We start from the raw sequence: 72,089 nt of genomic DNA, 5'->3' as shown, positions 1-72,089 counted from the left end.
TACTACTCTACCATTAGGGCCAAACTGTTGTGTTCCATTACAGGCCCACTGGAGAATTCTCTAGTATTGATGGGTCAGTTTGACTCTCACCATTTTCTCCACTTTTCAAGCTGTTCACTTACTAACAATCTTCAATGTTTTTAGATTCTGTCTCACGCCACCCTAGACTATATTGTACAAGATTTGTATCACTCAATAATTAGTCACCAAAATACAGTTTGTCTAATTAATTTGTACAAACCATGGCTTGGCTATCTTGGTTGTGAGTCATATAGTGGACTATAGGATAGCAATTGACATTACTGGTCTATGACTGATATCAATGTGGCTTGTACAAGGGGTTTTTATTAGAGAAAACCTGGGTGCCACAGTTTCTCTACTAACTTACGGATTAATTCTTACCACTGTGCACACCACTTTTAAAACACCACGAGTCTGCAGACCAGAACTTTTCCTGCATACACAAATTTTGCCTAAGGCCTGTCCCACACGTCCAGATAATTCCGGTACTGGAAAACTCGGTACCGGAATTATCCGTGTCCGTGCGCTTACGTAGCACAACAGTGTGGCACACGTGCGGTAGCCGTGTGCCGCCCGTGTGCCGCCCGTGTGCCGACTGAGGACTACACGGACCGTGCAGGAGACAGCGCTACAGTTAAGCGCTGTCCCCTGCGTGCGGTGCTGAAGCCAGTATTCATCCCTTCTTCCCAGCAGCGTTCGCTGGAGAGAAGGAATGAATAATCTTTTTTTTTTCTTTCCCCTTAAAAATAAAGTTTGTGCGTCCCCTCCCGCCTCCCATCCCCTGTGTGCCCCCCCCCCCGCTTGCCAGGAAATACTCACCGACACCCAGCTCCAGCGATGTCTCCTCTCAGCGCCGGCAGCAGGCCCTGTGTGAGCGGTCACTTGGTCCCGCTCATTACAGTGAGGAATATGCGCATATTCCTCACTGTCATGAGTGGGATCACGTGACTGCTCACACAGCACAGGTGAGATTGTTCTAATTTACATACCAATCACGGTTACTGCAATTCATCCAATTATGGATACCTGTGACATGGGATACGCGACTTGTGATTGGTTTTGTTACAGGATATGCGACTTGTGATTGGTTTTGTTACATGATTCTCATGTGGTGAGAATTTTTTCCCTAGAGACAGGCACATGATTTGGGTTCCCTAAGTCTCCGGGATTTTGTGGTCTAACATTCCTATGAATGTGAATTTTTGTGAGTCCTTTTCTTGTTTTCAATATTTACACTATTTTAAGTAATACATATTAAAAGTTATTTTTTAATGTAATAATCACACCCTGCTTAGTTATATCTTTTGTTGATTAGTGGTCATTGTGTTTTTCCTAACACCCAGAAATTGGCATAAACTGAAGCTGGAATCTACCTCAGCTCATAACTCCCAAAAGTTCTATTGTGTGGTACATACACAGCCCACAATTGAGCCAAGTTTACTAAGCGCATATGCATAAATTTAATGCCCTTAACTCCAATAAGCATTTGGTTTAAAAACAACTTTACTTTTTGTTCGAGAGTGATACTTTTGAATATGGCTGTTCTTGTTTTTAGATAGAAAACAACTAGATGTGAGATAAAACATTGCATGATCTCGGTAATTTTCATGACTCTGCTAAACTGTATATTTTACTGACACATAATTGGAGTGCAGGTGTATATGTAAATGATATATGCTCATGTCGACTAGATTGAATTTGATGGACTACTGAAGCAATTATATAATCTTTAAGGGGACCAATCAACTGCCCATAAATGCCATTTGTCAGGGCAAACAAGAATCAGGCATGCTGGATTTAAACATGCCCTATAATATTCTCTGACAGCAGATACACTGTTGTAAGAGAGTTTGGAAGCAAATTATCTCTTGTCCACTGCCCAAATCTGATTGTGGGTAGGTGTGAATTAATCAACTATTCTTCAAACATCAACAATATATGTAAGGTCTCCCATTTGCCAATTGCTATGTGCAATAGATGATAAAAACACAAAACTTTGAGGAAAAATTATTTTTACAGTGCTTGATGGCAGTATGTAGATATTTCCCGACAGAAGAACGAGATATACAAACATAACAGAACCAGCAGCAGAAAAGAAGAGACACAGAGGATAAAGTGATCCACTGATAGCATTCTCTGTTTATGGACAAGCATGGACATTTTCCTCTGGCATCAAACAATAAAATTGTTTGCATAGCTTTCAAGTAGCCTTGGAGTGAAGAAAGAGTGCAGGACACTACTTAATATATTGTAAAATCATAGAATGTTAGCGTTGGAAGGGACCTCAAGGGTCATCGTGTCCAACCCCCTGCTCAATGAAGGATTCACTAAACAATCTCAGGCAGATGTCTGTCTAGCCTCTGTTTAAAAACTTCCATTGAAGAAAATCTCATCATCTCTCATGGCAGCCTATTTCACTCATTATTCACCTTCACTGTCAAAAAGTTTTTTCTAATATCTAATCTGTAATTTCTCCCTTTTAGTTTTATTTCAATTGCTTCTTATGTTTCCATGTGCAAATGAGAATAAGGATGATCCCTCTATACAGTGACATCCATTCAGATCTTTGTAGACAGCTATTATTCTCCTCTTAGCCTTCTTTTTTGCAACTAAACATTCCCAGATCCTTTAATCGTTCCTCGTCAGACATACTTTGCAGTCCGTTCACTATCCTGGTAGCTCTTCTCTGAACTTGCTCCTTTTTTTCAATGCTTTTTTTAAAATGTGGTGCCCAGAACTGGACACAGTGTTCCAGATGAGGCCTGACCAAGGAGGAGTAGAGGGGAATAATTACTTCATGTGCTTTAGTTTCTATGCTTCTCTTAATACTTCATAGAACTGTGTTTGCCTTTTTTGCTGCTGCATTGCGCTGTTGACTCATTTGCAGCCTGTGATCTATTAGCATACCCAAGTCTTTTTCACACATGCTGTTGCTTAGTTCCTTTCCTCGTTTTTCTTGTCCAGATGTAGAATCTTGCATTTCTACCTGTTAAATACCATTCTATTATTTGCTACTGTCAGGAACACCGCACTGCACTTGCTATCTGAGCTAGTGCGCGTGTTCTGAGTAAACAAACTGTGCCCAAATATACCTGTGGAGCAGGGCAGCAGCGATGAAGATTCATGCTTCAGACAAACAGGACCTGAAGCATGTGACTTCTGGGGGTGTGGCCTAACTCCGGAGAGCTAGGAGGTGAAGGAAAACTCCTAGAAGGATAACTGCGGGACAAAGTTACCAAGGGGCATAGACAGAATGGATAGTCAGCCAACGTAGCCAAGGGATCACACACATGGAGGGCAGTGTAGTACAAGAGAAGCAGGCAGAGGGTAGTCAAGATGTAGCCAAGAGGTCATACAGAGAGAGGGCAGTGCAGTACAAAGGGGCAGGCAAAACTTGTAACAAGGACACAGCCAAATCAGAACCAGACAGACAAAACGTAGCACAGGCACAAAGCACTGGCACAGGCGCAACAGGGTCAGACACACTCAGCCAAGGGTCAGAGTATAAGTGACAAGGAACGGACCCACAATGAGGCTATAAGAAGCCTCCCAGAATACCAGAGTGATGCCATCCACTGACACCTTGATGAGCAAACATGACTAGGGGCATTACATCTTGCTGACTGGGCACTGGGTGACTCTGATGGCTGTGGGGGAAGGTGGGCAAGGGGCTGCTCCACAAGTTTTGGAATCCCCAAGGATTGCAGGATAAGCTCTGTATCTAACACTTCCTCCACTGTCTCTGCATCCTCCACCTCCTCTAGGGCCTCCACTTGCACCCTCAACCTCTCCCTTAATGAGATATGCATTCCGACAGTGCAGAGAGAATCCCCCTCACCTGCATGCTATGCAGCAAGGGCTCACAGCAATCTGGTAGTATTTATATTAATATGCCTCGGTGATTGCAGTTACACAGCTCAAGAGTTGTGGACAGATATCCAGGCCAAGTTACAACAATAGCTGTCTCCACTGAACCTGGAGCAAGGGAAGGCTGTGTGCAATAATGGTCCAAACCTGGTGGATGCCCTACACTGGAGCAACCTCACACATGTGCCTTACATGGCTCACATCCTCATCCTGGTGGTACAGCAATGACTTCCTCATTCTCCCAACCTGGATGCGCTGCTGCAGAAAGCACGCTCACTGTTTTCTCACTTCTGCCTCAGGTCATCGACTTCGCCAACATGATGGAATTTCACTCTGCACATCTTGCAGCAACTGTGGCAGCAACAACGAGCCACTGTGCAGTATGTCCTTTTGCATAATTGGGCCATCTCAGTATGGATGTGGTGCAAATCACGCTCTGTCGTTTCAAAGGTGGGTGCCATGGGAGGGTGGATTACAGTGATCAACTGGGGGCTTATGGAACTAGGAGCTGAGGAAGAAATGGAGGAGGATGAGGAGGAAGAGATGATGGGCGTGCAACAGTTAAAAGACGAAGATTAGAATGGTCCTTCTCTGTTGCCCGTGGTTCGCGGGAGGGGACGGAGGAAGCAAGCTTGAGTGTTACCTTACCAACAACACAACATGGACTTGGACCTCATGGAATCGCCTGATGCCCATATTCTTAGAGTTAGAAATAATGTTGACTACTGGGTTGCCACTCTGTTAGATCCACGGTACAAGTGTAAATTTTGCAAGATGCTTACCCCCTGGAAAGAGACACGTGCATGCTGAAATATTGAAACACGCTTGCAGGCAATCTTAAGAATGGTTTCCCCCAAGACAGCAGTGAAGCACACAATGTGCATCACAGTTAGAGACTTCCAACCCTGGAAACATTGACTTATCAGCACAAAAACATTGCCAACAGCATGTACGTAGCATAAGCAATTTCTGTGAGTTGTTTCACACATTGTTTAGAATAGCCCGTGTACCAGCAGAACAGAGTACAAGTCTGACATGTTGTGAACTGCTGCAGAGGATGGTGCAGGAGTATCTCGAGCTCAATATCAATGCCATCGGGGGGGTTGGACTCTTTTGCATTTTGGTCTTCAAAAATGGAAGAGTGGCCTGAAGTCACCTGTCATGTCTTGGAGGTTTTGTCATGCCCAGCAGCCATTGTTCTCTCAGAAAGTGTCTTCAGCGCTGCTGGTAGTGCCATGATGATAAGCATACCTAGCTGTCCCCGGAAAGTGTAGACCACCTAACTTTCATCAAGATGAACAAGTCTTGAACCTGCGATGACTTTTGCACCCCAGTCCCACACTGGGCAAACAAGGTGATGGAGTAGTTTTTCATGTTCTGCATTGATCTCACGTTATTGCAGTCTGTGACACCTTTGTTGTTACTTCTGTGTCTGCTGTTGCTGCTGCTGCTTATGTTACAAACAATCTTTGAAATGCTGAGACTCCAAGTTGGGTCTCCATCTGGTGATTTTCCTGTATTTGAATTGGTGTCAGATCCTCATTACACTACTTCTTCTATGGGGAAATTGATGTCACTTTAGTGGTGTGTCGCAATAATTTTTTTAAATGTTTGGACTCCAAGTTTGGTCTCTTTCATGTGTGTTGCTTGTAACAGTAGGACCCCCAGACCAGCCAGCAGACCTGAACTTACTTTCAGTCAACAATCTGTGTTACTATCTTTAAGTGTTTTTAACAATAGTAGTCTATGAAACTGATATTTGTGCCATTTGAGTGTGGCTGAGCAGAAAAGCAGTTTCAGCTGTTGCATGAGGTAGCAGGGCTCCATGCACAGCAGGCCCACCTCGTCTTAATTTAAACTTAAATTCAAAGCCGTAAATGCTGGGCCAGACCTTGATACCTCATGCATGGTCCATGGCTTGACATTATCAAATTTCTGTTATGCGTCAATTGATCAGTAAACTATCTGTGTTACTATGCTTATATTTTTTAGCATTAGTGCTCTACCAAGCTGATATTTGTGCCACCTGAGTGTGGCTGAGCAAAAAAGCAGTTTGAGCTGTTTCATGAGGTATCAGGGCTCCCAGCACAGCAGGTTTATATTGATCCATCACCCACTTCATTTTAATTTAAACTTAAATTCAAAGCCATAAATGGTGGCTCAGACCCTTATACCTCATGCATGGCCGATGGCTAACTGCTGCTGCTGTGACATTATCAAATTCCTACTATGGTTGAAATGATCAGTCAACTACCTGTGTTACTAGCCTACCAATAAAAGTGAATGAAACTGATTTTTGTGGTACCTTAGTGTGGTGGAGCAGAAATACAGCTTATGCTGTTGCATGAGGTATCAGAGCTCCCAGCACAGCACGCCTACACTGGTCCCTCACCCAACTCATCTTAATATAAACTTAAATTCAAAGCTGTAAATGATGTCCCAGATTCTAATACCTCATGCGTGGCCTATGGCTGACTGCTGCTGTGCCATTATCAAATTTCTTCTGTGAGTCAATTGATGCCACTTTTCCTGGTGTCTGCTACTAATTTTTGGAAATCTTTGGACTTCTAGTTTGGTCTCCTTCATGTGTGTTGCCTGAATTTGGCAGGGCTTTCAGACCACCAGGGCTACACCTGTCACTCATCAACCTATTACTAATGAATGTTTAAGCTAGAAATGCTGGTCCAAACCCTGTCTCAGGCTGCCTTGTAGCATGCATCCATGCTGTGCAATTATACTATTTGTACTCTGGGTAAATTGATATCTGAAAGGTTCACTCATCTCTATTCTTCAGCTGGCGCCTTTGCTATAAAAAAATTAAAAAAATGATGTGAGGTCTGTTCTATTTTTTGATAGCCAGCATGGCAAAGCTGTCAGCTTTATCATGGCTGGTTATAAAGAATGGAAAGGTCCCCATGCCATTTTTTAAAATTATTTAAATAAATAATTTACAAAAACAGCATGGCCCCCCTTCATTTTTGACAACCAGCCATACTAAAATAGACAGCTGGTGGCTGGTATTTTTGGGCTTGTAAGGGACCATGGATATTGCCCCCCAGCCTGAAAATGGCATCTTGCAGCCATCGCAGAAAATGTGCATCAATTAGATGTGTAATTTCTGGCTATTTGCCCTGCTTATCCCACTTGCCCCTCTTGCAGTGGCAAGTGGAGTAATATTTGTGGGTTTAATGTCACAACATGTTCTGTAAAACATGTTGGCGGCAGTGTGATGTTGTGAAATGGCAAAAAGTCATAGTCATTACTTAGCTGCTGTCCAGTTATGCTCTGGCACTTTACAGGAAAACAGTGTCCCAGTTTCAGTATTTTATCAGGTGTGTAGTACATTACACCCACTGGTAGGCTGCCGGCCTTTGTTGTCTCCAAGCCTCCATCTTCAGGAGCCACTTCACACAAGTCAGGGATGCAAATGTTTACTTTTCAGTTCAAGTTCATCAATGTGGAACAAGTGGGATATGGCACTGCACTTATGGTTTTTTACTTCCTTAGTACAGCATATCTTCAGCTCTATCATTTGTTCTTCCTGGACTGACTCTGTCAGCCTCAGGAATTTACTGTCCACTTCAGCAGTGCAACTGGAATAAGCCACCTGCCCTTCACATGATTCCATTTTCACTGACCTCAAGATGTCAGTAGACCATGCCCTCTCACAAGTTCCTGGCTTGAGCAAATAGGCTACAGATGTTGCAAGAATGTCCACAAAGGATATCAGTACCGCCTCCAACTGTGTCAAATGATTGTCCTATGCTGGCCCTAGCAGCTCACTCTACCTGAACTTTAACTTGTTACATTACTTCCCTATCTGAGTCACTTCCAGGAAGTGCCCATTCTTCACTAACAATTAGTGATGAGCGAGGCACTAAAATGCTTGGGTGCTCGTTGCTCGGGTCAAGCAAATTGGTATACTCGGGTAAGTCTATGGGAGACCCGAGTATTTTTACTGCGATCCCCCCGGGGGTCATTTTAGGGTCTAATAACATCTGAAAATGATGGAAACACTGCTCAAATGACACAGGGACATCATGGGGATTGCCCCTGGAAGCATTCCTGACTCCTAGTTCACAGCAGCAAACATTTTTTTCCGAGATTCATGCCATTTTTCCCGGTGCAACAAAAAACACTAAAATGAAACCAAAATGGATTTTGCTGGGTAATATGTTAAGGTACATCCTTTGCAGGTTAATGACTTGTCTGTAAGGCCAAATAATTAACCCCAGACAGAAAATTTCCTAGCCCACTTAGGCTTAGTTCAGACGCAATGTTTTTGAAGCGTTTTTTAACTTTAACATTGCTTTCAACCACTACAAATGCATTCACTGGGAAATGACATTGTAACATTTAACAACCCTATCTGGCTATGTGGTGTGTGACACATAAGCAGACCGATCTTGCTTCATTTATGAAGGAGGGACTCTTATAGTCGCAGACTCTATTTTTACTGGTGCATCAGGCGCCATTAATCTTCTTAAAAGGCCATTATTAAACAGTGAGTCTCCTAAACTGTTGTAGCCTATGCTGTGAGTGGATGGGCTGCCAAGAATTTTGACGCACCACAATATCCCTTTCATAAGATGTCTAGGGGGGACTCCTGAAAAAATGTTGCATTGAATGCAAAGCCTGCCCTGCTACCAATTCATATGCACACCAATAAGCCTTTGAACCCACATACTGGATGGGTCTATGCAAATCCACCTAAAAATATGCATTTTGAACTCCCGTACTCCTTTGTTTTACACATTGGCAGCAAGGCCAGCCCTGCTGCATAGTCATATGCACCCCATTACTCCTTGGAACGCACATACTAAATGGGCCCATGAAAATCCACTTGTATTTTTTAATGATATGATGGTTCCCTCTTTGCAAAATTATTTACAGGAGATTTTGGCAATTTTATTTGCCATATTTTTAACACTAAGGTTCAGATACGGCTTTAAATAAGGCTAATACTTGCAATACAACACAATTTTATTGCAAACTACAAAATTCAAGGAATAGTATGATTGAATAGTGTGAGTGCATACACTTTTGTATATGTTAACATACAAAGGTTAATAAGTACATATAAGGATTGAATACATATAGTGATTACATATATATAAAGATTAACTACATTCAGTGTACTTACATCATCCACAAGAGACTTTTAAACATCATCCATCTGGAATATCAGAGAAGCAACACCAAGACAGAGAACCCCTGGGAGATTACCTACAATGCATGGTGAATGAAACTGAGATATCATGGAGTCATCAGACGAGGGGCCATAAACCTCTAGAAAATAAAAGCCACAAGGATTTAGATCAAACCACCACAGGCAGAGTTTCAGTAGACCTTAATGTTTTACAATGACAAACAGCAAACATATAGAGGCTTAGAACTGTTTGTGAAGGGTATAAACAAACATTTCTAAAGTTTGTGTCACTATTAGCATTGTCTGTCACATCTGTAAATTTTTTACAAGAAATGTAGCAATTTGATTGTCTGAATGCATTCGGTATACAGTTTTTTAATCTGGATTCCAAATCACCATTTGTATATTCGCCATTTGTACATTTGAGGCAGCCAAAGTTATGGCTCTCAAGGAGAGAAACTAATATAGTCGACAAAGAAATATTTGTAATGAACTACTGAGCCAAACTAACAGCATTGCTTTATCAAATTTATATGAAGTGTATTGTGTCCAATGTGAGCAACCAGGCAATGCAAAAAGGAGCTTTTCAAGTGAGCTCTTTAAAGTACACAAATGTTATGAAGTCTTTGCCAACAAGGATGTAGTTTCACCAATAGGGGGTACCTTTTTTAAAACAAAATACTATTGCCATCACAGCCCCTTGCTCAAAATTTTGTGGCCTATAAAAGTACAGAACACATTCACCCAGGTCATGTTAAGAAGAGTTAAGAAGTAGGCCCAATGTAGGCGTGTGGGTCTCTGAGACTTGTATTGGAGGTCATGAGCTGACAACCAATTCCCCAATGTGGGGTCCCTTTTTACTAAATAGTGACTTTTTAAAAACATTTTTGGAGGATTTTTTAAGTCCCCTTTTTGTGTCGGTGAGCTTAAAATAAAATAGTGCCATCACAGCCCCCTTGCCCACATTCACCCTGGTCATCTAGTGGCAGTTAAAGGACACATTGCAGGAGACAGATTTAAGAAGTAGGCCCAATGTAATGTAATGCCCAATTCCCCAATGTGGGGTCCTTTTTTAAAATAAATAATATAGTGCCATTACAGCCCTCTTGCCCAAAATTCACTGGCCTATAACAGTACAGAGCACATTCACCTTGGTCATCTAGTGGTTCTGGATGATGAGGATGAGGATAAGGAGGAGGATAAGAACAAACAGACCAAATCTGGAAGCGTATAACCATGTGTGGTTCTGAAGAGGTGCATGAGAATGCACCTCTCCAAAACAGAGAATGCATTTGAGGCTATGTTTCCCTCTTTTTATTTGGTGGTGTACAGAAGTCTTTCCCAATCCAGCCCTTGTTCATTTTTATAAGAGTCAGCGTGTCAGCATTTTCAGTTAACAGGCGGATGCGCTTATTGTTATAATTCCACCAGTGGCACAAAAACCCCTCTCTGACAGAATGCTAGCAGCAGGGTAGGCCAGGATCTCCAAGGCATAGAGTGACAGTTCATGCCACGTGTCCGGCTTGGATACCCAATAATTAAAAGGCACAGAGGAATCACGGAAGACGTTTGTACGATCTGCAAGGTACTCCCTCACCATCTTCCCAAACATTGCACTTCTTGTGACAGCACCCCTTGCCTCTGTGCCGTCATGATGGGAAGGTCTGAGAAAACTGTCCCAGAACTTTGCCATTGTTCCCCTGCCTGACCTGGATTGTACTTCTGTCTCTCTCGCTTGGACTCCTAGGTTGTATAACAAACTCTGACGTCTGCTGCCATCATTCTCACATGGAAATTTTCTAAGTAACTCTGCTACAAGGGCCCTCTGGTACTGCAACATTTTAGTACACCTCTATGCCTCTGACAGAAGAGATTGAAAGTTCTCCTTGTAGCATGGGTCTAGAAGTGTCATCAACCAATAAAATTTTTATAATGCGAGGGTCAAGTGAAACGCAGCGCAACATAAAGTCAGCCATGCGTGCCAGACTACTAACAAGAAAGACTTCCGTGTCCTCACCAACATGACGGCTGACCATGCTGTCCTCCTCATCCTCATCCTCCTCCTCCTCCCTATCCTCAGGCCATCCACACTGAACAGACGGTATGGCAGCTGTGCTTGTAGTACCATCTATAATGTATAAAAGTAAATTCTGTTCTTCCTCCCCCTCCTCATTGCCTACCAATCCACGTTGAGAAGACATGAGGCTGGGCTGAATGTAATCCCTCTATATGGTTCCTTGCTCCATGTCCTCGTGCTCCGCCTGCAATGCATCATCTTTAATTGTGAGCAGAGAATTTCAGAATGCTGAGAAGCGGGATGGTGATGCTAATTATGGCGTCATTGCCGCTCACCATCTTGGTGCAGTCCTCAAAGTTTTGGAGGGCGGTCCATATGTCTGACATTCATGTCCACTCCTGAGGTCTTATGTATGGAGTCTGAACTGAATATCGACGGCCTTGTTGATGTTGGTAGTCAACAACTGCCCTTTTCTGCTCACAAATCGTTTCCAACACATGCAGTGTAGAGTTCCAGCAAAATAGTGCTGTATATAAGTAGAGTAACAGACAGCAAAAACAGTGGCAAAATGGCCTACAATGCCCAAACTTTGAGCACGCACATATATGAGGCCTGTCACGGAAATACCACACTGCCAAATATGTGGCCTGGTTTTATTTAAATTCAAAATAGTGCTGTATATAATTAGAGTAACAGACAGGAAGAAAAGTGGAAAACCTGCCTACAATGCCCAAACTTGGTGCATGCAGATATATGAGGCCTGTCACGGAAATATCACACTGCTAAATATGTGGCCTGTATTTTCCGAATGCAAAATAGTGCTGCATATAACTAGAGTAACAGACAGGAAAAAAAGTGGTAAACGGGCCTACAGTGCCCAAACATGGAGCACGCAGATATATGAGGCCTGTCACGGAAATACCACACTGCCAAATACGTGGCCTGCTTTTTTTTTAATGCAAAATAGTGCTGTATATAAGTAGAGTAACAGACAGCAAAAACAGTGGCAAAATGGCCTACAATGCCCAAACTTTGAGCACGCACATTTTTGAGGCCTGTCACGGAAATACCACACTGCCAAATATGTGGCCTGTTTTTTTTTAAATCCAAAATAGTGCTGTATATAATTAGAGTATAGACAGGAAAAAAAGTGGAAAACCTGCCTACAATGCCCAAACTTGATGCACGCAGGTATATGAGGCCTGTCTCAGAAATATCACACTGCCTAAAATGCCCGAAATTGGAGCATGCAGATATATGAGGCCTTTTTTGGTGAATTTAAAACACACAAAAAAAACCATTGGCACAGGGCTAGCACACACAACTATGCTATGTATGCCTGACAAACTATGATTTTTAAACAGGCCTCAGTCTGACATAACACACTGTATATTTCTGTTTTGGGGGGTGAATTTTTGGGAACAAAAATGCAACTAGTTATATAGTAAAGAAGCTGCAGCAGCAGCAGACAGTTATGTAGCTTTGGGAAGGATGCAGTGGGAGCAATGTATGCACATACAGTGCCGGCAGGCCTTGCACTGATGTAGATATGCTGTGCCCTGCCTACCTAGCGCTGCAATATCGGGACCCACGAATTATCCCTAAAAAGGACTGTTGGTTTCTCAGGAATTGTGGATTTAACAGTTGCAGACCTACACTAACTATAAAAACCACGATTCTGACCCTATCTCGGCAGCAGCTCTCCCTACTGTCGCTGAATCCGGAGCTGAATGCGGCGAGCAGGACGGCGTCAACTCTTTTATTCTCGGGATGATGCTGTGCAGCCAAGCCTATCACTGCACGACCACAACAAAGATGGCTGCGGTGTTTCATGGCCTGGCAGACAATCCCTGCAGCATGATTGGGTCTCTAAAGTTCACTAAAAATGCTGGGTGGAGATACCAGTTACCGTCGAATAATCCCGGAAATGCTTGGTGCTCGGCGAGTACACCGAGTACACTGATACTCAGGCGAGTAATGAGCAGTGGCGAGCACGTTCGTTCATCACTACTAACAATACTCCCCACCCACTGGGATAGTTCTATCCATTAACTACAATGAAGAGCAAGTAGGTAACTTCATACAGTCAAGTACAATGGGTATAAAAAGGACAACAAAGTGTTCCAACAACACAAAGCGTATGTCGAGATTGGCAAAGAAATTGTTCAATGACAATAAAATAGAGGTGGTGGAATGCCCCCCACAGTCCCCAGACCTCAACCCAATCAAACACTTTTGAGTAGAATTGAATAAAAGGCTGAATACATACCCAAGTGAGATGTCCAGTATGCACCAACTTTGGGAACATGTAGAAGAGACCTCAGATAAAATTTTGGTCGACACATGTTTGAATCTGACCAAGAGCATTCCCAGAGGGATTCAAACAGTGTTGAAAGCCAACGGTAGATTTGCAACATACTAACAAAATAACTCAAATTCAAATTTAGCTCTATAGAAGCAAAACTGTAACAGTACAGTGACATGACATGAATCTGTATAACTAATCATATGCTAAATAGTTGTAAGTCAAATTTAAGTATGAGATATCCAAGATGATTGTCTATAAAATGATGGTAGTCTCATGATCAATGCAGTAGTGGATGGTGAGTTATGGAGCCTGAAACTCAAAAGTTCAAAACATTGTTACCCTTTTGCTCTTCAATGTGTAGCTTATCTGTATCCTATTCTATCCCTATGTCCTATGACTTTGTTAAGCCACTTATCTATTTGAACAGTATTTATACTGTCTCAGGTCTAACCCTGTTCGTACCCTGTACTATGCACTACTTACATTATACATTAACACTTTACATTCTTTTACACTGTACATTACTATCATACAATATGAAAGACACACATCACTATTCACAATACATAGGGAAACCGCATAACACTGTACACATTATACGATTGTTGTCTTCAGGGGTAGAAACGCAGCAGAACAATCCATCATTATTATAACAGCATGGGCCATTGTAAATGCTACTGTAGATGCCGATAGATGCTAATAAGCAGGCGCCATTCTGAGAAAGAATGACTTTTACGCTTTATCACTTAATAAAAATAATTAAATGGATATTATGTGATCATGCTATAGCGCAGGAGCTGCTGCCGTGCCTGATTGCTGAATGTGATTTTATTTTTTTCAAAACATACTATATCAAGTATGTAAAATAGGAGCTGGTCACTGAACGATCAGTGACAAGTCATAAGCCTTACAGATGAATATATAAGCAGAGCACCACATAAAGCCCCGTCCACAGGCCGCACCAGAGCATAAGAATCTCATTAACTGCAAAGTACAAGTAAAGATGAAACAACAACCACAAGACAGATTTCATCAACCAAGGTATTATGTTAATCAGTATAATGGCACCAACCTGACACTGTCTGTAGGTTACTCAGCGCAAGCATACTGATAGGTTTCCTTTAAGACAAAACTTAAGTCAGAAAGATCCACAAAAAAGCAACAACCAAAGTCAGCTGCATTAAAGGAGTGGCAAAGCATCACAAAGGAGGAAAGCCTTCTTGGTGATGTCCATGGATTCCAGACTTTAGGCTATCATTGAATGCAAAATGATTCTCTATAAAGTATTAAGAATTAACATTTTTTATGATATAGTTAATTTGCCCAATTACTTTAGAGCCCCTGAAATGAGGAGGTTTGCACTTCAATTGAATTTCAGCTGTTTCATTTTAAACCTAAAATAATGGCATGCAGAGCCCAAATCACAGAGATTCGGCCACTGTCCAAATATTTCAGGATCTAACTGTAAGCTAATGGATATATATAGGTGTGTGTGTGTATATATATATATATATATATATATATATATATATATATATATATATATATACACAATACAGACCAAAAGTTTGGACACACCTTTTCATTTAAAGATTTTTCTGTATTGTCATGACTATAAAAATTGTAAATTCACACTGAAGGCATCAAAACTATGAATTAACACATGTGGAATTATATACTTGACAAAAAAGTGTGAAACAACTGAAATTATGTCTTATATTCTAGGTTCTTCAAAGTAGTCACCTTTTGCTTTGATGACTGCTTTGCACACTTCAAGAGGAAGTCACGGGAATGGTCTTCCAACAATCTTGAAGGAGTTCCCAGAGATACTTAGCACTTGTTGGCCCTTTTGGTTTAAGTCTGCGGTCCAGCTCACCCCTATCCATCTCGATTGGGTTCAGGACTGGTGACTGCGGAGGCCAGGTCATCTGGCGTAGCACCCCATCACTCTCCTTCTTGGTCAAATAGCCCTTACACAGCCTGGAGGTGTTTTGGGGGTCATTGTCCTGTTGAAAAATAAATGATGGTCCAGCTAAATGCCAACCGGATAGAATATCATGCCGCTGCAAGATGCTGTGGTAGCCATGCTGGTTCAGTATGCCTTCAATTTTGAATAAATCCCCAACAGTGACACCAGCAAAGCACCCCCACACCATCACACCTCCTCCCCCATGCTTCACAGTGGGAATCAGGCATGTAGAGTTCATCCGTTCACCTTTTCTGCATCACACAAAGACACGGTGGTTGGAACCAAAAATCTCAAATTTGGACTCATCAGTAGGGTTGAGCGAAACGGATCAGTCATTTTCATAAATCGGCGACTTTCAGGCAAAGTCAGGTTTCATGAAACCCGAACCGATCCTACAGTGGGATCGGCCATGCATTACACGATCAGAGCGCCAAAGTCGCGTTTCATATGACGCTGTCACCGCCGTTTTTCATCCAATGAAGGAGGACGCAGAGTGTGGGCAGCGTGATGACATAGGTCTCGGTCCCCACCATCTTTGGAAGGGCATGGCAGTGATTGGCTTGCTGTCTGTGGCATCACAGGGGTATAAAGGGGCGTGCACGCCGACCGCCATCTTACTTCTGCCGATCTGAGCATAGGGAGAGGTGTTGCTGCAGTTAGTCAGAAGCAGGGACAGAGTTAGGGAGGAAATATAAACCCCCAAACCGCTTGTGCTGGAGCGATTTTCACTGTCCCACACCACCTTTTTGTGCAGGGACAGTGGAGGTCGTATTTTCGTGCAGCAGCTGCATAGCTGTGTGCACGGTGCTGTGCAAACCAACTGCTTATTTTAAAGCAAAATTCCTGTTGCTTCTTTCTGCACAGTTACCTATCTTGTTTATTTGTCCACATTTTTGTGTTAAGCAGTCATTTTTATTGCTGCCATACTTGACCTGAGCTCTTGTAGGGAGCTTGTTATTTTTTTTTTTTTTTTTAAATAATAATTCCAGCCACTTTCTGGCACATTCATAGTGTTGTGTTATACCACTGGGCCAGAGTTGTGCTTCTGTGTCTCCCCCCCCAAAAAAAAAGGGAGATTAAAATTCGCACACAGTGTATATTCTGCTGTACTGCTGGTGTGTCGTATATATCAGGCAGCCACTTTCTGCCACGTTCATAGTTTACTGTTATACCACTGGGCCAGAGTTGTGGTTCTGTGTCTCCCCCCCCAAAAAAAGGGAGATTAAAATTTGCACACAGTGTATTTTCTGCTGTACTGCTAGTGTGTCGTATATATCAGGCAGCCACTTTCTGCCACGTTCATAGTTTACTGTTATACCACTGGGCCAGAGTTGTGCTTCTGTGTCTCCCCCCCAAAAAAAAAAGGGAGATTAAAATTCGCACACAGTGTATATTCTGCTGTACTGCTAGTGTGTCGTATATATCAGGCAGCCACTTTCTGCCACGTTCATAGTTTACTGTTATACCACTGGGCCAGAGTTGTGCTTCTGTGTCTCCCCCCCCAAAAAAAAAAGGGAGATTAAAATTCGCACACAGTGTATATTCTGCTGTACTGCTAGTGTGTCATATATATCAGGCAGCCACTTTCTGGCACGTTCATAGTTTACTGTTATACCACTGGGCCAGAGTTGTGCTTCTGTGTCTCCCCCCAAAAAAAGGGAGATTAAAATTCGCACACAGTGTATATTCTGCTGTACTGCTAGTGTGTCATATATATCAGGCAGACACTTTCTGCCATGTTCATAGTTTACTGTTATACCACTGGGCCAAAGTTGTGGTTCTGTGTCTCCCCCCCAAAAAAAGGGAGATTAAAATTCGCACACAGTGTATATTCTGCTGTGCTGCTAGTGTGTCGTATATATCAGGCAGCCACTTTCTGGCACGTTCATAGTTTACTGTTATACCACTGGGCCAGAGTTGTGCTTCTGTGTCTCCCCCCCAAAAAAAGGGAGATTAAAATTCTCACACAGTGTATATTCAGCTGTACTGCTAGTGTGTCATATATCAGGCAGACACTTTCTTCCACGTTCATAGTGTTGTGTTATCCCACAGTGCCAGAGTTAGGGTTCAGTGTCTCCCCCCAAAAGTGAGATAGTAATTCTCACACAGTTTATATTCTGCTGTACTGCTAGTGTGTCGTATATCAGGCAGCCACTTTCTGCCACGTTCATAGTGTTGTGTTATCCCACAGGGCCAGAGTTAGGGTTCAGTGTCTCCCCCCCAAAAATGGAGATTCAAATTCGCACACAGTGTATATTCAGCTGTACTGCTAGTGTGTCGTATATCAGGCAGACACTTTGTTCCACGTTCATAGTGTTGTGTTATCCCACAGGGCCAGAGTTAGGGTTCAGTGTCTCCCCCCAAAAAATGGAGATTCAAATTCTCACACAGTGTATATTCAGCTGTACTGCTAGTGCGTCATATATCAGGCAGACACTTTCTTCCACGTTCATAGTGTTGTGTTATCCCACAGGGCCAGAGTTAGGGTTCTGTGTCTCCCCCCCCAAAAAAAATGGAGATTCAAATTCTCACACAGTGTATATTCAGCTGTACTGCTAGTGCGTCGTATATCAGGCAGACACTTTCTTCCACTTTCATAGTGTTGTGTTATACCACAGGGCCAGATTTGGGGTTCTGTGTCTCCCCCCAAAAGCAAGTCATCTTTCAGGCAAGCTACGTGTCAGCAGGGGAAGGTGGGGCAAAAGAATGTGAAATCCATGATTGGTTAATTTAAATGAAGGTTAGATCATCAACATTTTTGGTAGCAAGACGTGTCCTTTTTTCGGTCAGTATTGAATCAGCAGCACTGAACACTCTTTCTAAAAGCACAAAGCAGGGCAATCGAGGTTCTGTAATCCAAATTCTGGCAATTCAGGCCAGGTGTCTAGTTTAGATGCCCAGTAATCAAAGGGGAATGACCGGAGAGGGAGAACATCGATAAGGGCGGAAAAGTAGTTTGTAACCATACTGGACAAATGCTGTCTCCTGTCACTTTGAATCGATGCAGCTGTCCCTGTTGTGTCAGCGGTCATTGCGAAATCATTCCACAACCTTGTCGTAAAACCCCTCTGTCCAACGCCACTTCGGATTTCTGCACCTCTAGCACCTCTGCCATGTTGCCCCCTGCAGCTCGTGTGAGAACCATCACCGGCGCTGTGTGCTGGGAATGCCTGAACCAAACAGTCTACAAGAGTTGCTTGTTTGGTAGCCAATATTTGACCTAGGTTCTCATGTGGCATGATATTTTGCAGTTTTCCTTTATATCTTGTATCCAGGAGGCAGGCCAACCGGTTGTCGTCATCGGTCATCTTTTTAAAAATGCGGGGGTCCCTTTTTAGGATACGCAAGGCATACTCAGCCATGTGGGCCAATGTTCCAGGTGTGAATTAACTGTTTCTGCTGGGTTGAGGCCCACTTTCTTGCAAATCAACATCACAAGTGTCCCGCAATATACCTGTACCAGAACTTGCAATGCCACCAGTTTCTATTGCCACCTTAGAATCATCCTCCTCCCATACATATTCATCCCCATCATCCTCCTCCTCATCCTCTTCGTCCGCCAATTCGTCCTGTACAGTTCCCTGAGCAGACAATGGCTGACTGTCATCAAGGCTTTTCTCCTCCTTGGCTGCAGATGCCTGCTCCTTAATGTGCATCAAACTTTGCATCAGCAGACACATAAGTGGGATGTTAATGCTTATGATGGCGTCGACCACTGCACACCAGACAACTCCATGTCTGCCATCCAAGTGCCTGCCCGTGTATCCTCCCACAAATTTATAACAGCACGCCTCTGTTCGCACAGCCTCTGAATCATGTGCAGTGTGGAGTTCCACCTTGTTGTAACGTCGATTATTAGGCGGTGCTGGGGAAGATTCAGCGATCGCTGATGGTTCAGCATACGGCTGGAGTGTATGGGCACCCGGCGGATGTGCGAGCAAAGTCTTCGCACCTTCAGGAGCAGGGCTGGTAACTTTGGATAATTTTTGAGGAAGCCCTGCACCACCAGGTTAAAGGTGTGAGCCAGGCAAGGTATGTGTTTCAGTTCTGAAAGGGCTATGGCAGCCATAAAATTCCTTCCGTTATCACTGAATACCTTGCCTGCCTCAAGATGTACACTGCCCAACCATGACTGAGTTTGTTGCTGCAAGTACTCCACCAGTACTTCCGCGGTGTGTCTGTTGTCGCCCAAACACTTCATTTGCAACACAGCCTGCTGACGCTTACCACTAGCTGTTCGATAATGGGACACCCCGTGTGCAACACTGGCAGCTGCGGATGGAGTGGTAGGGCGATTGCGCTCTGTGCACGAGCTTTCGCTTCTGGAGGAGGAGGAGTTGCGAACGCCATATGCCAACTTTTTCCTGAGACTGTGGGATAGGCTGAACTGTCGCACTATGGCTGCCCCCTGTGGACCCTGCATCCTACACATTAACCCAGTGCGCCGTGATGAACACGTAACGTCCCCGGCCTACTGGTCCATGCATCTGTTGTGAGGTGCACCTTTCCACTGACTGATTGCCTCAAGGCATGGACAATGCGGTCTTTGACATGCTGGTGGAGGGCTGGGATGGCTTTTCTCGCAAAGAAATGTCGACTGGGTAGATCATAGCGTGGTACTGCATGAGCCATCAGGTCTTTGAAAGCTTTGCTTTCAACCAAACGGTAGGGCATCATCTGTAATGAGATTAGTATAGCAATGTGGGCATTCAAATCCTGTGTACGCGGATGAGAGGATGACTACTTTCTTTTCCTAACGAGAGTCTCTTGTAGGGTGAGCTGGACTGGAGAGCTGCATATGGCGGAACTAGCGGTGGTGGTGGTGGTGGACATGGTGGATTGAGAGAGAGTTTGTTATGGTATTCTTGTTGTTGCCCAACATAGAGTCTTTCCTACCAATAACCTTGTGATCCCCTGACTGCTTTGGCCTTACGACGATACCTCCACATTTGCTGCTGGTGGTGTCCTAACCGGTGGGCTTACAGTGAGGAAAGCAATGTAGCATTGCTGACTACCTTCACTCCGAGCAGGTGAACCAACGGTACGGGACGTTTCGTAGTTAGTCCAGGCTTGCAAGTGCATGGTGGTTAAATGTCTAAGCATGCACGTTGTATTTAAATTTTGAAGATTCTTCTCTCTGCTAAAGGTCTTGGAGCATTTCTTACAGATAACTTTTGACTGATCATTCTGATCTTGGTGAAAAAATTGCTATGCTACACTCTTCCTACTATCGAAAACCTTTTCAGGCATTGTGCGCTGTGCTACTTTCACCGAATGACCACGCTCTCCTAACACTGTTTTTGTTTTTGGCAAACATTTTTGGCCTGATACGGGCCTGCCAGATGACAGCTGTTGCAATGTAGATGGCTGATGCGGATCATCCTCCTCCACTTCTGAGCTAGTGGCAGCGACACCCTCTTCCCCCAATGGCTGCCAATCTGGGTCAACAACTGGGTCTTCTATCACCTCCTCCTCAATGTCATGTGCACCTTCCTCAGTGTCACCATGTAAGGTGCTATAGCGTTCGGGACAGGGCACCATAGTCTCATCAGGGTCACATTCTGGCTCAGTAAACTGCGAGGGCAATGTAGTGATCACAGTCAATGGAACAGCATCACAATCTAGCTGTGGCTGTGCATCAGTGCACTCCATGTCCTATTCTTCTTGTAATTGGCAGTATACAATTTCCCTTTTGAACCCAGGCACGGTATGTGTAAAGAGCTTCATGGAGTAACCTGTAGTGTCGCCTGCTGCATCCTTCACTTTTGGTTTGGGAGAAGGACACAAGGAAACGTCTTTTTCCTGACCGGGAGCATCCACTGACGACTGGCTGCTCTTACATTTAGAACTTTGTGAAGAGGAGGCGAAAGAGCTAGAGGGTGAGTCAGCAAGGAAAGACAACACTTTTTCCTGCTTCTCTGGCTTTAAAAGCTGTTTTCCCACTCCCAGGTAAGGGAGCCTTTGAGGCCTTGTGTAGCCAGACGATGACGCAGGCTGAACACCTCCAGCCTTAGGTGCTACTGTGCTTTTGCCACTACCATGAGATGCAACACCACCAGCACCATCAGTACCAGCTGGCAACCCCCGCCCACGGCCTCTTCCACCAGACTTCCTCATTTTTTGGGGGGAGACACTGAACCACAACTCATATTACACCGACGTAATATGAGGGGCCCTGTGCCAGTACCGCCGCCCATGAGAGAGTGTCCCCCCCCAGATTGAACTGTGCTCTACCACTTGCAATACTACCTCTCCTAGCTCCACCACTGTGTAGTCTGTGCGGGTAAAACCTGAAATGGCACTGCCAATATGAATTATTTGAAATGATAGATGATAGTTAAAATATACAGGGGCCCTGGACTCCATTTAATACTTTGCGCCTACTACCACTGTCTTTATTATTTGGGCGTAATAACGGTGTCTGCCGCTGCATCTTTTTTTTCCTTCACTGAACAAAGCTGAACTTCAACTGTTGTCCCGTTTCAAATATTAAACTGCATTTGTCCTACTTGTTGGGTTGGGGCCTACTAACGGTGTCTGCCGCTCCTTGGTGTTCTCCTGGTTTATTTTTCTTGCGCTTCAATCCTCAGGCTTTAGTTTAAATATTTTTTATATTAAACTGCATTTGGCCTACTTGTTGGGTTGGGCCTAGAAACATTGTCTGCTGCCACCTCTTGTTTTCCTCTACTACACAAAGCTGAGCTTCAATCTTCAGGCTTTCGGCCTATATTTAGAATATGAAACTGCATTTGGCCTACTTGCTTGGTGTGGCCTACTAACGGTGTCTGCCGCTGATTGTTGTTCTCCTCCACTGAACAAACCAATGCCGCCTGTTTACTCCTGTTACCAATTTTTAACAGCTTTTAGCCTACTTTTTTTTTATTTTGGGCTTATATCTGTGTTTCCTCCTCATTCCTGCCCATTGCCCAGCCACTGCTAGATGAGTCTGCTGGTACATTGACACAGACCACTACATTCCCCTTGCACTCTAGACAGCCTGAATCTGACCCTGCTGAAACTCAGGTTCCCCTTCCCGCATACTATACCACCTTACATGGGGACAAAGGGGAAGGTGCAGATGAAAGAGCAGGTTCCTTCAACAGGTGGGGGGGGCATACTCATTGGCGACGTCACTGGCACAGGGCCCCTCATAGTACGCAAAAGTGTCTCTGCCGGTGGGAGGTGCCCCCGCCGTCAATCACAACGCCGTACTTTGAGGGGCCCTGTGCCAGTAGCAATGCGAACGAGTTGGGGTGATGTGGTGATCACTGGCTCTCTCCTGCACCCCTTTACAGCCACTCCTGGTGACCGCTCTTTGGTCCAATTTAGGTATGCGTTATTAGGCTATTACTACTCTGCCTGCACCTTTATTTTAGGTATTGTTTGTGGCTGTTATCTATCTATTTTTTCATCATACCATTTGTCGGGGTAATTGAGATAATGTCAATATTGGATTACGTGTATAGAGCATGACTGCTATGTAAAATATATATCATCATTTCAGTTAATATATGTCATGTTCTATATAAATAATATGCATGATCCCTAGTCGCTGATCACTCATTCCATTCATTTTTGTTTACATGCACTTTGGTCTCATCTACCATTCTACTCTGGTTTTTAATGTATTCCAATAAAGTTATATTTTTTATCTAATTGCTGGCCCTTTGATCATCCTTTGTTCTTTTGGGTTTTTGTTTGATAATTGATGATTGGCCATCTACTCGTCCCATTGGTAGTGACAATATGACATATTATTACCTTCTTACTTTCTGATTTACATTATGTCACTCAGATTTTTGTTGGTTATTGCTTACAGCCTGAATCTGACCCTGCTGAAACTCAGGTTCCCCTTCCCGCATACTATACCACCTTACATGGGGACAAAGGGGAAGGTGCAGATGAAAGAGCAGGTTCCTTCAACAGGTGGGGGGGGCATACTCATTGGCGACGTCACTGGCACAGGGCCCCTCATAGTACGCAAAAGTGTCTCTGCCGGTGGGAGGTACCCCCGCCGTCAATCACAACGCCGTACTTTGAGGGGCCCTGTGCCAGTGGCAATGCGAACGAGTGTGCCCCCCTGCTTGCTCAGGATCACAGCACTTGCAAAGTTGAAATACTTACCTCTCCCTGCTCCACCACCGTGACGTATTCCACATTTCCTGGGCCCAAGAAAAAATTGAGCCAGCCCTCCCCCCCCCCCCACAACTTTAAGCAAATGACCCCCAATTTTCAATACCTAACTATTATTATAAGGTTAATTAAGATTGACAAGCTTAAGTAACAAGAATTGATGTTTTTGACATTAAAATGGGCTCTGTAGGTGTTTTTCTGTCCTCCACTCACTGCCGACTTTTATTCCCCATTGACTTGCATTGGGTTTCGTGTTTCAGTCGGCCCCCCGACTTTTCACAATGATCGGCCGCTTTCACCCGACCCGACTTTTGACAAAGTCGGGTTTCGCGAAACCCGACTCGATCCTGAAAAAGTAAAAGTCGCTCAACCCTACTCATCAGACTAAAGGACAGATTTCCACTGGTCTAATGTCCATTCCTTGTGTTCTTTAGCCCAAACAAGTCTCTTCTGCTTGTTGCCTATCCTTAGCAGTGGTTTCCTAGCAGCTATTTTACCATGAAGGCCTGCTGCACAAAGTCTCCTCTTAACAGTTGTTGTAGAGATGTGTCTGCTGCAAAAATTTAAGCAGTACTTCTTTGTTTGATGGCCTGTGACTATCCATGATCCTCTTGATTGCTGAAGAGCCCAGCGTTGCCTGGGCATAGTAAATATCTGAAATATCTGTGGTTAGTTATAGCACCGCACTTCTCTTATTTTCCCATCACCCCTCTCATTTGGTACCCCACTTCTCTCATATTCCCCCTCACACCTCTCATTTTCCCCCTCACTCCTCTCTCCTCTTATTTTCCTCCTCACTCCTCTCATTCCACCCTCATTCCTCTTATTCCCCCCTAACACTTGTCATTTCGACCTCACATCTGTCATTTTCTGATCACTCCACTATTTTCCCTCACTCCTCTCATTTTGCACTCACACCTTTTCATTTTCACCTCACACCTCTCATATTCACATCACACCTCTCATTTTCCCCTCAGTATATACAGTGGGGCAAAAAAGTATTTAGTCAGTCAGCAATAGTGCAAGTTCCACCACTTAAAAAGATGAGAGGCGTCTGTAATTTACATCATAGGTAGACCTCAACTATGGGAGACAAACTGAGAAAAAAAATCCAGAAAATCACATTGTCTGTTTTTTTTATCATTTTATTTGCATATTATGGTGGAAAATAAGTATTTGGTCAGAAACAAAATTTCATCTCAATACTTTGTAATATATCCTTTGTTGGCAATGACAGAGGTCAAACGTTTTCTGTAAGTCTTCACAAGGTTGCCACACACTGTTGTTGGTATGTTGGCCCATTCCTCCATGCAGATCTCCTCTAGAGCAGTGATGTTTTTGGCTTTTCGCTTGGCAACACGGACTTTCAACTCCCTCCAAAGGTTTTCTATAGGGTTGAGATCTGGAGACTGGCTAGGCCACTCCAGGACCTTGAAATGCTTCTTACGAAGCCACTCCTTCGTTGCCCTGGCGGTGTGCTTTGGATCATTGTCATGTTGGAAGACCCAGCCACGTCTCATCTTCAATGCCCTTGCTGATGGAAGGAGGTTTGCACTCAAAATCTCACGATACATGGCCTCATTCATTCTTTCATGTACCCGGATCAGTCGTCCTGGCCCCTTTGCAGAGAAACAGCCCCAAAGCATGATGTTTCCACCACCATGCTTTACAGTAGGTATGGTGTTTGATGGATGCAACTCAGTATTCTTTTTCCTCCAAACACGACAAGTTGTGTTTCTACCAAACAGTTCCAGTTTGGTTTCATCAGACCATAGGACATTCTCCCAAAACTCCTCTGGATCATCCAAATGCTCTCTAGCAAACTTCAGATGGGCCCGGACATGTACTGGCTTAAGCAGTGGGACACGTCTGGCACTGCAGGATCTGAGTCCATGGTGGCGTAGTGTGTTACTTATGGTAGGCCTTGTTACATTGGTCCCAGCTCTCTGCAGTTCATTCACTAGGTCCCCCCGCGTGGTTCTGGGATTTTTGCTCACTGTTCTTGTGATCATTCTGACCCCATGGGGTGGGATTTTGCGTGGAGCCCCAGATTGAGGGAGATTATAAGTGGTCTTGTATGTCTTCTATTTTTTAATTATTGCTCCCACTGTTGATTTCTTCACTCCAAGCTGGTTGGCTATTGCAGATTCAGTCTTCCCAGCCTGGTGCAGGGCTACAATTTTGTTTCTGGTGTCCTTTGACAGCTCTTTGGTCTTCACCATAGTGGAGTTTGGAGTCAGACTGTTTGAGGGTGTGCACAGGTGTCTTTTTATACTGATAACAAGTTTAAACAGGTGCCATTACTACAGGTAATGAGTGGAGGAAAGAGGAGACTCTTAAAGAAGAAGTTACAGGTCTGTGAGAGCCAGAAATTTTTATTGTTTGATTCTGACCAAATACTTATTTTCCACCATAATATGCAAATAAAATGTTAAAAAAACAGACAATGTGATTTTCTGGATTTTTTTTCTCAGTTTGTCTCCCATAGTTGAGGTCTACCTATGATGTAAATTACAGACGCCTCTCATCTTTTTAAGTGGTGGAACTTGCACTATTGCTGACTGACTAAATACTTTTTTGCCCCACTGTACATGTTTGTCATCTCCTGTATATAGTATATACCTGTATGTCATCTCCCCTGTAAATAGTATATACCTGCTGTATGTCATCTCCTCCTGTATATTGTATATACATATGTGCCATCTCCTCCTGTATATAGTATATACCTGTATGTCATCTTTTCTGTATATAGTATATACCTGTATGTCATCTCTTCCTATATATATAGTATATACCTTTAGGCCATCTCCTGTATATAGTATTTACCTGTATGTCATCTCCCCTGTATATAGTATATACCTGTATGTCATCTTTTCTGTATATAGTATATACCTGTATGTCATCTCTTCCTATATATATAGTATATACCTTTATGTCATCTCCTGTATATAGTATTTACCTGTATGTCATCTCCTGTATATAGTATATACCTGCTCTATGTCATCTCCTCCTGTATATACCTATGTGTCATCTCCTCTTTTATATAGTATATACCTGTATGTCATCTCCTCCAGTATATAGTTTATACCTGTGTGTCATCTCCTCCTGTATAGAGTATATACCTGTATGTCATCTCCTATATATAGTATATACCTGTATGTCATCTCCTCCTGTATATAGTAAATACCTGTAAGTCAGCTCCTCCTGTATATAGTATATACCTGTGTCATCTCCCCTGTATATAGTATGTACCTGTATGTCATCTCCTCCTGTATATAGTATATCTGTGTGTCATCTCCTCCTGTATTAGACCTCGTTCACACGTTATTTGGTCAGTAATTTTACCTCAGTATTTGTAAGCTAAATTGGCAGCCTGATAAATCCCCAGCCAACAGGAAGCCCTTCCCCCTGGCAGTATATATTAGCTAACACATACACATAATAGACAGGTCATGTGACTGACAGCTGCCGTATTTCCTGCATGGTACATTTGTTGCTTTTGTAGTTTGTCTGCTTATTAATCAGATATTTATTTTTGAAGGATAATACCAGACTTGTGTGTGTTTTATGGCGAGTTTCATGTGTCAAGTTGTGTGTGTTGAGTTGCGTGTGGCAACATGCACGTAGCGACTTTTGTGAGATGAGTTTTGTTTGGCGACATGCGTGTAGCAACTTTTTGTGTGTCGAGTTGCATGTGACAGGTTAGTGTAGCAAGTTGTGTGCAGCAAGTTTTTCGCATGGCGAGTTTTGCGTGTGGCGAGTTTTATGTCTGGTGCGTTTTGAGTATGTGCAAGTTTTGTGTGAGGCAACTTTTGCATGTGTTGAAACTTTTGTGCATGTGGCAATTTTTGCATATGGTGAATTTTGCGCGTGGCGAGTTTTGAGTGGCGACTTTTGTGTTTCGACTTTTATGTGGCGAGGTTGGTGTATGTGTGGTAAAATGTGTGCTGAGGGTGGTATATGTGTTTAAGCACGTGGTAGTGTGTGGCGCGTTTTGTGTGTGTGTTCATATCCCCGTGTGTGGTGAGTATCCCGTGTTGGGCCCCACCTTAGCAACTGTATGGTATATACTATTTGGCGCCATCGCTCTCATTCTTTAACCCCTATACGCCTTTTAACGGCGGCCGCTAAGGGTACTTAAACCACAGCGCCATTAATTAACGGCGCTGTGAAAAAAAAGTGAATAGCGCCCTCCAGAGTCGGATTTTCTCCGGGGTCTCGGCTGCTGGGGGTAGCCGAGACCCCAGAGAACATGATTCGGGAGGTTTTTTTACTGACCCCGCATTTGCGATCGCCGGTACTTAACCGTTTACCAGCGATCGCAGAAAAAAACAAAAAACGCGATCTCTTTTTAATTTCTCTTTCCTCTGATGTGATCGCACATCAGAGGACAGAGAAAGGGGGTCCCAGATCGCCCCCCGATATTTACCTATCTCCCCCGTTGCTCCTCGTGGCTCCCGGTGGGCGCCGCCATCTTCAAAATGGCGGGCGCATGCGCAGTGCGCCCGCCGGCCGGCCCCGGGAAAATCTTTGGGGTCTCGGCTGCTGGGGGTAGCCGAGACCCCAAAGAGCATGATCGGGGTCGGTTTTACCGACCCCTGTTTTGCGATCGCCGGTAATTAACTGTTTACCGGCGACCGCAAAAAAAAAAAAAAAGTCAAAGTGTAATTCTCTGTCCTCTGATGTGATCGCACATCAGAGGACAGAGAAATAGGGGGATTCGGGGACCCTGCCATACTCACCTGTGTCCCTGGGTCCTCCTGCTGCTCCTCCTGGCCGCCGGCAAAAGAAAATGGCGTGCGCATGCGCAGTGCGCCCGCCATCTGTCTCCATCTGCCGGCCGGCAGGAGAACAGCAGTTGGGGCTAAAATTAGGGTTAGGGTTAGGGCTAGTGTTAGGGTTAGGGCTAGGGTTAGGGCTAGGGTTAGGGCTAGGGTTAGGGCTAGGGCTAGGGATAGGGTTAGGGTTAGGGTTAGGGCTAGGGTTAGGGTTAGGGTTAGGGCTAGGTTTAGGGCTAGGGTTAGGGCTAGGGTTAGGGCTAGGGTTAGGGTTAGGGCTAGGGTTAGGGTTAGGGTTATGGCTAGGGCTAGGGTTAGGGTTAGGGTTAGGGCTAGGGTTAGGGCTAGGGTTAGGGCTAGGGTTAGGGTTAGGGTTAGGGCTAGGGTTAGGGCTAAAGCTAGGGTTAGGGCTAGGGTTAAGGCTAGGGTTAGGGTTAGGGTTGGGGCTAAATTCAGGGATAGGGTTCTTTCACACTTACGTCGGTACGGGACCGTCGCAATGCGTCGGCCTGACATACCGACGCACGTTGTGAAAATTGTGCACAACTTGGGCAGCTGATGTAGTTTTTCAACGCATCCGCTGCCCAATCTATGTCCCGGGGAGGAGGGGGCAGAGTTACGGCCACGCATGTGCGGTCATAAATGGCGGACGCGACATACAAAAAAACGTTACATTGAACGTTTTTTGTGCCGACGGTCTGCCAAAACACAACTGATCCAGTGCACGACGGACGCGACGTGTGGCCATCCGTCACGATCCGTCGGCAATACAAGTCTATGGGCAAAAAAACGCATCCTGCGGGCACATTTGGAGGATTTGTTTTTTGTCCAAAACGACGGATTGCGACGGATGCCAAACGATGCAAGTGTGAAAGTAGCTTTAGGGTTAGGGTTGGGGCTAAAGTTAGGGCTAGGGTTGGGGCCAAAGTTAGGGTTAGATTTGGGATTAGGTTTAGGGTTAGGGTTAGGGCTAGGGCTAGGGTTAGGGTTAGGGTTAGGGCTAGGGTTAGGGCTAGGGTTAGGGCTAGGGTTAGGGCTAGGGTTAGGGTTAGGGTTAGGGCTAGGGTTAGGGTTATGGCTAGGGCTAGGGTTAGGGTTAGGGCTAGGGTTAGGGCTAGGGTTAGGGTTAGGGCTAGGGTTAGGGTTAGGGTTAGGGCTAGTGTTAGGGCTAGGGTTAGGGCTAAGGCTAGGTTTAGGGCTAGGGTTAGGGTTAGGGTTGGGGCTAAATTCAGGGTTAGGGTTCTTTCACACTTACGTCGGTATGGGGCCGTCGCAATGCGTCGGCCCGACATACCGACGCACGTTGTGAAAATTGTGCACAACTTGGGCAGCGGATGCAGTTTTTCACCGCATCCGCTGCCCAATCTATGTCCCGGGGAGGAGGGGGCAGAGTTACGGCCACGCATGTGCAGTCAGAAATGGCGGACGCGACATACAAAAAAACGTTACATTGAACGTTTTTTGTGCCGACGGTCCGCCAAAACACAACTGATCCAGTGCACGACGGACGCGACGTGTGGCCGTCCGGCAATACAAGTCTATGGGCAAAAAACGCATCCTGCAGGCACATTTGGAGGATCTGTTTTTTGTCCAAAACGACGGATTGCGACGGATGCCAAACGACGCAAGTGTGAAAGTAGCTTTAGGGTTAGGGTTGGGGCTAAAGTTAGGGCTAGGGTTGGGGCTAAAGTTAGGGTTAGATTTGGGATTAGGGTTAGGGTTTGGATTAGAGTTGGTATTAGGGTTAGGGTTGGCATTAGGGTTACGCTTGGGTATAGGGTTAGGATTGGGATTAGGGTTAAGGTTAGAGTTGTGATTAGGGGTGTATTGGGATTAAGGTTAGGTTTGAGGTTAGGGTTGAGATTAGGGTTGTGTTGGATTTAGGGTTTTGATTAGGGTTATGGTTAGGGTTGACATTAGGGTTGTTTTGGGGTAAGGGTTGTGATTATCATTAGGGTTAGTGATTAGGATTATGGATTGGGTTGGGATTACGGTTAGGGGTGTGTTGGGGTTAGGGTTGGAGCTAGAATTAGGGGGTTTCCACTGTTTAGTTACATCAGGGGGTCTCCAAACACGACAGCCTATTTTGCGCTCAAAAAGTCAAATGGTGCTCCCTCCCTTCTGAGCTCTGCCGTGCGCCCAAACAGTGGGTTACCCCCACATATGGGGCATCAGCGTACTCGGGATAAATTGGACAACAACTTTTGGGTCTAATTTCTCCTGTTACCCTTGTGAAAATAAAAACTTGGGGGCTAAAAAATCTTTTTTGTGAAAAAAAAAATATTTTTTTATTTTCACGACTCTGCATTCTAAACTTCTGTGAAGCATTTGGGCATTCAAAGTTCTCACCACACATCTAGATAAGTTCCTTGGGGCGTCTAGTTTCCAAAATGGGGTCACTTGTGGGGGGTTACTACTGTATAGGTACATCAGGGGCTCTGCAAACGCAACATAACGCCCACAGACCATTCTATTTAAGTCTGCATTCCTAAACGGCGCTCCTTCCCTTCCGAGCTCTGCCGTGCGCCCAAACAGTGGTTTACCCCCACATATGGGGCATCAGCATACTCGGGATAAATTGGACAACAACTTTTGGGGTCTAATTTCTCCTGTTACCCTTGTGAAAATAAAAACTTGGGGGCTACAAAATCTTTTTTGTGGAAAAAAAATGTTTTTTAATTTTCACGACTCTGCATTCTAAACTTCTGTGAAGCACTTGGGCATTCAAAGTTCTCACCACACATCTAGATAAGTTCCTTGGGGGGTCTAGTTTCCAAAATGGGGTCACTTGTGGAGGGTTACTACTGTTTAGGTACATCAGGGGCTCTGCAAACGCAACATAACGCCCGCAGACCATTCTATCAAAGTCTGCATTCCAAAACGGCGCTCCTTCTTCCGAGCTCTTCCGTGCGCCCAAACAGTGTTTTACCCCCACATATAGGGTACCAGCCTACTCAGGACAAATTGGACAACAACTTTTGGTGTCCGATTTCTTTTGTTACCCTTGCAAAAATAAAAACTTGGGGGCTAAAAAATCTTTTTTGTGGAAAAAAAAAATATTTTTTATTTTCACGACTCTGCATTCTAAACTTCTGTGAAGCACTTGGGCATTCAAAGTTCTCACCACACATCTAGATAAGTTCCATGGGGGGTCTAGTTTCCAAAATGGGGTCACTTGTGGAGGGTTTCTACTGTTTAGGTACATCAGGGGCTCTGCAAACGCAACATAACGCCCGCAGACCATTCTATCAAAGTCTGAATTCCAAAACGGCGCTTCTTCCTTCCGAGCTCTGCCGTGCGCCCAAACAGTGGTTTACCCCCATATATGGGGTACCAGCCTACTCAGGACAAATTGGACAACAACTTTGGTGTCCGATTTCTCTTGTTACCCTTGCGAAAATAAAAACTTGGGGGCTAAAAAATCTTTTTTGTGGAAAAAAAAATATTTTTTATTTTCACGACTCTGCATTCTAAACTTTTGTGAAGCACTTGGGCAATCAAAGTTCTCACCACACATCTAGATAAGTTCCATGGGGGGTCTAGTTTCCAAAATGAGGTCATTTGTGGGGGGTTTCCACTGTTTAGGCACATCAGGGGCTCTCCAAACGCGACATGGCGTCCAATCTCAATTCCAGACAATTCTACATTGAAAAAGTAAAACGGCACTCCTTCTCTTCCAAGCTCTGCGGTGCGCCCAAACAGTGGTTTACCCCCACATATTGGGTATCGACGTACTCAGGAGAAATTGCACTACAACTTTTGTGGTCTAATTTCTCCTGTTACCCTTGTGAAAATAAAAATTTGGGGGCAAAAAATCATTTTTGTAGAAAAAATGCGATTTTTTTATTTTCACGGCTCAACGTTATAAACTTTTGTGAAGCACATGGGGGTTCAAAGTGCTCACCACACATCTAGATAAGTTCCTTAAGGGGTCTAGTTTCCAAAATGGTGTCACTTGTGGGGGTTTCCACTGTTTAGGCACATCAGGGGCTCTCCAAACGCGACATGGCGTCCAATCTCAATTCCTGCCAATTCTACATTGAAAAAGTAAAACGGCGCTCCTTCATTTCCAAGCTCTGCGGTGCGCCCGAACAGTGGTTTACCCCCACATATGGGGTATCAACGTATTCAGGAGAAATCGCACAACAACTTTTGTGGTCTAATTTCTCCTGTTACCCTTGTGAAAATAAGAATTTGTGGGCGAAGAGATCATTTTTGTGTAAACAAATGCGATTTTTTATTTTCACGGCTCTACGTTATAAACTTCTGTGAAGCTCTTGGGGGTTCAAAGTGCTCACCACACACCTAGATAAGTTCCTTAAGGGGTCTAGTTTACAAAATGGTGTCACTTGTGGGGGGTTTCCACTGTTTAGGCACATCAGGGGCTCTCTAAACGTGACATGGCGTCCGATCTCAATTCCAGCCAATTCTGCATTGAAAAAGTCAACCGGCGCTCCTTCACTTCCAAGTTCTGCGGTGCGCCCAAACAGTGGTTTACCCCCACATATGGGGTATTGGCGTATTCAGGAGAAATTGCATAACAAAATTTATGGTTACATTTCTGTTTTTACACTTGTGAAAATAAAAAAAATAGTTCTGAATTAAAATGTTTGCAAAAAAAAGTTAAATGTTCATTTTTTCCTTCCACATTGTTTTAGTTCCTGTGAAGCACATAAAGGGTTAATAAACTTCTTGAATGTGGTTTTGAGAACCTTGAGGGGTGTAGTTTTTAGAATGGTGTCACACTTGGTTATTTTCTATCATATAGACCCCTCAAAATGACTTCAAATGTGATGTGGTCCCTAAAAAAAAAAAGTGTTGTAGAAATGAGAAATTGCTGGTCAACTTATAACCCTTATAACTCCCTAACAAAAAAAAATTTTGTTTCCAAAATTGTGCTGATGTAAAGTAGACCTGTGGGAAATGTTATTTATTAACTATTTTTTGTGACATATCTCTCTGATTTAAGGGCATAAAAATACAAAGTTTGCAAATTGCAAAATTTTAAAAATTTTCGCCATATTTCCATTTTTTTCATAAATAATCGCAAGTAATATCGAAGAAATGTTACCACTATCATGAAGTACAATATGTCACGAAAAAACAATCTCAGAATCAGCGGGATCCGTTGAAGCGTTCCAGAGTTATAACCTCATAAAGTGACAGTGGTCAGAATTGCAAAAATTGGCTCGGTCATTAAGTACCAAATTGGCTCTGTCACTAAGGGGTTAAGTACCCCTTGTTTACATCTGGCAGCTGTCAATTTGCCTCCAACACTTTTCCTTTCACTTTTTCCCCATTATGTAGATAGGGCCAAAATTGTTTGGTGAATTGGAACGCGCGGGGTTAAAATTTCGCCTCACAATATAGCCTATGATGCTCTCAGGGTCCAGATGTGTGACTGTGCAAAATTTTGTGGCTGTAGCTGCAACGGTGCAGATGCCAATCCCGGTCATACACACATACACACACATGCATTCAGCTTCATATACAGTATATAAATATATATACAGTATATATATATTCTAGCCAATAACAGTGAGCCCAACTTGTTATGTCCTAAATTGAGTTTAGGATATTCCTCCTTTTTGTTTATTTCCCCTTTATATTTTTACACACATTTGTAAACAAGAGAACAGAGAAATGAAATCAATCTATATTATTCATTTTCTGTGTATATCACAATACAAACTATAGCGTTATGTCTCTTTAAAAACTACTACCTTGATTTTATCATAGATGCACTTGTACATGAAAAATTTGTCCTAAATATTAACATTTTATGAAGCCTGATGCATTCTGAGATATGACCACATTCATTTGTAGTTTGATGTCTGTATGTAGGCCAGCAAAATTAGAGTTGCTGCTCAAGGATTTTAGGTGACCTGTTAACCTAAATTTCACATCAAAGTCCTTTGGTGCTTTCAACAAAAGCCAATCATGGATATATCTCTATGAAATGTTATTTTATAAATGTCTATATCATGCTTGCTGAATTAGAAGTAACAATTGGCTACTATTATTTTTCATGGTGATCATGTTACTTGAGTAAAAAATCAGAATAGGATCAGTAAGATGAGGGAACCTGCCGAAACTCCAATTAGACACATTCATTAAAATTCAGCTGGAAAATTTGATTTGCATCAAATGTATTCAATACGAATCAAATGTGCATTATTATGCTCTGAAGTCTCTTTGCACTCAAGGGCAAAATAAACATAGGTAAAAAAAATATTTAAAAAATTATACTCGACCAACCCTTACTTGCCTCGCTGCCACGCCACATTCCAGTATGGCCATCTTCATCAGTCTGGAATGGTCTTGAGTAGCATCTTTGGCACCTCAGGCAAAACTAGATTTTGAAAAAAAATTATAGGTGAATTTGTCTTAAATTGATATGCTCATTTGAAATACAGACGCATACTACTAGTAGAGTATGCTTGAAAAACATGTAAGAGGTGACAATAAAACTTATGGTAATTGAAATAAACAGATCATTTTCACTCTCTCTTCTATAATCCTTCACTTTCTTCTACTTCTCAGTTCCTACACCCTGTAATGAACTGGTCACCTCTCCATCCATCCTCCACATCCATCTCACCTGCTCCTCAGAACTGTTCCTCAACATAAAATCCTCTGTATGTTTTGCAGAAACACAGACAGCCTCCTCATGCCCCCATCTGCTATCACTTTCTCTGCACCTCCTGACTGCCGGTGATATCTCTCCAAATCCTGTTCCTCCTCACCACAACCCCACAGTCATTTCTACCTCCCATCCATGCTCTATCACAAATTTATGCAACCTTCTAATCTTATACACATCCGTCCAGCCCCCGCTTCCCCAGTCCCACTAACAGGAACTCCATGGAATGCTCGCTTTGTCTGCAACAAACTTTCCTACATCCATGATCTTTTTATTACTAACAAACTTTCCTTCCTTGCTATCACTGAAACCTTGCTCACCCCCTCTGACACAGCCTCTCCAGCTGCACCTTCATATAGTGGATTCCATCTTTCCCACACCCTCTACCCCAGCAGCAAGCATAGCGGAGGAGTTGTTTTTCTCCTGTCAGATAACTGCTCTTTGACCCAAATCCCACTGCCACCCTCTGTTACCCTCCCTTCCTTTACTCTGTGAGCATTTACTCTCCTCTAACTTCCAACTGGATGTACTTTACCACCCCCCAGGGCCAGCCACCACCTTCTTCGACCATTCACCACCTGGCTACTTAATTTCCTCTCTGCTGACATCCCCACTATCATCATGGGCAACTTCAACATCCCCATTGACACTTCCCTCTCAGCTGCCACTAAACTTCCTCCTTCGGCCTCATTCAATGGCCTTCTGCATCCACTCGCAAAGATGGCCACACATTAGACCTCATCTTTACCCGCCTCTGCTGCCTTTCTAACCATTCTAACCTGCAGCTGCCTCTTTCTGACCACAACCTACTTACATTTTCTTCCCTCTCCTCTTCTTCTCCACAATCCCCACTCTAAAAACTTGCACACCCTTGCAGAAATCTTAAATGTGACGCCCCAGGGTCCTGGTCATCACATTGGCATTGCTTTCCTCACAGGGGAGTGATGTCACACTTGGAAGTGAAGGAAGATCGCTTTTATCAGATAATCACAATGCACACGACATGTTCACACTCCAAACCAGAAGGGGGAGCTCTAAACCTGGTTTAGGGGCAATTCCAATAAATACATTCTGGTCTGGAGGGAAAGAGAGTTTTCAGTTAGTGAATGCCAGACAGCAGACTGGTGCAGTCTAAGGCAGAGAGACATGTTAGGGGTCATGCAGCCAGAGTTGCTGCAGCTCCAGGATTGAGAGATAACAAAGAAAGAACAGTGTTAGTGAGCGTGCAGGGGAGTGAGGCACAGGAGAGTGACACCAGGGGAGATAGCAGTGACTTGGCTACCTCCCTGGCCAAGCGCAGATTGCGGTGGCCAGATGAACGAGGTTGTGTCAGACTCTAAGAGGCACAGCAGAAACTGGCAAGACAGCTGGATTATTTCAAGTAACCTGTCTGCCCTAATACCCAGGAGGCACAGAGGCACATAGAGCCCGGGTCGTGATAGAGACCCTATAAAAAGGCTCGAGCCACCTGTCATACGGGTTCGTGTCCTAACCTTCATGGAGGACAGAGAGAACTGTGAGGACCTTGCCAGAAGCCATAGGCAGTAAGGGACTACAACTTCACCATGCTAATTGGAAGGCTTCTAACTCCACCTGGTAAAGGGGACTCTGAATTCGCTTCCAAGCCGTCCGGACCCTGCCTATACCTGTGATCTGGTGCCCTGTACTGTTGTTGCCTGAAGCCTTCAGTAAAGCAGGTAAAGAGACTGCAAACCTGTGTCCTCCATTTCTTACCGTATCACCCACCATCTTCACCTACACACTGGGAGCCCTGGGGACCCAACTTCGCCAGTCGGAAGTTATACCATCTTAGCTGCCATAACATCACCCCAGGGGACCCCTTTAAGCAGCGTCGGTCCCCACTGACCGAATACCATAGGTGGTGTCACGAACACAAACTATATTCATAAAACGTCTTAACGACCTTTCTCTTTAATTGGGCACCCAGGGCCACGGATCGGGTCACAGCCACCGTGACATACCATTTAAGCACCCACCTGGTACCGAGTACCCCACGGCCCCAGCGGGTGACCCGTTTTTGGCGTCATGAACAGGGTGGACCAACCACAAAAATCGGGTCATGTGTGCCTAAGAGACAGTGATTTGTTGTGGGACTGTGAACTGTAAATTGCGCCAAAACTACCGCCATTATAACACCATGTGGCGTGCAGGATGAAAAGGGCGCATTGTCATGGGTGTCATGGGTGGCCGCCCCTCATTAGTACTACTATGACCGGGAAATATGCCCATCAACAAGAGAGGTCCACATCCTAATCTGGGATGGTGGGAAGAAGAGGAAGAACTGCCCACGAAGATGGGTGTGGTGCAGAGAAATCACGGGAAATGAGACCGAGGAGGCAGTGGCGGGAAGCTACATGGTGGAGGGAGGTGAGCGGACACCGGAGCATGGGATGGAGCAGGAGGACTCCCCCAACCGGGATCTGCAAGAGCTGTACCTGTCACCGATGATGGATCCAGACCTCCTGTAGAGAGAGGTAGAGGAACTCACCCGGCAGCTAAAGAAGATGTAGCAGGAGACCATGACTGGGTGGAGAGAGACCTTCATCGGAAGTCTTACCGGACGACCGCCAGCTACCCTGACCGACTCGTAGCAGAAAAGAAGTTCCAGCACTCCGGAGGCAGAGGGAAGGGGCATGACCCTGATGACCTCAGTGGCGGAAGGCCCGACAGACATTCCTGACTCACCTCCACCACTATACACACCCGACCAGAGTTTCGAGACCCTCGGTGACACGCCACTGCACCTTGAGTGTATCCCGGCCGCCAGATCTGCAGCAACCCCTGGGCCCGATGACACCTTGCTGGGCCCCTTTCCAATTCCACCGACTCTGAAGCCCAGAAGGTTATGTTACCAGCTACCCTGGGATGACAGTGGCCTGAGGCAGATGACAGCCCCATTTATCCCAATTATTGGATCCCAGGCTAGCTCCCCGGAACCCATGGTATTCGCAGAGGGACCCGTGGAGGAGGATATGATCATGCTCCGGGGGAGATCCCCATGATCAGCTGGCGGGAGCATTACAAGTGTCGGGAGGAGAGGGAGAGGCAGAAATTTCTGGCTGGGCAAGGATAAGAGAAAATAGAGAACTACTGAATGTTAAAGTGACTGTGCTAATAATTCCGCAACAAGGGCCTTCTGGTACAGCTGCATTTTATTAGACCTGTCCACCTCAGGAATAAGAGATAGAAAGTTCTCCTTGTAGCGTGGGTCTCGAAGTGTCACCAACCAGTAATAACTGTCAACCAAAATTTTGACAACGCAAGGGTCATGGGAAAGGCAGCATAACATAAACTGAGCCATGCATGCCAGACTGCTAACAGGCAAGACTTCTGTGTCCTCACCAAGAGAATGACTGACCATGCTCTCCTCCTCCTAATCCTCCTCCTCTCTGTCCTCAGGTGATCCACGCTGAACAGACGGTATGACAGTTGTGCAGGTAGTACAGTCTATAACACATGAAACTAACTCCTGTTCTTCCTCCTCCTCTGCTTCCTCATTGTCGCCCAATCCATGTTGGGATAAGACGAGGCTGGGCTGTGTGTGTGTAATCACCCTGTATGGTTCCTTTGCTCCATCTCATCATGCTCGTCCTGCAAAGCATCCTCTTTGATTGTGAGCAGAGAGCGTTTCAGAACACAGAGAAGGGGGATGATGATGCTAATTATGGCGTCATCGATGCTCACCATCTTGGTGGAGTCCTCAAACTTTTGGAGGATGGCACATAAGTCTGACATCCATGTGCACTCCTGAGGTCTTAGGTATGGAGCATGAACTGAATTCCGATGGCCGTGTTGATGCTGTTGTTAACAACTGCCTTCTTCTGCTCACAAATCCTTTCCAATATCTGCAGTGTAGAGCTCCAATGCATGAGGAAATCACAGACCAGTCGGAGAGCAGGAAGCTGTAAATGCTGCTGAAGCACGGCAAGGGTGGCAGAAGCTGTAGCTCACTTTCTAAAATGGGCACACAAGCAGGTTCAGCAGCTCCAGGTAGCTTTTAGGAAACCACTGTACTACAAGGTTAAGCACTTGGGCCAGGCATGGTACGTGTGTGAGCTTGCCTCACCTCAGAGCTGCCACTAGGTTCCGGCCATTGTCACACATGACCATACCTGGCTGTAGGTTCAGCGGTGTCAGCCACAGATCTGCCTGCTCTTTCAGAGCTGTTCACAACTCTTCAGCATTGTGCAATTTGCCACCTAAGCATATTAGCTTCAGCATAGCCTGTTGCCGCTTGGCCGAGGCAGTGCTGCAGTGCTTCCAGCTTGTGACTGATGTGGTCATTTCATTTGGAGGCTGAAGAGGAGGAGTTGGAGGAGGAGGATGAGGTGCAGGAGCTGTAGACTGTGGGTTCAACCCTGATTGATCTAGGGCCTGCAATCCTCAGTGCTGTGTGGACATGCTCCAGCCAAAGGTCCGACTGGGTCCCGGCTTCCACTATGTCAACTGTTGTGAATTCTGTGGTCGAGCTCCCTCCTGTGGTCACAAGTGGTACTTCGGCTGATTCTGTCTATGGGCTTCCGTTGGTGGATGTGAGTGGTACTGCGGCTTCTGAGTTTCCTTCCTCAGGTGATGAGGTTAAGTCGTTAGGTGCTGCTCTATTTAACTCCACCTAGTGCTTTGATCCTGGCCTCCAGTCAATGTTCTAGTATTGGTCTTGCTTCCTTCTGGATCGTTCCTGTGGCCTGTCTATCCTGCATGAGCTAAGTTTTGCTTGTGTTGTTTTTGTTTGCTATTTTTTCTGTCCAGCTTGCTATATTGGTTTTTCTTGCTTGCTGGAAGCTCTGGGACGCAGAGGGAGCACCTCCGTACCGTTAGTCGGTGCGGAGGGTCTTTTTACCCCCTCTGCATGGTTGTTTGTAGGGTTTTGTGATGACCGCAAAGCAAACTTTCCTATCTTCGGTCTGTTCAGTAAGTTGGGCCTCACTTTGCTAAATCTATTTCATCTCTGCGTTTGTATTTTCATCTCAACTCACAGTCATTATATGTGGGGGGCTGCCTTTTCCTTTGGGGTATTTCTCTGAGGCAAGGTAGGCTTATTTTTCTATCTTAGGGCTAGCTAGTTTCTCAGGCTGTGCTCGAGGCGCATAGGTCTGGTCAGGAGCGCTCCACGGCTGCCTCTAGTGTGGTTGGATAGGATTAGGGATTGCGGTCAGCAGAGTTCCCACGTCTCAGAGCTCGTCCTATGTTTTTTGGTTATTGTCAGGTCACTTTGTGTGCTCTGAACTTCAAGGTCCATTGTGGTTCTGAATTACCTATTCATAATAGTACTGGAGGCCCAAAGTACTAATGCTTCTCAATAGAGGGAAAAAAGAAGTTCTGAGACCATTTTTTTTTCTTTGCACTGTGTTTTGCCTTTTTTTTCCCCTAGACATTTGGGTGGTTCAGGACACAGGTGTAGTGATGGACATTAAAGGTCTGTCTTCAGGTGTGGATACTGTGGTGGACAGGTTGCAGCAGATTTGGACTCATGTAGTGGACAATTTGACCTTGTCCCAGGAGAAGGCTCAACGTTTCCCTAATCGCAGACGCTGTGTGGGTCCCCGACTTCGTGTTGGGGATTTGGTTTGGTTGTCATCTCGTTATATTCCTATGAAGGTTTCCTCTCCTAAGTTTAAGCCTCGTTTCATTGGTCCGTATAGGATTTCTGAGGTTCTTAATCCTGTGTCTTTTCGTTTGACCCTTCCAGATTCTTTTTCCATCCATAACGTATTCCATAGGTCATTGTTGCGGAGATACGTGGCACCTATGGTTCCATCTGTTGATCCTCCTGCCCCGGTTTTGGTGGAGGGGGAGTTGGAGTATATAGTGGAGAAGATTTTGGATTCTCGTGTTTCGAGACGGAAACTCCAGTATCTGGTTAAGTGGAAGGGTTATGGTCAGGAAGATAATTCCTGGGTCTTTGCCTCTGATGTCCATGCTGCCGATCTTGTTCGTGCCTTTCATATGGCTCATCCTGGTCGGCCTGGGGGCTCTGGGGAGGGTTCGGTGACCCCTCCTCAAGGGAGGGGGGGTACTGTTGTGAATTCTGTGGTCAAGCTCCCTCCTGTGGTCACAAGTGGTACTTCGGCTGATTCTGTCTATGAGCTTCCGTTGGTGGATGTGAGTGGTACTGCGGCTTCTGAGTTTCCTTCCTCAGGTGATGAGGTTAAGTCGTTAGGTGCTGCTCTATTTAACTCCACCTAGTGCTTTGATCCTGGCCTCCAGTCAATGTTCTAGTATTGGTCTTGCTTCCTCCTGGATCGTTCCTGTGGCCTGTCTATCCTGCATAAGCTAAGTTTTGCTTGTGTTGTTTTTGTTTGCTATTTTTTCTGTCCAGTTTGCTATATTGGTTTTTCTTGCTTGCTGGAAGCTCTGGGACGCAGAGGGAGCACCTCCGTACTGTTAGTCGGTGCGGAGGGTCTTTTTGCCCCCTCTGCGTGGTTGTTTGTAGGGTTTTGTGTTGACCGCAAAGCAAACTTTCCTATCTTCGGTCTGTTCAGTAAGTTGGGCCTCACTTTGCTAAATCTATTTCATCTCTGCGTTTGTATCTTCATCTCAACTCACAGTCATTATATGTGGGGGGCTGCCTTTTCCTTTGGGGTATTTCTCTGAGGCAAGGTAGGCTTATTTTTCTGTCTTAGGGCTAGCTAGTTTCTCAGGCTGTGCTCGAGGCGCATAGGTCTGGTCAGGAGCGCTCCACGGCTGCCTCTAGTGTGGTTGGATAGGATTAGGGATTGCGGTCAGCAGAGTTCCCACGTCTCAGAGCTTGTCCTATGTTTTTTGGTTATTGTCAGGTCACTTTGTGTGCTCTGAACTTCAAGGTCCATTGTGGTTCTGAATTACCTATTCATAACAGTCAACCCTGTGTGCCATCAACGAGATATACCATCCCTGCAAGCAAGCACTTGTCCACATGTCTGTGGTTAGGTGGACTTTCCCAGTAACTGCATTGTTAAGATCACAGCTAATGTTGTGGGACATGTGCTTGTGTAATGCGGGATGGCACACAGGGAGAAATAGTGATCGCTGGGGAACAAGTACCGAGGGATGGCTGCCACCATCAGGTTGCGGAAAACCTCTGTCTCCACAAGCCTAAAAGGCAATATTTCAAGCACAAGCAGTCGTGAAATGTGTGAATTTAGTGGTTTAGCATTGGCTGCGTATTTGAACTTCTGTTCCAAGGACTGGGGCATGGACAACTGAATGCTGCGCTTGAACAAGGACATGGACGTGCCTGCTGATGGTGCTGGTTGAGTGTGTGCAATGACCATCTTTGCATGCACCTTGGACAGGGGATTGTCTCGAACGCACAACAGCAGAAGAAGAAGGGTATCACCCGCAGACACTGTTTCTGGACCATGGGGTTCGGCTCACAAAGTCAAATTCTTTGCTGCCATATACCTTGTCTTGCTGGTAGTGGTCAAGTGGGTAGTTTTGCTACCCCTGCTGATGCTGGCCTGGCAGATGGTGCAAATGGCCTTTTTAGGGTTATCGGCATCTTTAAAAAACAACCAGACTCAGGAAGACCTAACTGTTGTACTGGCAACTTCTGTTGCCCACCTTCTGACTGCGGCCACCACACTGCTTCTTCCTGCCTGTTGGGGTGCTACACCTCCCTTCCCCTTTGTGCCACGCCCAGCCGGCACACGCGACCAATCAGTGACATTGGCACGGGATTTAATTCCCGCTTCGCTGATTGGTCACCCCCAGCCGGCACGACCAATCAGCGACATTGCCGCGAGATTTAAATCCCGCTTCGCTGATTGGGCGCACCCAGCCGACATTGGTGCGGGATTTTTAATCCCGCTTCGCTGATTAATTTGACTAATCAGCGAAGCGGGATTTAAATCCCACGCCATTTCACGGCTGGACTGCGCCTGTCATTGATCAGCTCCAGGCGTACTCCGGCCACGAATAGGCGCGGGATTTAAACCATGCTTCAGGCCCGACTGCACCTGTCTCTGATTGGTCACGGCATACCGGCGGCAACCAATCAGCAAAGCGTAATTTAAATATCACGCCAATTCGCAGCCGGGGGTGGGACAGGCCCAGTCTGGCTGCGAATTGGCGTGGGATTTGAAACAAGCTTTTCTCAATGGTCACGCCTGCTGGCCGCGACCAATCAGCGATATCGGCACGCAATTTAACCACCACTCACAGCGAGACGTAGTTCACTGAAGTTTACTGAATAATTTCTGTCAGGTCAGTCACAGTGCCATGTAATTCAGTCAAATTTAATGAACAGTTTCTGTCAGTCACATTGAGTAATACGGTAGTTCAGTTACATTTAATGAACATTTTCTGTCACTCACAGTCATGTTTAATGAACAATTTCTGTCAGTCACAATGTGACATAGTTCAGTGACGTTTAATTAACATTTTCTGTCAGTCATAGTGCCACCTAGTTCAGTCACGTTTAATGAACACTTTCTGTCAGTCATAGTGCCACGTAGTTCAGTCACGTTTAATGAAAACTTTCTGTCAGTCACAGTGCCACCCAGCTCAGTCACGTTTAATGAACACTTTCTGTCAGTCATAGTGCCACATAGTTCAGTCACTTTTAATGAACATTTTCTGTCATAGTGCCACGTAGTTCAGTCACGTTTAATGAACACTTTCATAGTGCCACGTAGTTCAGTCACATTTAATGAACATTTTCTGTCAGTCATAGTGCCACGTAGTTCAGTTACGTTTAATGAACATTTTCTGGCAGTCATAGTGCCACGTAGTTCAGTCACATTTAATGAACACTTTCTGTCAGTCATAGTGCCACGTAGTTCAGTCACGTTTAACATTTTCTGTCAGTCATAGTGCCACGTAGCTCAGTCATGTTTAATAAACATTTTCTGTCAGTCATATTGCCACGTAGTTCAGTCACGTTTAATGAACATTTTCTGTCAGTGATAGTGCCACATAGTTCAGTCACGTTTAATGAACATTTTCTGTCAGTCATAGTGCCACGTAGTTCAGTCACGTTTAATGAACATTTTCTGTCAGTGATAGTGCCACATAGTTCAGTCACGTTTAATGAACATTTTCTGTCAGTCATAGTGCCACGTAGTTCAGTCATGTTTAATGAATATTTTCTGTTATAGTGCCACATAGTTCAGTCATGTTTAATGAACACTTTCTGGCAGTCATAGTGCCACATAGTTCAGTCACGTTTAATTAACATTTTCTGTCAGTCATAGTGCAACGTAGTTCAGTCACGTTTAATGAAGATTTTCTGTCAGTCATAGTGCCACGTAGGTCAGTCACGTTTAATTAACATTTTCTGTCATAGTGCCATGTAGTTCAGTCATGTTTAATAAACATTTTCTGTCAGTCATAGTGCCACGTAGTTCAGTCACGTTTAATGAACATTTTCTGTCAGTGATAGGGCCACATAGTTCAGTCACGTTTAATGAACACTTTCTGTCAGTCATAGTGCCACGTAGTTCAGTCACGTTTAATGAATATTTTCTGTTACAGTGCCACATAGTTCAGTCATGTTTAATGAACACTTTCTGTCAGTCATAGTGCCACGTAGTTCAGTCACGTTTAATTAACATTTTCTGTCAGTCATAGTGCAACGTAGTTCAGTCACGTTTAATGAACATTTTCTGTCAGTCATAGTGCCACGTAGGTCAGTCACGTTTAATTAACATTTTCTGTCATAGTGCCATGTAGTTCAGTCACGTTTAATGAACACTTGCTGTCAGTCATAGTGCCACGTAGTTCAGTCACGTTTAATTAACATTTTCTGTCAGTCATAGTGCAATGTAGTTCAGTCACGTTTAATGAACATTTTCTGTCAGTCATAGTGCCACGTAGTTCAGTCACGTTTAATTAACATTTTCTGTCAGTCATAGTGCTACGTAGTTCAGTCATGTTTAATGAACATTTTCTGTGAGTCATAGTGCCACGTAGTTCAGTCACGTTTAATGAACTCTTTGTCAGTCATAGTGCCACGTAGTTCAGTCACGTTTAATGAACATTTTCTGTCAGTCATAGTGCCACGTAGTTCAGTCACGTTTAATTAACATTTTCTGTCAGTCACAGCGCACTGAACAGACACTTCTTTACTGTATGCTATCACGATTTATGCTTTCTGTCTTAGAATGGGTCGTAAGCGAAAATATGCCAAGGAGGATGACAGAAAAGCAGCAGCAGTAGCATGGCAATGACAACGTCGAGAGCAACAAACACTTCAATAAATTACCGCTAGACAAGCCCAGGATGCGGAATCTCACAGACATTGTTGAGAACAGGAGCCATCACAACAAACTGTCGCCAGACAAACCCAGGATGTGGAATCTCACAGACAACGTCGGGAACAGGAGACATCACAACAAACTGCCACCAGTCAAGCCTAGGATGTGGAATCTCACAGACAGCCTCAGGAATAGGAGACATCACAACAAACTGCCACCAGACAAGCCCAGAATGTGGAATCTCACAGGCAACATTGGTGACAGGAGACAGGAGACAGGAGACATCACAACAAACTGCCACCAGACAAGCCCAGGATGGGGAATCTCACAGACAACGTCGCCAACAGGAGACATCACAACAATCTGCCACCAGACAAGCCCAGGATGGAAAATCTCACAGACAATATCGCCAACAGGAGACACCACAACAAACTGTCGTACGACAGGAACAACATGATCGACAAATTCATAAAAAACGAACCAACTAAGGCAAGCTCAAGACAATATTCAACATCTTGCACATTACGTATCAGACAATGAAAGTACAATTATTGAACACTACTGTGGGAATACAAATGCAGTTTGCTCTAAATGCGACCCTCAGAAATTCATTGATGAAAAACCATCTGACAATCAGTTCACTCAATGCTGCCAAAAAGAAAAAGTTATGCTACCGAGACCTCACTACTCAGATCTGTTTGAGCAGCTCATGAAAGGAACGCATTAACACAGTAGAAATATTATGGAAAATATCAGAAGCATCAACAGTTCTCATGCCTTTGCTTCAATTGGTGCCAACATTGCACCGCCCCCTGGATTCGGACCATATTGTTTTAAAATTCATGGCCAGATCTACCACCGCACTGGAACACTTCACCCACAAATAGGAGAACCACCAAAATTTGCACAATTATACATCATTGATACAAATGAGGCTACAGAACAAAGGATGAACCTGAAAGAAAACGAAAAGTGTGATGCTGAACTGATGAACCAAATTGCTGTACATTTACAAAAAATAAGCCCATTTGCTGCCGCATATCGCATGCTAAAAGACGTCGAAGCTGAGGAGGAACAGAGGGCTATACAAAATGGTACTGAAATGCCTTCTATTGTCATGGCCATTAAACAAGAATGTAAACAGGATCCCCAACTTTACAACAAACCACATGTAAGTGAGGTCGCAGTTGTTTTTCAAAACGATGATGGAGAGTCTCCTTTTCAAAAGGAAATATTAGTCCATCTTAAGCTAGACCAAAACAATCCTTTGGTTCCTAAGACACAACGAATTAGCATTTTGCACAGCAACCTTGATGCTCTTCTGTATCCGCTATTCTTTCCCAGAGGTGATCAAGGGTGGCATTAAAACCTAAACCAGCAAGGAACTTCAAGAAGAATTACACAGCTGCAATACTACAGTTTTGTTCTGTCTGTCCGAAATTTCTTCAATCCTATTTTAAACGGTGGGAAACTGACACAACAGTACTTAGTTGACGCATATGTTAAAAGTGAAGCTAATCGTTTAAATTTCATAAGAATGAACCAAAAACAACTTAAAGTTGAAGACTACTGCGTTATTCAAGAACATTTGCAAAAACAATCAATTGAAAAAGGAATTCCATCTGGAAAAACAGTAATTCTCCCATCATCGTTTGAAGGTAGCCCTCGCAACATGCAACAGCGTTATCAAGATGCAATGGCAATAGTAACAAAGTATGGAAGACCTGACATTTTTGTGACAATGACCTGTAATCTTAAATGGCTGGAAATTACCGATAATCTAGAACCGTAGCAAAAAGTTGAGCATAGACTGGACTTAGTCGCACGCGTATTTCGACTGAAACTCAGCAGCCTTTTGCAAGACATAGATAATGGGCTTTTTGGAACAGTTGTAGCAATGGTACATGTCATAGAGTTTCAGAAACGAGGTCTCCCACATGCGCATATACTTATTATCTTAGACGCAGATTCCAAGTTTCGTATGGAGGAAGAAATTGACAACATATTGTGGGCTGAAATTCCTAACCAAGAAAAGTATCCTGAACGGTATAATATTGTAGTCTCTCATATGGTTCATAGCCTATGTGGTGTAGAAAATCCAAAAAGTCCATGCATGGAAAACGGAAAGTGTACAAAAGGGTTTCCAAAGGAGTGGAAACAGCCCACTATTAAAGACTTAGATGGCTACCCATCCTACTGGCGAAAACACATTGATAACATTGGTTGCAACAAAAAAATTATAAATAACTCATGGATAGTCCCATACAACCTGTACTTATCAAAACGCTACAACTGTTACAGCAATGTAGAAATCTGTGCTTCAATAAATAGTGTAAAATATATTTTCAAGTACATCTATAAGGGGCATGACAAAGCTAATATCAAAATACAACAGAAACAGTCAATCATGATGAATCATCAACTTTTGTTGACTCAAGATACGTCAGTGCTCCAGAAGCTGCTTGGAGGATATTTGCGTTTGAAATGCATTCACAGTCCCCTGCCATTATACGTTTAGCTATTCATTTACCAAATCAACAGCAGCTTTATTTCTTTGAAGATGCTGAAGTCAAAGATGTCTCGAAAACTTTAAGCACGACGTCAACATTGATGGAATGGTTATTGCTGAACCAACGTGACGAAAACGCAAGGCAGTATTTGTACCGAGAGATTCCAGAGCATTACATTTGGAATAAAACTTGGAATCCTAGACAACGAGGAGTTGGCAGAATAATTGGACGCATGTATACTGTTAGTGTCAAGGATCAAGAAAGATATTGCCTTCGGCTGTTACCACTGCATGTCAAAGGAGCTATAAGTTATGAGGATTTGAAAACAGTTAACGGAGTATTGCAGGATACTTTTAAAGCTGCAGCTTTGGCTTTAGGACTTCTTTTGGATGATAGTGTGTGGAGACTTACTTTAGAAGACGCAGTTACCCTATATATGCCTAAACAACTTTGTGAATTGTTTGCCTACATCTGTGTATCTGGACCACCTACAAATACGGCTCAACTTTGGGCAAATTTTAAAGGACATTTAATCGAGGATTACTGCTTACATTTTCACAATTGAAGTGGAAATTGTCAAAATTGCGAATCTTATGCCATGCAAGAAGTCCAAAATGTGTTACTACTGCATGGAAAAATGTTTTCAGACTTTAATTTGCCACAGCCTGCAATTCAAGTTCCACAAGTTCCAGAGTATGATGAAGCGAATTATTGTTGGCAACAGAGAAAAGAAACTCCTTAAATGAACAACAACGGATTGCATATGACACTATTGTGAGTGCTATAGAAAACCAAGCAGATGCAAGGCCAAAATGTTTCTTTATTGACGGTCCAGGAGGGAGTGGTAAAACATACCTCTATGAAGTTTTAATGCATCACGTTAGAGGGTTGGGAAAAGTCGTATTGCCATCGGCTACAACAGGTATTGCAGCAAACCTTTTACGAGGAGGTCGCACTATCCATTCACTCTTTGGGATACCAGTTCCAGTCAACAAAATCTCTTTTTCCAGAATAAAACAAGATACATTTGCAGGAAGACTGTTAAAGAACGCAAAACTTTTCATATTTGACGAGTGCACCATGGCAACCCAAATACGCTTTGAGCTTAATTGACAGACTTCTGTGTGAAGTAATGACTACAAATGTTGCTGAAAAAAATGAAATTCCATTCGGGTGTAAAGTTTTTGTCATTCGCGGAGATTTTATGCAATGCCTTCCAGTCATACCAAATGGAACAAGAACAGATGTTATCGAGTCCAGCTTAAAAATGGCTGACCTTTGGAAACACTTTAATAAACTCCAACTAATTAACAAAATGCGATCTTCTGACCCAGATTATAGCAACTTGCTTCCTAAACTTGGTAACGGTGAACTTAGCAACGAATACAACCTTGGAGAAGACATTATTGAAATACCAGAAGACATGTTGTGCACTGACTGCATCGTAAGTGATATTTTTGGACAATGGATAGAAATTGATGTGAACGACCAAAGTAGTGTTGAGAGGGTCTCTCCTCATGCAATTCTCTGTCCCAAGAATGATGATGTGGCTCTGCTAAATTCCTGTGTGATGGATAGAATGCCTGGAGAGTATAAGTTGTACAAAAGTGATGATTCAGTAGATATAGATAATGAAGATGAACGAGAGCATTATCCAGTTGAATTTTTAAACAGTCTTACGCCATCAGGAATGCCATCCCACAGACTACAACTCAAAGTTGGAACAATCATAATGTTGCTGCGGAATCTAAATACAAAAAATGGTCTATGTAATGGAACTCGCCTTATTGTTACTGGACTCCATTCTAACGTCATTCAAGCAAGAGTGATCACTGGATCAGGAAAAGGAGGTGAAGTGTTCATCTCACGCATTGATTTATATCGTTCAGACACCGGTCTTCCATTTAGGCTTCGGCATCGACATTTTCCAGTTAAACCAGCTTTTGCCATGACAATAAACAAGTCACAAAGTCAAACTCTACACCATGTTGGCATATATCTACTGGAGCCTGTTTTTGGTCATGGACAACTCTACGTTGCATTTTCAAGAGTTAAAATGAGATCCAACGTCAAGGTGCAAGTTCTTCCTACCCCGTTACAAGGAAAGTTGCTTATAGGTAGGCAAAAGGTATTCACTAAAAATGTGGTGTACAAATATATTTTGGGTTGATATTGTTAACATATATATTGGTGTCGATGTACTTCTTTTGTTTGATGATTTATTTAAATTCCATTAGATATTCATGTAATGGCTTATGTATTTTGATGATCTGTTTCATAATTTCATTCAATTGCATTAAGTTCTATGAGCAATAAAATTTAATGATAATAAATATATTTTACCCAGAAAATCCTGTGAATTCATTGCATTATTCTGAAATCTTCATAAATAAACTACATACATATTCTAGAATACCCGATGCATTAGAATCGGGCCACCATCTAGTAAATAATAATAATAATAGTTAGATTATCCATAGAGAAATAGAATGGATCTACCATCTTAAGAGACTCCACTGTTGAAATGTACTTACAGATGCATCTTTTAGCTGAATTAATTATTTTCAGACTTGTTCTGATGCATTGTTATTCTCTGACTTGATGCTTTGTGGGTGCAAGCTCCACCCACTTTTGCATCATTCTCCTGGCAGAAGCTTTAGTGCAATGCTGGCGACAGCATTAACAGCATGGACTATTTTTGGAGAAAATTGTGTGATCAGAGGGTTGCCACTATTCTAAATGGCTGCTATTGGATGCAATAATTTTTGTAGATATAATCATATACTATTAATTGTTCACCTGATGATTGGCTACACCATAGTTATATTTCCATTATCCACTATACAGCTACTGTCCTCCAAGTGGTTTCTTGATGTCCCATCATACTTCATACCCTTTTCTATTCATGACCACAATCAATAGGGTCGTGAGTCTTATATATTTCAAACAACTTTTGATTATATTATAAACTTAATGCTTTTCCTTTATTAATTGTGACATATACAGTACCAGTCAAACGTTTGGACACACTTGTTTATGCAATGGTTTTCCTTACTTCTATTAGAATGAGCATATTGTAAATTAGGAATGAAGGCAGCAAACCCACAAAGCGGCACATATATAACCAAGGAGTAAAGCAACACATGTGAAACAAAGCAGGATATTTGTGAAACATTGGATTCCCCAAAGTCCTTTTTTACTCCGATGACAGCTTTACACACTCTTACCATTTTTTCAAGTAGTTTCATCAGGCAGTCACCAGGAATGGCTTTCCTTAAGTCTTGAAAGAGTTTCCAGAGGTGCCGAGCACTTGCTGGCGGCTTTCCCTTCATTCTGCCGTCCAACTAATCTCAAACCATCTCAATTGGGTTGAGGTAGAGTGATAGTGGAGTCCATGTGATTTGAAGCAGTAATCCATTCCTCTCCCTCTTGGCCACATAGCCTTTACATAGCCTGAAGGTGTGCTTTGGGTCATTGTCCTTTTGCAGCACAAATAATGGTTCCAATAAGCAGAAAATACATGGGATAGCATGTCATTGCAAAATTCTGAGGTATCCATGCTATGCGAGTATATCTTGAAGTTAGAATAAATCACCCACAGTATCACCAGCAAAGCAACTCCACGCTATCACACATCTCCTCATGCTTCATGGTGGGTAGAACATATGTATAATGTCTGCTAACATTTTCATCATCTCACAAAAACATGGCAGTTGGTACCACAAATCTCAATTTTTCAGTTATCCGACTAGTGATCTAATGCTAAGTCCTTGTGTTGCATGGCTTAAACAAGTCTTTTCTTCTTGTTTGCGGTCCTCATTAGCGGCTCCTTTGCAGAAATTCAGCCATAAGAGGCCTGCTTCTTTCAGTGTCCTCTGGGCAATTAATGTTGAGATTTGTCTGCTACCTGAAATCTGTGCATCATTCATGAGGGCTGTTATCTCAGGTGTTGTTAATTTGCATTTTCTGAGACTGGTAACTTTGATGAACTTATCCTGTGCTACAGAAGAAATTCTTGAACTTCTTTTCCTGGCGTGGCACTCATGATAGCCAGTTTCATAATACCTACTGATGGTTTTCATAGCTGCACTCGATGATTCCTTCAAGGTTCTGACAATTTTCCAAATGGATTGAACTTCATGTCTTAAATTAATGAAGGAGCGTCATTACACTTAGATGAATGGTTCTTGCTATACAATGGCTTAGAACAGACAGTTGTGAAATAGGGCTCTGCACTGTATGAAACTGTGTTCCAACACTGGTTCTGAAAAACACAAAAAAGTGGTTGCAAACGGTTTCTGAAGGATGGTTATTCCAGAGACAATTTCTGTATGAGGAACATTCATTGATAGTCATTCCAAGTAACTACCTGATGAAGCTGTTTGAGAGTATGCCATGGGGATGTAAAACTCTCATCAGAGTAAATGGTGGACATTTTGAGGAATTAACACATATTCATGTGTGTTTCTTTACTCCTTGTTTCTATAAGTGTACGTCATGATTTTGCTGCCTGTAGTCTTAATCTACAATGAGTGCATTAAAATGGAAACAGAGAAGACCATTGCATGGACAAGTGTGTCCGAACTTTTAACTTTTTTAGGACTGCAGTTAGGGTTTTCTGATGATGTCATATGAACAGGGGAAGTGCATTGGTTTCCCTGCCTATTGGATTAATTCTTAGTCACAATTAGTGTTGAGCATTCCGATACCGCAAGTATCGGGTATCGGCCGATACTTGCGGTATCGGAATTCCGATACCGAATTCCGATACTTCCCGCGTATCGGATACCGGAATCGGAAGTTCCCAGAATTCAAACTGCACGCAGCAGCCAATGAGGAATGAATGGAAGTGTGGGCACATCCTGTTTAGCATGGTGGGCATGTAAGTACTGGCAAGGCTGTGATTGGCTGCTGAAATGATGTCACTCTGCACTATAAAAAACGCTGCCACCATATTGCGCTCACTCTGCTGTGATTTCAGTTAGGGACAGGACGCTGTGTTCTAACTGAGGGCCAGTTGAGATAGCTAATTGCTTTATTTTGCTTTTCCAAGGCTAATTTAGCAAACGCTGTGTTCACTGTTCAGTTCACCTTGCTCTTGCCTTGCAGCTCTGTTTTAACAGCGTTCTGCAAGGTCTCTCTGTGTGTGTGTGTGTGTGTGTGCAGCTCACTCTGTAGTCTGTGTGCAGCCATATACCAGGTTGCATTCAGCTCAGGGGGGTTCACACTGCCTCACACAGTTCTATCCATTGTCCTTTTTTGCTCATAGTGCAGCCTGCTGCACATTTTTTCTAAAATTTCCTATTAGTGTCTTTCCACCCGTCTCTAGCCAAATAGTGGAAAAACACTAGATAGGATAACCTAGAGGGGGTTTTTTGGGCCTTGCAGCGCCGTTTACGGCTGTCTGCACGGTCTCCGTGTGAGCGCAGCTCGCCCTGTAGTCTGTGTGCAGCCACAGCCGGTTGTATTCAGCTCAGGGTTTGTCACTGCCTCATACCATTAAATAACTTGTCCTTTTTTTCAACTAGTGCAGCCTGCTTAAAAAAATTTTAAAAAATTCCTATTAGTGTCTTTCCACCCGTCTCCAGCTAAATAGTGGAAAAACAGTAGATAGGATAACCTAGAGGAGGGTTTTTGGGCCTTGCAGCGCCGTTTACGGCTGTCTGCACGGTCTCCGTGTGAGCGCAGCTCGCCCCGTAGTCTGTGTGCAGCCACAGCCGGTTGTATTCAGCTCAGGGTTTGTCACTGCTTCATACCGTTAAATTTCTTGTCCTTTTTTTTCAACTAGTGCAGCCTGTTGAAAATTTTGGAAAAAATTTCCTATTAGTGTCTTTCCACCAGTCTCCAGCAAAATAGTGGAAAAACACTAGATAGGATAACCTAGAGGAGGGTTTTTGGGCCTTGCAGCGCCGTTTACGGCTGTCTGCACGGTCTCCATGTGAGCGCAGCTCGCCCTGTAGTCTGTGTGCAGCCACAGCCGGTTGTATTCAGCTCAGGGTTTGTCACTGCCTCATACCGTTAAATAACTTGTCCTTTTTTTCAACTAGTGCAGCCTGTTTAAAAAAAATTTAAAAAATTCCTATTAGTGTCTTTCCACTCGTCTCCAGCTAAATAGTGGAAAAACAGTAGATAGGATAACCTAGAGGAGGGTTTTTGGGCCTTGCAGCGCCATTTACGGCTGTCTGCACGGTCTCCGTGTGAGCGCAGCTCGCCCTGTAGTCTGTGTGCAGCCACAGCCGGTTGTATTCAGCTCAGGGTTTGTCACTGCTTCATACCGTTAAATAACTTGTCCTTTTTTTTCAACTAGTGCAGCCTGTTGAAAATTTTGGAAAAAATTTCCTATTAGTGTCTTTCCACCCGTCTCCAGCAAAATAGTGGAAAAACACTAGATAGGATAACCTAGAGGAGGGTTTTTGGGCCTTGCAGCGCCGTTTACGGCTGCCTGCATGGTCCCCGTGTGAGTTAAACTCGCTCTGTAGCCTGATCTGCACAAAAAAAAAAAAGTAAAGTTCACCAAACACCACTTAACACTTGTGTAGCCCACATTTTATCAATAATAAAGTCTAGTCCACACTTTACAACTTTAGTGTTTCTTACACCTGTTAGGAGGAGCATTTCAGGAATAAGCACACTAAGGCCTTAGTACTTTTCTGCTTATCTTTATCTGTCAACCAAGATGAAGAGGACAGGGAGTAAGGGGCGTGGACGTGGGCGCGGAGCAGGGAGAAGTGCAGGGAGAGGATGTGGTGATTCTGTGCCTGCTGCGGGCACCGGTGACTCATCATCACTCAGTTTCAGCAGGGAACAGTCCTTCATGCGCAGCTTTGTCGGAGAGCGCCGTGCACCGCTGCTGCATGAAGATCAAATTGAAGCCGTTGTCGGATGGATGGCAGCTAACGCATCGGCATCGACTTCAATTAGTGCCACATCCTCTCAGGCACAGACCACTGAAGAGCAGCCATCTGTCTCTTCACCACCTGCCAAATTGGCCAGGCAGTCAGAGAGCCCAGGACAGGAGCCGTCTCTACTTCTGTTCTCTGAATCTCTTGGCTTGGAAACAGGGGGCCAGCCAAGCAGTATTGGAGAAATGGAAGAAGAGGCAGTGTGCAGTGACGCCCAACAGCTTTGTCTCTCTGACTCTGAAGAGGCGGGTGGGTCAGTGCCTGCGGTGACCACAGCGCAGTACGCATCTGATGATGAAACTCAGGTGCCGCTTTCTGGTGCATACTGTGCTGCCGAGACTACCCAGGAGGAGCAGTTGGTGGCAGAGGGTAGTGGAGATGATGAGGTCCTTGACCCATCGTGGCGTGAGGAACAGGAAGGTGGTGGGAGCAGCTCAGAGGAAGAGATTCCCCTAACGGGCCAAAGAGAGAGAGGGAGGGGGAAGACTGCGGAGCCTGTAGCCTCCACTTTGGCACCCGTTAGGAGCCTGTCTCTTTCAAAAGCCAAAAAGGGCGCTCCCAAGACTTGCAGTGCCTGGTCCTTTTTTGACACAGTTGCAGATGACATTTGTTTTGTCAAATGCAAGCTGTGTCATCAGAAAGTCAAAAGAGGTAAAAGTGTCAGCAACCTCAATACCACAAATATGTGGAAACATGTGCGGAACAGGCACACGGTGGAGTTACAAAAACACACTGAATACCTAGGCCAACCAACAGCGGCAGCTACCACCTCTTCAGCTCGTGTTGCCTCTTCCTCCAGCTCACGCACAGCTGGTTCGGCTTCCTCCTTGGATCGCCATGGAAGAACCTCTGGCACTGTTGGCCAGAGACCTAGTGTAATTCCACCCACAGCACCACGTTCCCAGTCATCCTCACACTCCCAGCCTAGTCTACAGCCATCGGTAGTACAGGCATGGGAGAAAAGGCGGGCATTCTCGGCAAACCACCCCCGAGCACAGGCTCTGAATGCAGGCATTGCCAAACTTCTGTCGCTGGAAATGCTCTCATTCAGGCTGGTGGAGACTGACAGCTTCCGTGACTTTATGGCATTGGCAGTCCCACAGTACAAGGTGCCCAGCCGCTTTTACTTCAGCAGGCAAGCCGTCCCTGCCCTGCACAAGCATGTGGAGGGACAAATAAAACACGCGCTACTGAACGCCGTCAGTAGCAAGGTCCACCTCACCACCGATGCGTGGACCAGTCAACATGGACAGGGGCGATACCTTTCCGTCACTGCCCATTGGGTTAATGTTGTTGAGCCGGGTACAGACCGTGCGAGTGGCGCAGGACGTGTCCTGCCCACTCCAAGGATTGCAGGAATCCAGTCTGTACGCATTGACTCCTCCTCTTACACAAGTTCCTCAGATTCATCGCTGCAGGATCCGTCACAGTCCACCTCCACATGGACCCGTGAACGTTTACCTGTTACGACTGACATGAGCACAGCCGTGGCCAAACGTCAGCAGGCCGTCTTGAAATTAGTTTCTTTGGGGAATCGAAGCCACACAGCGCAGGAGCTCTGGAATGCCCTAAAGCAGGAGAGCGATGTGTGGTTTGTGCCAGCGAATCTCCAGCCAGGCATGGTAGTGTGTGACAATGGCCGAAATCTCTTGGCAGCTTTGGCCCTTGGCAACCTCACTCACATCCCATGTCTGGCACATGTGCTCAATTTGGTTGTGCAGAGCTCTCTGAGGGACTATCCGGATCTTGATGCACTTCTGCACAAGGCCCGCCTAGAGTGTGCTCACTTGCGGCGTTCCAGCTTGGCAAGATCCCGCATTGCTGCTCTGCAGAGTCGGTTTCGCCTTCCTGAACATCGCATCATATGTGACCTACCTACCAGGTGGAATTCCACGTTACATATGTTGGAGCGGTTGTGTGAGCAGCAGCAAGCAGTAATGGAGTACCAGCTGCATCAGGCGCAAAAAAGTCGCAGTCAGCGCCGATCAGATTTCACAACCACAGAGTGGGCCACTATGAAGGACGTCTGCCAGGTTTTGCGTCCTTTCGATTATTCCACGCGGATGGCAAGTGCAGATGATGCACTAGTCAGCATGACTGTCCCCCTTATCTGCCTGCTTCAAGAAACCCTGCAAGGGATAAGGGATGATGTGGAAGAGGTGGAGGATGAGGAGTCACCTTTTCCATCAGCTTCTGGACAGTCAGCGCCACGTGGTTCCTCACTAAAGGGTCGGCAGGGGACCCTTTGTGAGGAGGATGAGAAGGAGTCAATGGACGAGGAAGAGCTACGTCCAGAGGAGGGAGTTACACCATTGTCCAGTGGTCAGTGTGTACAGCGAGGGTGGGGTGATGAAGAGCGGGCAGAGATCATGTCTCAAGCAGGGGACAGCGTTTCTGGGCCAGTTGGCAGTCTGCAACACATGGTTGATTTCATGTTGCAGTGCCTGAGAGACGACCGCCGCATCGACCACATTCTCAACGTGCCTGATTATTGGGTGTACGCCCTCCTTGATCCTCGCTACCGTGACAACGTCCAAAACCTCATCCCGGCGTTGACACGGGAGCGTAAAATGCGGGAGTACCACGACACACTGGTGAATTCCATCATCTTCTCCAGTCCAACTGAGAGGAGTGCTGCTAGTGCTTTACAAAGCAGCTCAGTGCGTCGAGGCAGTGGAGGAGGCTCTGCACAAAGAGGGAGCAGAAGCAGTGCCTCTGCCCAAGGCAAGCCCAGTATGGCACAACTGTGGCAAACTTTTGTGTGCCCGCCCCAAATGTCTACACCATCACCGGCGGCTCCAGTCAGCAGGAGGCAACGGTTCCGTCAGATGGTGACAGACTACATGGCTTGCCCTCTTACTCTACTCCCAGGTGGCTCTTCCCCGTTCAAGTTTTGGGTCTCTAAGCTGGATACATGGCCAGAGCTAAGCCAGTATGCATTGGAGGTGCTGGCTTGCCCTGCGGCTAGTGTCTTATCGGAACGTGTCTTTAGTGCCGCAGGTGGTGTACTAACAGACCGTCGCATGCGACTATCCTCCGATAATGTTGACCGGCTTACTTTCCTGAAAATGAACCAGGCCTGGATCTCGCAGGAATTTGCCACTCCTCTGCCTGATTAAGTAATTGGGTGTCATCCAGGTCTCCTGATGTGTTCATCTTTCTACCACCTGAACTGCTATTCCTGGGCTCCAACACCGCCAGTTGCGGCTCAGAAGTGCAGGCTGCACAGTAAAAACATACGACCCAGTGTTATTGGGTTTCAGTAACGTCAGCTGATCCCCAGCTGTGTAGCCGGCAATGTGTCCTGCGACCGCCACGCTGGCACAACAACCTAAATGTAAGGGAACCTGTCCCCCCCCCCTCGGCGTTTGTTACTGAAAGAGCCATCTTGTGCAGCAGTAATGTTGCACAAGGAAAAGGTAGCTCTTTTAGTTTAGCTCCTTGCACACGCAGAACTTAACACTTATAAAATGTGTTCACTGATACCGTTATACCGTCCCAGAGCTGGGACTTTCCTTCATAATGTGACGCAGCACAGCCATCATTCCTACCCCCTTGGTGCCATGAGCTGCCTCCTCAGCGTGGTTTTAAGCTGTCACGGAGCCTGCGCTGTTCTGTTATCCCTTGGCCATGGCCAGTTTGCGCTGCCTGTCTTCTGACATAATTTGGTATCAGGATGGCTGCGCCTGTGCACCCGCGCTGCCCGAGAACCCACCTCGCAGTGTCCTCTGATTGAATCACACTGTGAGCCTGGGATCCATGGGCATGCGCAGTGCATATCTTCACCTCGGGCTCTCGCCCATCTCCATCCGCCTTCTTTAGACTGTGCGCCGTCAGCTGATCCCTAATAGCATGCCACGGCCGTGACGCCGCACAGTCTGAAGAAGAGGGAAGGAGGGGAGTGAGAGGCGAGGATATGCACTGTGCATGCCCATGGATCAAAGGCCCGCAGTGGGATTACATTAGACGACACTGCGAGGTGAGATCTGGAGCAGCGTGGATGCACAGGCACTGACAGCCTGACACCAAATTATGTCAGAAGACAGGCAGCGCAAATTGGGCATGGCCAAGGGATAACAGACCAGCGCAGGCTCCGTGACAGCTTAAAACAACGCTGAGGAGGCAGCGCACGGCACCAAGGGGATAGGAATGACAGCTGTGCTGCGTCCCATTACGAAGGAAATTCCCACGTCCGGGACGGTTTTACGGTATAAGGGGACACATTTTTAGTGTTTACTTCTGTGTTTGCAAGGAGCATAATTAAAAGAGCAACCTTTTCCTTTTGCATCCTTAGTGCTGCACAAGATGGCTCTTTCAGCTACAAACGTCTTGGGGGGGGTTAAAGGTTCTCTTTCAACTTGCTCCAATCAGGCTTCGGCCTATACTCTGTTCCTCTGCTCCTCCTGCTGTCCCTGGGCTCTAACACCGCCAGTTGGTGCCTGGAAGTGCTGTGTGCACAGTCAACAGTCGCTCCTCTGTTATTGGGGTTCAGTAACGTCAGCTGATCCCCAGCTGTGTGTGCGGCAATACCTCCAATCTGCTCCTCCTGCTGTCCCTGGGCTCTAACACCGCCAGTTGGTGCCTGGAAGTGCTGTGTGCACAGTCAACAGTCGCTCCTCTGTTATTGGGGTTCAGTAACGTCAGCTGATCCCCAGCTGTGTGTGCGGCAATACCTCCAATCTGCTCCTCCTGCTGTCCCTGGGCTCTAACACCGCCAGTTGGTGCCTGGAAGTGCTGTGTGCACAGTCCACTTTCGCTCCTCTGTTATTGGGGTTCAGTAACGTCAGCTGATCCCCAGCTGTGTGTGCGGCAATACCTCCAATCTGCTCCTCCTGCTGTCCCTGGGGTCTAACACCACCAGTTGGTGCCTGGAAGTGCTGTGTGCACAGTCAACAGTCGCTCCTCTGTTATTGGGGTTCAGTAACGTCAGCTGATCCCCAGCTGTGTGTGCGGCAATACCTCCAATCTGCTCCTCCTGCTGTCCCTGGGCTCTAACACCGCCAGTTGGTGCCTGGAAGTGCTGTGTGCACAGTCAACAGTTGCTCCTCTGTTATTGGGGTTCAGTAACGTCAGCTGATCCCCAGCTGTGTATACGGCAACGTGTCATGCGACTGCCACGCTGGCACAACTAAAATGTAAGAGGACCTGTCCCCCCCCCCCAGGCGTTTGTTACTGAAAGAGCCAACTTGTGCAGCACTAATACTGCACAAGGAAAAGGTCGCTCTTGAAATTATGCTCCTTGGAAATGCTGAACTACACACTCATGTAATGTGTCCCCTCACACCGTCCAACCGTCCCGGATGTGGGACTTTCCTTTGTAATGTGACGCAGCACAGCCGTCATTCCTACCCCCTTGGCACCGTGCGCTGCCTCCTTAGCGTTGTTTGATTCCGTCATGGACCCTGCGCTGTTATGTTATCCCTTGGCCATGCACAGTTTGCGCTGCCCGTCTTCTGACATCATTTGTTGTCGTCCTGGCTGCGCCTGTGCATCCACGCAGTGTCGTCTAATGCGATCCCACAGTGGGCCTGGTATCCATGGCCATGCGCAGTGCATATACTAGCCTCTCACTCCCCTTCTTCACGCTTCTTCAGACTAGGCGTCGTCAGCTGATCCCTAATAGCATGCCACGGCCATGACGCCGCACAGTCTGAAGAAGCAGGAAGTAGGTGAGTGAGAGGCAATGATATGCACTGCGCATGCCCATAGATCCCTGGCCCGCAGTGGGATTACATTAGATGACACTGCGAGGTTGGATCTCGGGCAGCTTTGACGCACAGGCACTGCCAGCCTGACACCTAAATGATGTCAGAAGACGGGCACCGCTAACTGTGCATGGCCAAGGGATAACATTACAGCGTGGGCTCCGTGACAGAACCAAACAACGTTGAGGAGGTGTCGCACGGCACCAAGGGGGTTGGAATGACAGCTGTGCTGTGTCACATTACAAAGGAAAGTCCCACTTCCGTGATGGTTTTACGGTGTGAGGGGACATATTATATGAGTGTGTACTTCAGCGTTTGCAAGGAGCATAATTTTAGGAGCCACCATTTTCCATGTGCAGTATTACTGCTGTACAAGATGGCTCTTTCAGCAACAAATGCCGGGGGGGGGGGTTAAAGGTTCACTTTCAACTTGCTCCACTGCAGGCTTCGGCCTACACTCTGCTCCTCTTTGATTCCCTGGGTTTCAACACTGTCAGTTGCCACCTGGAAGTGTTGTCTACACAGAAAAAACACTAGCTGATGTGTCAGTGGGGTTCAGCACCGCCAGCTGTTCCCCTGCTGTGTAGTCGGCAACGTGTCCAGCACAAGCCACGCTGGCACAACCGAACAAAAGCTGCCACCAGTGCAGGCTTCGGCCTACACTCTGCTCCTCTCCTCCTCCTGCTGACCCTGGGCTCTGACACCGCCAGTTTTTGCCCGGACGTGCTAGCTGCACAGAGAAAAACACCAGCCAATGTGTTAGTGGGGTTCAGCACCGCCAGCTGTTCCCCTGCTGTGTAGCCGGCAACATGACCTGCAAACGCCACGCAGGCACATGAACTGAAATTAAAGGGACCCTGCCACCCACCCTAAGGTGTTTCTATGTATAACAGCCACCTTGTACAGCAGTACTGCTGCATTTGTACAAGGTGGCTGACTTTTTCTCCTTGCCCACGTTGAATGTAACACGTACAAAATGTGTCTCATTACAGACCATTACAATGTCCCTGAGGTGTGACTTTCCTTTTTAATGACACGCAGCACCCCCCTTGGTAGTGCTGCCCGTCTTCTGACATCATTGGTTGGCTGCCTGTGCCTGTGCGTCCGCCCTGCCCGACACAACCCCCCTCGTTGTCTCATATATTTTGGCTGCGAGGGTGTGATTGATGGGCATGTGCAGAGCATATGTTCGCCTGTCTTAACTCATCTCCTTCCGCCTTCTTCAGACTGTGCGGCCTCATGGCCGTGGTAGGCGATAAGGGATCAGCTGAGGCCGCCCAGTCTGAAGCAGGTGTAAGGACATGTGTGAGCGGCGAACATATTTACTGCGCAAGGCCACAAATCCCAGCTCTGCAGTATGACTTTATTAAAAGACACTGCGGGTCTGGGATTCATGCCCATTGCTAACCACACCGGCCAACATGAAATGAGGTGAGAAGACAGGCAGCGCTCACAGCGCATGGCCAAGGGATCACAATAGCGCAGACTCCTGTACAGCAAATAACAACGCTCAGGAGGCTGCGCCCAGCACCAAGGTGTTATTTATGTGCACCTGTGCTGCGTCTCCTTAAAAACACAAGTCACGCCTCCAATACAGTTGTACTGTACAATGGGCTAAATTGTGTACGTCTTTCATTCTGCGTGTGCAATGAGCAAAACTTAAAGAGCAACCTTTAACTTGTGGAGCATTACTGCTGTACAAGGTGTGGCTCTTCAACATTGTAACACCTGAGGGTGGGTTAAAGGTTACCTTTGAAATTGGTTCAATTAGGCTTCGGCCTACACTCTGCTCCTCCTGCAGACCCTGGGCTCTAACTATGCCAGTTGGGGCCCGGAAGTGCTGGCTGCACAGAGAAAAACACCCGCCATTGTGTCAGTGGGGTTCAGCACCGCCAGCTGTTCCCCTGCTGTGTAGCCGGCATCGTGTCCAGCACAAGCCACGCTGGCACAACAGACCAAAAGCTGCCACCAGTGCAGGCTTCGGCCTACACTCTGCTCCTCTCCTCCTCCTGCTGACCCTGGGCTCTAACACCACTAGTTTTTGCCCGGAAGTGCTGGCTGCACAGAGAAAAACACCCGCCATTGTGTCAGTGGGGTTCAGCACCGCCAGCTGTTCCCCTGCTGTGTAGCCGGCAATGTGACCTGCAAACGCCACGCAGGCACATGAACTGAAATTAAAGGGACCCTGCCACCCACCCCAAGGTGTTCCTATGTATAACAGCCACCTTGTACAGCAGTACTGCTGCATTTGTACAAGGTGGCTGACTTTTTCTCCTTGCCCACGTGGAACTCAACAAGTACAAAATGTGTCTCATTGAGACCATTCCACTGTCCCTGAGGTGTGACTTTCCTTTCTAATGATACGCAGCACCCTCCTTGGTAGCGCTTCCCGTCTTCTGACATCATTGGTTCACTGGCTGCGCCTGTGCGTCCGCCCTGCCTGAAACAACGCTCCTTGTTGTTTTACTTATTTTGACTGCGAGGGTGTGATTGATGGGCACGAGCAGTGCATATCTTCGCCTGTCTTTACTCATCTCCTTCCGCCTTCTTCAGACTGTGCGGCCTCATGGCCGCGGCATGCGAGAAGGGATCAGCTGAGGCCGCCCAGTCTGAAGCAGGTGTAAGGACATGTGTGAGTGGCGAGCATATTTACTGCACAAGGCCATGAATCCCATCCCCGCAGTGTGATATTTTGAAAACACACTGTGTGTCTGGGATTCATGGCCATCGCTAACCGCACCGGCCTACATGAAATGAGGTCATAAGATGGGCAGCGCTTACAGGGCATTGCCAAGGGATAACGCAAGAGCGCAGACTCCTGTACAGCAAATATCAACCCTCAGGAGGATGCGCCCAGCACCTAGGTGTAAATTTTGACACCTGCGCTGCGTCTCCTTAAAAAGACAAGTCACGCCTCCACTACAGTTTGACTGTAGAATGGGCGGAATTGTTTACGTGTTTCATTCTGCGTGTGCAAGTTGAAAAATTCATAGAGCAACCTTTTACTTGTGCAGCATTAATGCTGCACAAGGTGTGGCTCTTGTACTTTGTAACACCTGAGGGGGGGTTTAAAGGTAACCTTTGAAATTGGTTCAACTAGGCTTCGGCCTACACTCTGCTCCTCTCCTCCTCCTGCTGACCCTGGGCTCTAACACCGCCAGTTTTTGCCCGGAACTGCTAGCTGCACAGAGAAAAACACCAGCCAATGTGTTAGTGGGGTTCAGCACCGCCAGCTGTTCCCCTGCTGTGTAGCCGGCATCGTGTCCAGCACAAGCCACGCTGGCACAACAGACCAAAAGCTGCCACCAGTGCAGGCTTCGGCCTACACTCTGCTCCTCTCCTCCTCCTGCTGACCCTGGGCTCTAACACCGCTAGTTTTTGCCCGGAAGTGCTAGCTGCACAGAGAGAAAAACACCCGCCAATGTGTCAGTGGGGTTCAGCACCGCCAGCTGTTCCCCTACTGTGTAGCCGGCAACGTGACCTGCAAACGCCACGCAGGCACATGAACTGAAATTAAAGGGACCCTGCAACCCACCCCAAGGTGTTCCAATGTATAACAGCCACCTTGTACAGCAGTACTGCTGCATTTGTACAAGGTGGCTGACTTTTTCTCCTTGCCCACGTGGAACTCAACACGTACAAAATGTTTCTCATTGAGACCATTCCACTGTCCCTGAGGTGTGACTTTCCTTTCTAATGATAAGCAGCACCCCCCTTGGTAGCGCTTCCCGTCTTCTGACATCATTGGTTGACTGGCTGCGCCTGTGCATCCGCCCTGCCTGAAACAACGCTCCTTGTTGTCTTACTTATTTTGACTGCGAGGGTGTGATTGATGGGCACGAGCAGTGCATATCTTCGCCTGTCTTTACTCATCTCCTTCCGCCTTCTTCAGACTGTGCGGCCTCATGGCCGCGGCATGCGAGAAGGGATCAGCTGAGGCTGCCCAGTCTGAAGCAGGTGTAAGGACATGAGTGACAGGCGAAAAAAATTACTGCGCAAGGCCACGAATCCCAGCCCCGTAGTGTGACTTAAAGAAAAGACCCTGCGGGTCTGGGTTTCATGGCTATCGCTAACCGCACCAGCCAACATGAAATGAGGTCAGAAGACAGGCAGCGCTCACAGCGCATGGCCAAGGGATAATAAGAGCGCAGACTCCTGTACAGCAAATAACAATGCTCAGGAAGCTGCGCCCATGCACCACGGTGTTATTTTCGACACCTGTGCTGCTTTTCTTTAAAAAGACAAGTCACGCCTCCACTACTGTTCTACAGTAGAATGGGCTAAATAGTGTACGTGTTTTATTCAGCGTGTGCAAGGAGCAAAATTAATAGAGCAACCTTTTACTTGTGCAGCATTAATGCTGCACAAGGTGTGGCTCTTATACCTTGCAACATCTGAGGGGGGGTTCAAGGTTACCTTTGAAATTGGTTCTACTAGGTTTCGGCCTACACTCTGCTCCTCTCCTCCTCCTGCTGACCCTGGGCTCTAACACCGCCAGTTGGTGCCCGGAAGTGCTGGCTGCACAGAGAAAAACACCAGCCAATGTGTTAGTGGGGTTCAGCACCGCCAGCTGTTCCCCTGCTGTGTAGTCGGCAACGTGTCCAGCACAAGCCACGCTGGCACAACCGAACAAAAGCTGCCACCAGTGCAGGCTTCAGCCTACACTCTGCTCCTCTCCTCCTCCTGCTGACCCTGGGCTCTAACACCGCCAGTTTTTGCCCGTAACTGCTAGCTGCAAAGAGATAAAAACACCAGCCAATGTGTCAGTGGGGTTCAGCACCGCCAGCTGTTCCCCTGCTGTGTAGCCGGCAACGTGACCTGCAAACGCCACGCAGGCACATGAACTGAAATTAAAGGGACCCTGCCACCCACCCCAAGGTGTTTCTATGTATAACAGCCACCTTGTACAGCAGTAATGCTGCATTTGTACAAGGTGGCTGACTTTTTCTCCTTGCCCACGTGGAACTCAACACGTAGAAAATGTGTCTCATTGAGACCATTCCACTGTCCCTGAGTTGTGACTTTCCTTTCTAATGATACGCAGCACCACCCTTGGTAGCGCTGCCCGTCTTTTGACATCATTGGTCAGCTGGCTGCGCCTGTGCGTCTGCCCTGCTCGAAACAACGCCCCTCGGTGTCTTATTTATTTTGACAGCGAGGGTGTGGTTTATAGGCACGAGCAATGCATATGTTCGCCTGTCGTCACTCATCTCCTTCCGCCTTCTTCAGACTGTGCGGCCTCATGGCCGCGGCATGCGATAAGGGATCAGCAGAGGCCGCCCAGTCTGAAGCAGGTGTAAGGACGTGTGTGAGCGGCGAAAATATTTAATGCTTAAGGCCACGAATCCCAGCACTGCAGTGTGACTTTATGAAAAGGCACTGTGGGTCTGGGATTCATGGCCATCGTTAACCGCACCGGCCAACAGGAAATGAGGTCATAAGACGGGCAGCGCTAACAGGGCATTGCCAAGGGATAACACAAAAGCGCAGACTCCTGTACAGCAAATAACAACGCTCAGGAAGCTGCGCCCAGCACCAAGGCGTTATTTGGGACACCTGTGCTGCGTCTCCTTAAAAAGACAAGTCACGCCTCCACTACTGTTTGACAGTATAATGGGCCAAATAGTGTACGTGTTTTATTCAGCGTGTGCAAGTTGCAAAATTCATAGAGCAACCTTTGACTTGTGCAGCATTAATGCTGCACAAGGTGTGGCTCTTGTACTTTGTTACACCTGAGGGGGGGTTAAAAGTTTAATTTGAAATTGGTTCAACTAGGCTTCGGCCTACACTCTGCTCCCCCTGCTTACCCTTTGCTCCAACACCGCTAGTTGGGGCTGTAGGAAGACAATCTTTAATAGGCAACGCATCCTGGTTCCAGCACCGTCAGCTGTTTCCGGGTAGTGTCAAGCTCACTGAGTCGCCTATGCGTTGCCCCGTCGTGTTGCGGTCGGGTTAGCCAACTCCAGGGTGCCTCCAGTTTAGGAGCTTCCTATGTGGGCTGCGTGAATTGGCAGTCAAGGCAGGTTCTGTAGTGACAGTAGGCCAAGCTTCCCCTGTAGGACTGTTGGTGTTCGGTAACTGCGGCTGCCTCACGGCCTAGCTGTTCTCTCCTCTCCTGTCGACCTTCTGGTCCACCACCTGGTTCCAGCACCGTTAGCTGGTTCCGGGCCGAGCCTTTGGCTTAGGTGCCTCCTCCTGGGTATCCGAGTTCCGCCAACGCCAGGCGGTCCTTGGTAGTGCTTTTAAGCGCGGGCACCTACAGCTTAGTAAAAGGGTTCCAGCACCTTCAGCTGGTCCTTGGTGCCATTGGCTCTTGCACACTGGGGCAACGCATCCGGGTTCCAGCACCGCCAGCTGGTTCCCGGCAGTGTTTTTGTCACGGGTACTCCCTTGTGCCCAGCCTGGTTCCAGCACCGTCAGCTGTTTCCAGGTACTGTCAAACTCACTGAGACACCTATGCGTTGCCCCGTCGTGTTGCGGTCGGGTTAGCCAACTTCAGGGTGCCTCCAGTTTAGGAGCTTCCTATGTGGGCTGCGTGAATTGGTAGTCAAGGCTGGTTCTGTAGTGCCAGTAGGCCAAGCTCCCCCTGTAGGACTGTTGGTGTTCGGTAACTGCGGCTGCCTCGCGGCCTAGCTGTTCTCTCCTCTCCTGTGGACCTTCTGGTCCACCACCTGGTTCCAGCACCGTCAGCTGGTTCCGGGCAGAGCCTTTGGCTTAGGTGCCTCCTCCTGGGTATCCGAGTTCCGCCAACGCCAGGCGGTCCTTGGTAGTGCTTTTAAGTGCGGGCACCTACAGCTTAGTAACCGGGTTCCAGCACCGTCAGCTGGTCCTCGGTGCCATTGGCTCTTGCACACTGGGGCAACGCATCCGGGTTCCAGCACCGCCAGCTGGTTCCCGGCAGTGTTTTTGTCACGGGTACTCCCTCATGCCCAGCCTGGTTCCAGCACCGTCAGCTGTTTCCAGGTACTGTCAAACTCACTGAGACACCTATGCGTTGCCCCGTCGTGTTGCGGTCGGGTTAGCCAACTCCAGGGTGCCTCCAGTTTAGGAGCTTCCTATGTGGGCTGCGTGAATTGGTAGTCAAGGCTGGTTCTGTAGTGCCAGTAGGCCAAGCTCCCCCTGTAGGACTGTTGGTGTTCGGTAACTGCGGCTGCCTCGTGGCCTAGCTGTTTTCTCCTCTCCTGTGGACCTTCTGGTCCACCACCTGGTTCCAGCACCGTCAGCTGGTTCCGGGCAGAGCCTTTGGCTTAGGTGCCTCCTCCTGGGTATACGAGTTCCGCCAACGCCAGGCGGTCCTTGGTAGTGCATTTAAGTGCGGGCACCTACAGCTTAGTAACCGGGTTCCAGCACCGTCAGCTGGTCCTCGGTGCCATTGGCTCTTGCACACTGGGGCAACGCATCCGGGTTCCAGCACCGCCAGCTGGTTCCCGGCAGTGTTTTTGTCACGGGTACTCCCTCGTCCCCAGCCTGGTTCCAGCACCGTCAGCTGTTTCCGGGTACTGTCAAACTCACTGAGACACCTATGCGTTGCCCCGTCGTGTTGCGGTCGGGTTAGCCAACTCCAGGGTGCCTCCAGTTTAGGAGCTTCCTATGTGGGCTGCATGAATTGGTAGTCAAGGCTGGTTCTGTAGTGCCAGTAGGCCAAGCTCCCCCTGTAGGACTGTTGGTGTTTGGTAACTGCGGCTGCCTCGCGGCCTAGCTGTTCTCTCCTCTCCTGTGGACCTTCTGGTCCACCACCTGGTTCCAGCACCGTCAGCTGGTTCCGGGCAGAGCCTTTGGCTTAGGTGCCTCCTCCTGGGTATCCGAGTTCCGCCAACGCCAGGCGGTCCTTGGTAGTGCTTTTAAGCGCGGGTACCTACAGCTTAGTAACCGGGTTCCAGCACCGTCAGCTGGTCCTCGGTCGTGCCATTGGCTCTTGCACACTGGGGCAACGCATCCGGGTTCCAGCACTGCCAGCTGGTTCTCGGCAGTGTTTTTGTCACGGGTACTCCCTTGTGCCCAGCCTGGTCCCAGCACCGTCAGCTGTTTCCGGGTAGTGTCAAGCTCACTGAGACGCCTATGCGTTGCCCCGTCGTGTTGCGGTCGGGTTAGCCAACTCCAGGGTGCCTCCAGTTTAGGAGCTTCCTATGTGGGCTGCGTGAATTGGTAGTCAAGGCTAGTTCTGTAGTGCCAGTAGGCCTAGCTCCCCCTGTAGGACTGTTGGTGTTCGGTAACTGCGGCTGCCTCACGGCCTAGCTGTTCTCTCCTCTCCTGTGGGCCTTCTGGTCCACATCCTGGTTCCAGCACCGTCAGCTGGTTCCGGGCAGAGCCTTTGGCTTAGGTGACTCCTCCTGGGTATCCGAGTTCCGCCAACGCCAGGCGGTCCTTGGTAGTGCTTTTAAGCGCGGGCACCTACAGCTTAGTAACCGGGTTCCAGCACCGTCAGCTGGTCTTCGGTCGTGCCATTGGCTCTTGCACAGTTGGCCAACGCATCCGGGTTCCAGTACCATCAGCTGGTTCTCGGCAGTGTCTTTTGCTCTTGTACCTTCTGCTCCCCATCCTGGTTCCAGTACCGTCAGCTGGTTCCGGGCAGAGCCTTTGGCTTAGGTGCCTCCTTCTGGGTATCCGAGTTCCACCAACGTCAGGTGGTCCTTGGTTGTGCTTTTTAGCACGGGTTCCTCCTGCTTAGTAACCGGGTTCCAGTAACGTCAGCTGGTCCTCGGTAGTTCCATTGGGTCTTGGACCTTCGGCTACCCATCCGGGTTCCAGTACCGTCAGCTGGTTCGCGGCAGTGTCTTTTGCTCTTGTACCTTCTGCTCCCCATCCTGGTTCCAGTAACGTTAGCTGGTTCCGGGCAGAGCCTTTGGCTTAGGTGCCTCCTTCTGGGTATCTGAGTTCCGCCAACGTCAGGCGATACTTGGTAGTGCTTTTTAGCACGGGTACCTCCTGCTTAGTAACCGGGTTCCAGTAACGTCAGCTGGTCCTCGGTAGTTCCATTGGCTCTTTGACCTTCGGGTAGCCATCCGAGTTCCAGTTCCATCAGCTGGTTCTCAGCATTTTCTCAGCCTTCTTGTACCTTCTGCTACATTTCCAAGTTCAAGACCCTAAAGACGACGACCCAGAAGACCACCCCTAAGATGACGACGACGACGGCGGAGACGACGACGACGGCGGAGACGACGACCATGGAGACGACGACCCTGGAGACGACGACATGGAAGACCGAGAAGCAGAAGAACAAAAGGCTGCAGAACAAAGAGCAGAAGAACATTAAGCATAACACTTAATATCAGAGCAAAAGATATTATCTAAATAATATGCAGAAGAAGACTAAGCAGTGTATGGGGGTCAGTCCGTTCCTCCTCGTGGTGCCCCTGGATAAAGCCTGATGCTGCAGGCCAAACTGAACGCGGACAAATGTAACTTTTGTGACAGGCAGAACGGAAGGTGTAATCTTGAAACTTTTATAGATAACAACTACGGCAATGCCTGTCACAAATGAGGATATGATGAAGAAGTAGAATAGGAAGAATAATAATAGTTGAATAAAATTAATATGAAGAATGTAATCCAAAAAAATAATAGGTAGAAGATGAAGAAGAAGATGAATAAGGTGAAGAAGAAGTTGATGTCAAAGATGCTGATGATGATGAAGATGAAAGTGTGGGAAAAGTAAAAAAAAAGAAGGGGAAGGGCGTGGAATAGTGAAACATCAATATCAGACAAAATAAAAAAAAATATACATAGTCAATATCTTTGTCACTCTGAACGTCTTTAGAAAAAAAAAAAATCATGCTATTCTATTTGATTGGGCTAAACCTCTATGCCTTTAATGTCTCCGCCACCTCACCAAATACATCCTACATTATTCTTAGTTGTTTTCCTTGATGTAGAATGAACCTACAAGGAAAGAAAGGGTTTATTTTAATTCCGATATTTTGGTCCCATTGACTTGCATTGGGATCGTGTATCGGTATCGGCGATATCCGATATTTTTTTAATATCGGCCGATCCAATCCGATACCGATACTTTCCGATATCGGAAGGTATCGCTCAACACTAGTCACAATTTGTTAATAGCACTGTAGAGGGTTTTTAATACAAGTCTGTTACAACTGTGGATAGATACGGCATGCCTTTTGGTGGATAGCACAGACCATTATTTTCCAAGTCTGGATATTATTCTGTCTGATTTATGATTGTGATGTGTCTTAATTTGTTGGACTGGTAATGAGGAGCTTGCATTATTTTCTTAACTAGTGACAGTGGTTTCAATTATATCCTAATCGGTATATTTCTGCCTCTTTCCTACATGTTCTTTGCCATCCATTGTATACATTAAATACCTTATAGATTTATTTATAGCTTAGAAAAAGTATAGTACCACACCATTCACAGCCTCAGACAGATACACTGTACCTGCAATTTGGTGTCTGATATCTGACTTCATTTACTCTGAAGTTAGTATATTGTTATGATTCATCCTGGGGTCACACGGCCGCTGATTTTCTTATGTAATCGGGCTGATTAGGCTAATGTCACTTTAATCAAACTCTGTCAGAGTTTGATCTGAGTGTCACCTTAGTGTGATACAATTCTCTTGCATGCGAGAATTGTATTAGAGGTGCGAAGAAGATGGAGAACTTAATTTCCTCATCTTCTCCTTTCTCTGTGTCCACGGTAATGGTGCCCTCTGATGACATCCTAGTGCAGTCCGATGTTTCACATGCACCCATAGACTTGAATGAGTGAATGTGATCTGGACATTGGATGCTCTCGCAGAATGCTGTGATTGTTTTCTCATGCTGAATCGGCATGAGAAAAAAAATCGCAGATCAGCACTGCCCCACAGTATAACATTGATTTGAGTGCTATCTGATAAAACATTCAAAACAACTCGGCCATGTTGTACGCTCGTGTGAGAATGCTGTCAAAGTTATCGTTTATTGGGTAATAATTTTTACATTCACGTTACTTAGAATTCATTACTAAATTGACTACACCATAAACTAAACGTACTTCTAGAAAAATACCTCTTTTTCGGAACTCTGAGGAGATCTTGTGCAGAAAATTTAGAGTGAAAAGCACAATAACATAAAATTTACCTTCAAACTTTGTAAATACTTCTGGAATATAAAAAAGCAACGAGTGTTGGGTTTTTATTCACAACTCTGCAAGGTCTCCTAAACTCAATTTTATCCAACATTTATGGAGCACTTGAAATACACACAATCCGTAATATCAAAGAACAGGACTAGATGTAGTTGTAGATCGGCTCTTGGGGACAGAATGAAAGTAGCCAAAGCATAGCTTATCAAGTATAGACCCAATGTGTTTAGTCAGCCAGCTATTGTGAGGCTCACCCGGCGAGGTAGATCCATGAAGCCACAGGTCAGGATAGACAAACAGACCCAGGGCATTGGTATAGCAGGCTGGAAAACTTGTGGAACATTAGGACCTGAACACCTGGTTATGTTGGACAGCAGACAAACAGGTGAAAAAAGATATATGGGAAACCAGAGAAGTAGGAGGACAGATAAAGATGATAATGTCACCGGTATGTCAGAAGCTGCAGACAGTCGCACTGCATATAGCTGCAGAAGGTCTCTGTGTTTGGTTGTTTGGTTTTACAGACACCTTCTTAACCCTTCTGACTTTTTGACATGACCTGGACCTGGATGTTTATAGACTCAAAGCCAGTTGCTGGAAATTGCCGGTGATACTTCCATATCCCCATGTTGAGGTTTGGAGCTATAGCAGTTGGCTATCTTCCTATTTGGTGTTGCTGGTGGTTGTCTGTGTTTCATCTCTGAGTCTACTCAAGATAAGTGTTCCCCTTGTTTGTCTATCCCAGCTGTCTTTAGTGGTAGTGGGGATTAACTATTTGAATACCATGCCCTTCCCTAAGCAAG

The sequence above is a fragment of the Ranitomeya imitator genome, chromosome 1 (genome assembly GCF_032444005.1).
Source record: "Ranitomeya imitator isolate aRanImi1 chromosome 1, aRanImi1.pri, whole genome shotgun sequence".
Taxonomy (NCBI): Eukaryota; Metazoa; Chordata; class Amphibia; order Anura; family Dendrobatidae; genus Ranitomeya; species Ranitomeya imitator.
Note: the sequence above shows the minus strand (reverse complement) of the source record.